Below are 70957 nucleotides of genomic sequence, written 5' to 3' on the forward strand. Positions count from 1 at the left end.
AGCTGCAACTGTCACATGATGTGTGGAGGAGAGGACCAGCTTGGAGTAAAGTGACGTAGGAAGCAGGAGAGGGCAGAGAAATACAGCTAATATGTGTCTCCTCACGTCGGCTAAAAATAGCTGCACCCACAACACCCCCGCTTTATCCAGCCTGCGTCACTCCACTCCCATATCACCTTCCTCTCTTCACCTCACCCCCACACTCAGTCCTCTCCACGTTCTCCTATAAATGCAGACATATAGCCTAGTATAGTGTTTGTCTCATTGTGTCTCTTCTGTCTGAAAACAATCAACCTGTGCAGCATGTGAGAGAAACATCTATTCACTTCGCTCCATTATTTTCATTTCTGCTTGTATTGACGTGCTTCATAATCACATGCTTTGCAAAGACATCCCTGAAGATAATGTCACATATAGACACAGAAAATGTCATTTAAACCCTTGACTTCACTGGAATTTGAAAAGGAATCCCACGCTGATCCCATCTTGGTCTCTTTTCCTTTTAAGTGTCTGGAGGAACTCGATGTCCCAGTGAGATTTTGATGGCGATTCTTCCCTCCCAGAGCCCCCCCCCCCCTACCACACACACCCACTCTCCCTCATCCCCAACAATTTCCATGGCAGCGTGTCACTCCGGCATTTCACTGAGACTGGCGAGAAGGGAGAGGTTGCTGCTTTACATTCTTCAGGCCTTGCCGAGAACAATTCCACAGGATGTCCTGCTCTCCAGAGCATGCACAGACGCAGCTCTGACGTCAGCCACCCAGCAACACACACACACACACACACACACACACACACATATACACACTGTGTTCATACTCCCCTCCACATTCCTCCCACCCCTTCACGGCCTCTCCTGGCATCATTTCCCAGATGTTTGAATCCCTTGGTATGTTACACCTTGGAGTAACGGGAATTTTGAGGATAAAAACAATTTGTAATGAAAAATCCCATGAAAATTTCAACAATAATTTCACTGAGAAAACATCAAATGATTCTCTGCTCATCTGAAGATACAGACACGCAGGAGGAGAGTATCTCTGGCTTGACAATGATCTTATAAATGATTCAGCTTATATCTGGAATAGTAAAACTAAAAATCTGAATTGAATTAATCACTGAATCTAATGTGTTTCTAATCATTGTCTTTAACTCATTCATCTGTTTCATCCGTCCACTGTAAAGAACAGCAAGTCCCTAAATATTATTTAATTATTTAATGTTTATTTTTATCAGGACAAGAATGCAGCTTGGAGCAGTGCCACATACCACAGTATAATGGACTAATGGTCGTCAGTCGGGCCTTTGCACTCACACAAAGTCACCTCAAATAAGTGGTCTACTATAACATTCAAACACCATGTCAGAGCTTTCATGTCTACATCACATAAACTTTAGGGTTTAAAGTGATCTCAGTTCAGATCAGGGGGTGAGATACTCCACATACCGATCCTCTGAACAGAGAAAGTTATGCGTCAAAGTGTACCGCACACTTCCCCACATATAGACACAGAGCTGCTGCAGTGGAAACACTTTATTTGGATGAATTATGCTTTTATAGATGAGTTTAGGACATTTTATAAAATGATCCACTTTCACATATTTTCTCTCAGGAACATGGAAGTGGTGAAATCTTAACTTCCAGATCAAAAGGTTAACTGCACTTAGCTTTCATCTTTAAGTGTCCTGATCCAGTTTTTGCACTTAAAACAAGACCATGTCACTTTTAAAAGAAGTAACCCACTCCTCCTCTGAAAAGTTAAAAGTTTTATTCACAAGTTATGAACATGATTCCTTGTTTTTTTGCTCTTATAGTTTTCCAATGATGTCAGGTGCAAACCGAATGAGTTGACTGACTTTATTATCTGTCTCTACGTGTGCTGCTGTTTCATTTTATTTTAGTTTTCACAATCTAATATCACATCTGTGGGACACTAACACCTCTGATATTCAAAGCAGGACAAGCGTCTCTGATGTTGTAGGGGTTGTAGAAGCTCATAAAAAGACAACTTCACCTTTGCCTTTATGCATTAGCTATGCCTACAACATGTTCATACAATTTTATTGAACGAGTTTGCACGTAAAAAGCACACAGCTGTAAAGTCTGTGGAGAGTGGCAACATTATTTCCTGTAAATGGTCCTTGAAAGCCACATGATGTGTTTATGTTTCAGATGTTTGAAGAGAAAAGGAACACACAGGACATGGTCACATTCCTGAATCAATAGCATCACCACTGAAACTGTGCCACCAGACTTAACAGTGCTGCTGCTGCTGCTGCACTGACTAAACACATGTAAGTTATTTTGGTCTGTCTCTGAAATGAATGTGCTGTTAACCTGTCACTCAAACAGCTCTTCTTTGAGCCAGTTTGCTGAAGTTTTTTCAGGTTGGAGAAGTTCTTTAGATGTCTGTTTGCTGCCTCAGCCTCACCATCCTCCTGCTCTGTTATCATACAGGCGCAGATAAGACCTCCTGCCACTTCAGCGCTGAGGCATTTAGCCTACTATATGTGCAAAGCCTTCACTTTCTACATCATAGCTAGAGGAGCGCACACTGCAGAGGGATATGACTGCAATCTTGCCTTTTAGATTAGTGTGTGTGGGCAAAGGTGGGGCCTTGTCGAGCCTAATCTGCAGAATATGCAATCAGCAGTTTGATATTTAGATATTTATTTTCAAGAGAGGCATATAGGCTAATATGAAGTCTGGTGTGTGTTGATAAGTCTGTGCTCTCTGACTGTCCAACTTCATAGAAAACACATTGTGATTCCGCTGATTTCGAGTTAGCAATTGAATTACAGAGAAGTGAACCACGCCCAAGGCCGTAGCTACCATTGACGACACCTAGACCTCTTCATATTTTCCCATTCAAAGAAGACCATACAACCGAAATGAAGTTTGACACCAATATTTTACTCATAAAAAATATGCATAAGAATGTGAAATACTACACAAACCAACAACCAAAATTTGCTGCAACAAGGAGCAGTCAGATGTATGTTTGTGGTAACTATAAGGAAAAGCAAACAAACTTCCTGGGCCTGTTTCAAAGTGAGGAACACAGCTGACGCTCCAGAAGGAAGTCACCCAAAGATAGTAGGCTATAGCTATGGTAAAAAAAGAGTGCACACTTCACCCTAGAAACCTGTTCATCTTTATGTTAACAACCAGGACCTTCACATTGCATTTCAGACTCTTTTTTTTTTCGAGCTGGAATTAAACTTTATAATATAATATTTTTGCTACTCTGTGGCTGCTACGAGTGTGAGGAGCTAGTCTACTGTTTGTAATAGGTGGTGTGTTCTCATCAGAATTCAGGGAAGTTGGGTCTTCTCTGGATGATCACTAGTGATGATAATATCATAAAAATGGCATTAATCTAATATGATGTGTGTAGTTTTTATCTGTCAAAGTGCACCAGATTGAAGCCTTTTAATATAAAATTGCCCAAAATTTCTGACGCCACCCCCCCCCGCGCACCACGACTATGACCTCGGTATTTCAAAAATCCTGGCTACGGCCCTGACCATGCCGTCACTTCGCTGGAGGGTCCTCTGTGGGTCACAGGCCCCACAAAGTCTGGACTGAAAACAAAAACATCTCATGATGAACTTCCACCTGAAACTGAAAAGCTACGATGCAACGCCGCCACCAGGTGGAGAAATGAGGAATTACAAAAACGTCCACAACACACCAGTCGTGCATCTTTTCTGGCACTGAGGACGGACTCGCTGTGGAGCACGGCAGAAATATTAGATAAGGTTCAAATATCCTACATGTTTAGTAGACACTATGTTCACTTTGATTTTTAACAATAACAATCTGACAACCAATCAATCGCTCCGTCTGCGGCTGCCATTCATGAGCAGCAGCTGCACTGTGAATGAGGACGGGGTTTCTCCTCCATTTCACATCACCACCACCACCACCACCATCATCGTCATCATCATCATCAGTGGTGTGTCACGTGGTGCGTCGGGAGCGGGCGGTGGGTGTGTCTAATCGCGTGTGGTTTCATTCATAACTACAGTCTTTATTTGAAGCTGGGATTAAAGTATGCAGACGGGGCAGGCTGCCTGTGCACCGACACCACCGGAGTCTACAGCCGCGGGTGAGTCCGACCTCTGTCCGGCTCGCATCAGGACCAGCTGACAGAGACATAGCCTACAGGCGTGCTCACGGTCTAATGTGGTACTACTAGTCTATTTCTTTATGGAAAATATGAGAATAGGTGACACAGCCGGCTTTAAAAAATGAATAAATAAAATTAAAAAAAAAAAAAGAGGGTAAAAATCGCAGCATCTGATTTAGTGAGACATGTTTGATGCGCAGGGGCCACGGCGGCACCATGAGGGGCTCGGGCTTCTGCGTGACTTTATGGTGATTTGTTCCCCTCCAGGCTGAGAGCAGACGACGCAGAGATGTGGGACAGCCCTGATCCGCGGGTTTTCGGAGGAGAAGAGAAGATGATGGTGGTGGTGATGATGATGCTGATGATGCTGCTGAGGCTGCTGCCGCTGAGCGCCGCCGGCTGCTGTGGGTCGCTGTAGTCAAGTCTGCACAGAGCGGAGCGGAGGGAAGCTGCTTCAACACCACCTGCATATATACCGTAAGATACAGCACATCTGGAGCACATCAGGATCCAGTCACACGGCAGGCTTTAGACCTTTATAAACCCCCATCAGCGTCAGTATAGTGATGTAGCCGACTCGCCTACAGCTGGATGTCCATCTGTGTGTCCGCCCGTTAGATGTGTGTGGTGAAAGTGGGAGATGATGTGAGGATGTTAACATGTCATCAGACCCTGGGAACTAAAAACGCGCGGGCGGGCGGGCTGGGCGCGCGCGCGCGCGCACACACACACACACACACACACACACACACACACACACACACACACACACACACACACACACACACACACACACACACACACACACACACACGCTTTGGATTTATATCTCCTCCACCAGTCGGCGTCAGTGTTTTCAGGTCTTACTCAGTATTTACTCATAAATGAAATAGTCAAGTGATAATGCTGACAGGTCGCTACACCTTCCTGTTTTTAAAAAAAAAAATTTTTTTATCCCACTTTCTATTTACAGCCATAATAATGGTGGAAAATCATCCATGCTGTCTGACAATGTACCTATTGTGTATTATGTGAAACATTCAAACACAAGAGTGCGATTTTATGGCAGCACCAATTCATCAAATGGAAGATTAGGTGTTTTTGTGCAGAATGTGCAGGATCTCATACGTAGCCTACTATGGTTTGAATCGTGCAAATTTGGCTCAGCAGCATGAGTTTACCATGGGTTCATATTAATTTGTGCATGTTGGCTACATTAAATTTATAAAGGAAGCCAGTGTTGCTGAGTTTGACCTGACATTAACTGCAGTTTCACTGTTGTAACACAAATGCAGCAGATGAACAGAGAATTAGTTTGATTGACACAATGTGCAGCAGTGGAGATTTACTGTCTGTCAGATAAAAAAAAAAAGAAAAAAATCAGACCCAACACAAGTCGCTCAGTATGTCAATAAATTGATGGGTTTATTTTTTACAGTAATCTTGTGCAATTGTTTTGTTGTTAATAGTGAAATGCAGATACTCCTGTTTTAGGGCCTTGTAAACCAGCTTCTACCAGCCTACAAGTCTGACTCTGTCAGGCTGTAACCATTAAGAAACTAAAATGTAACAGACATTTCTTCGAAAACCTTGTAACATATAATGTAATTTCATTTTTATGCGAGGTAGCTTACAACCATTTGAACTGTTATTTAATCAGAGCATAGAGGACAGACATGGTGAGCAACAAATCTGTCTCAAGAAAACCAACCAACAAACAAAACAAAACAAAATGAGGACATGCTGATACTGATCATGTGTGAAGATCCACTGAAGATAATTGAACACAACAAGGATTTAACATGTGCAGTGTGTGTCTGTGTGTGTATGTGGTTCTCTATTGTCAGAACATCATGGCGTTCAGAGCTTCGTCCTGAACCGAGCTACCTTGAGCTGTTGAGATATTACATAATGTATGACTCTCACATGGTGAGGGAATGTGTGGCAGCGTTAGCAGCATGTGTAAGGAATGCAATCATGGGCTGATGTTACACAACGCACTCTGTGTAAATAACCATGTACTGTCAGCTCTTACGCTCTTCTCCATCTCAAAATACTGACGACTGTCCCCGTCTCAGGCGCACACAGTAACACAAAAATGATGGTTTTACAGAGACTGGAGGTCTACAGGCAGAGACAAGACTTCATTGAAAAGGGATTTTTCATCATCGTGTCGTGAGAGTCCATCTTTAGGCGTCAGAATATCTCACTGGAGTTTAACGCACAGTGCTCAGTCCGGACAGCGGGTTAGGTTTACATCACGTTGGCATGTTAAAGGGGTATTACTCCAGTTTTATGCAAGAAGATCAATTAATTCATTGAGAAGAGTGACAAAACAGATGTGTGATATCTTATGTGAATTTAAAGGTAGCTTTCAAAAGTAATCCCTATGATGTCGTCAGGGTTATGTTTACCTCAGACTGGAAAGTTGTTAAGCTATTTAAGCCTTAAAAAACAATCAAGTGGACAAACTAGGGAACAGAAACACACATGTACGTTACAGATGAGCTGTTGTGACTCTGCTATCTGTGATCATATATGTGTGAGGACATTATGTCACTAACTAGTCGTGGTCACATGATATCCATGTGAATATCACATAGTATTATATGCACACACACACACAGACAGACACACACACACACACACACACACACACAGGAAATTTAAAGGAGATGGTCTGGGATTTTCCCAATTATCGTTTTTGTCAACAAACTTCTCTGTCCCTCGATACTTGCGATACTCGTGCTTCAGCCCAGATATAATTCTGTGTCCTACGTGATTTGCTAAAGCAGTTGTCCACTGTAGTTTTTAACTCAAACTGGGGTGAACAGAGCATTTTGCTGGGGACTGTCTCGTGAATACTTACAACTACATATAACGTACTGTATGTGAGTGAAAATAAGCAGCAGTGTCCATGTGTATTGTGATGAAAGTCAATGCTCCACTTGTGTAGCTCACTGACGTTGATGTTTCCCCTCTTCACTCTCTCCGTCCTCTGCAGGGTTCACTCACGCTGACCTGGACCATGAGCAATGATTTGCCTGTTCTGACAAGTCTGACTGAGAACTCCACTGTGAGTATATCTACTGCTGCGTCCGACCGTCCACCCCTCCCACTCTGCCACACGCCATCAACACACACACACTGTCCACGCCTTCATAGTGGCTCCAGTGACCGTCGTCTGGTAAATGACAATTTGAGTTGGACCTCAACCAAATCAACAAGCAATGTGGCATCCAGATAGATAAGAGAGAGAGATGCAAGCTGAGTTAACGACATGGTGTTCCAGTGGCTGGTATTATGTCCCAGTGGCGGAGTCTGATCTGTATCCAAAGAGGATCTGACTCCAAACCAGGACTGTGTGTGCTGCTGGAGGACAGGGTGGGATATGTGAGCCAGCAGCAGCGATTATCTGATGGTTAAAGCTGTCTGTGCGTGGGGAGAATTGACTGTTGTTCACGTCTACTGAGTGTGTTAGAAACATGGCCTGAAGACCGGAGAGAGGCTTCGCTGCTGCTGCTGCTGCTGCTGCTGATTGATTGTGTTGTTCTTCCTGTTTGGCTGAGCTTGTAAAAACAGCAGATTTCATTAAGCTACAGATGCTCTGACAAATCCTGTGCCCGTGTATGTTTTGCGCGCAAGCACACATGCGTGCGACCGTGGGTGTATCAAGGTGTGTGTGTGTTGCTGTGATGCTGCTGTTCAGAGACATAATGTAAACACACACACACACACGCTCAAACGTTCAAATTATTATAATACATTATATCTCCCCATAGGCTCCAACTGAATGTCGACCGCTACTGCATCTCATGAATGTAAAGGTTTTCTATAAGTGACGTGGTGCTCCGTTTCCCATTTTCTCCGCTCTCACACACATAATCTTCCTCCTCCTCTGGTTTTATAAGCACGAGAGGCGACAGCTCCCTGTGTTCAGCAGCTCTGTCGCTCTCTTTCTCTCCTCCGTGCTGTTAGATTGAGCCTGGGATTGAAGTTGAAACAGACTGATCGATGCTTTGTCTTAACGGAGGTACCTTTAGTGTGAAAGCAAAGTCATCATAAAATCAGCTGCTTTCGCTCTTTCTCACACACCTACACACACACACACACACACACACACACAGTATTTTCTAATGTACGTTTTCCTCAGTATTTTTTCAATCTAAATGTCAAACACTAGTCTCGTTGTTGCTTTTCTTTGTCTTATGTCACAGACTTACAGTAAACTCGGTATCTTTGGGTTTTCAACTGTTCAGACGAAACAAGGAATTTAACATGAATTATTTTAGACTCAAAGACATAGACAAAATGATTACTGTAACTGGAACAGATTACAGTAATTGATAACAATGATAATTTTAGTGTTTTAATATTCAGTCAGGCTTTAGGTGTTTTGCTGCTGCTGCTGCTGTTCATCATCTAAAGGTTGGTCCGTGCTCCTTGAGGATCTCCATGGTTTTCCTCCGAAGCAGCAACCTTTCACATTTTTATAAATTGCACGACGCTAAGTGTCGTAATAGATGAATTTCCCTTTTGTGACAGTGAAAAGAGCCCAATTATTTTTCTCCCTTGTTACGATCCCGGCTCGGCTTTTGATACGAACATCGGAAGAAGAGCTAGGAAAGTCTGGTGTGGGGATTGCTCATGTGCGTCTGCATCCTCCTCCTCCTCCTCCTCCCATTTCCATTTTTAGCCTGTGGAGGCCTCATTTCCCCCTCATTGAGAAGAGCTGGGAAATTGAATTAAGGGTCTCGCTGACGTTTCGATTAGCATCCCCAGGCTCACTCAGCCAAGACTGAGAGTATTAATCAGAGAGAGTGAAGAAGACAGCAGTTGTGTTGTCTGTGTGTGTGTGTGTGTGTGTGTGTGTGTGTGTGTGTGTGTGTGTGTGTGTGTGTGTGTGTGAGCAAGCAGGAAGTATGATGCATGTGTGTGAGTGTGGATAAGAATCACTGTGCGGAGGGAAGGACTTAAAAGAGTCTTTCAGTGTTAATTCCACTCCTTATTAAATATTACAGCGCTTAGCTGACAGCGTAATACGACAAAGTTCACTTCACTTCTGCAAAACTTAAAGTGAATCAATTACTGTCTAACATGACAACAGACACATGTGCGCTTTGTTTTGTGTGCGGTTAGTGAGTGACTTATGGGCTCCAGCTATGGCCTCAGAATATAAACAATGGAAATTAAATTTTAGTGGTGTAACTCAAACAGTAACAGTGAACTGTGAGTAGCAGGTTGATATTTGTAGTGACTCAGCCACAATGTATTGTCGATATGTGAGTTTGAAATTCTTTTCTTCTCAGCGAGGAAACCATTTTTCCCTTTTATGTTGTGTCTCATGATGCCAGGGGAGTTGGGGTGGGGTTAGGAAATACTAACCAATCTGAATGTATGGGTGGATCTTGTGTTGAGGTGGATCATCACAGGATCATCACACAGATGGTTTAAGAAGGTTATAATACATCTGGCGACTGGTCAAATGTAGCCGACATGGACAGAAATTACTTTATGGCACACTGTCATATTTTTTTTACTCTATTTAAGTTCCCAGTTACTGCTGAGATCTGTCACCATTTATATTCTTTAAGAAGAGCAATAATTGGATTATATTTGTAGAAATAAAATTAAAGTTATGTGATTATCAAATATTTTCTATGGCATACTACTGTGGTGTGGTAAAAATGTTAAATATGACATAATATGATATAATATTTGATCAAACTCCAGTGTCTCCAGTTTAGTGTCTGTTTGCCTACTTGTAGGTGAGATTTAAAGGTGAGAAATGACATGTCAGTGTTGTGTGTAATTCATTGTTGTGCTGCCTCCATACTTGACTGAACAGGTCCTAATCTCTGTTTCTGGTTGCACCCGTCAGGATGTGCCGGTGTCGGCGGGCCAGGTGGAGAACTATGTGCTGCTGCTGGTGCTGCTGAGTGTCTTTGCCGGGGGGACGCTGGTCCTGCTCTCCCTGCTGCTCCTCTTCTGTCACCGCTGCTGCATGGGCGGACGCCGCTACTCCAGGTGGGTGCTGCTGCCAGCGGGGAGACACACGGCGTGGTACTGGCAGACCTGGTTCGTCTGCAAACACACAGGATTTACAGGAGTCAATGGGATTATGACAGCAGAGGATTAAAGCTTTTATGAATATGAAACTGAAAGCTGGGTTGTGACGAGGCAGTTTTTGTGTCTGTGAAAGAGCACAAAGGGTAAAACTAATTTCCCTCTTTCAGAGCCAGCGATGACCCTGAGAAGACAAACACTACTTATGCTGAGGATTCTCAGCCCACCCAAGGTCAGAGCTGTGTTATTCTTTAAGTTCAGATACTATATATATATATATTCTGGTCCACTGTCGTCACTGAGTCCATTATTTCTCTCCTTGGGTTTGTCCTTGTCCTCTCTGACACTCAGAAATCACCATTCGTCTGGATGAATCAGATGCTCTCTCAGCTTCAAGCTGTCATGATGGAGAGTCAGAACGATTTGTCTCCACTGGGTCTACTGGCCGCAGAGTCTCCTTCAATGAATCTGCACTTTACGAACAGGAGAAGACAACTCAGAACAAGGGACGAAGGTACGGTTTATCTGGGCCAAAGGCAAATTATTACAGTTTATTTCACTGAGCTGTTTGATGATGAATGATTTATCCTCCTCCTCCTCCTCCTCCTCAGGTACACTCTGACAGAAGGAGACTTCCACCACCTGAAAAAGGCCAGACTGACCCACCTCCACCTGCCTCCAGCCCCGTGCGACCTGAAGATCCTCACCATCATGGAGTGTGACTCAGCAGAGAGCAGCACCATCAACATCAGTGAGACCACAGCTCAAAAACTGCCCCTCTCCATTTACCAGGTGACATGCACATCTGTGGTCGAGTCACTGCTGTTGCTGTGATTTTAATTTAAAACGTACAAAAACAGCTAAATCTGGTTTGTTCTCTGATCTCTAACATGTGTCGGTGTCTCTCTCCAGCCTTCTGAGAGGGTCCCCGACTGGATGGGGCAGAGCCTCAGTGGAGGTCTGCCAGGAGACCATCACCACTCCACCGTCCTGGACCAGGGACCCAGACCGGCCTCATCCACCATCAAAACACAGCACACACGCTCCCAGACTGTGAGTTTCACCTTTTTCCACATGGTATAGAGAATTATAGGTGGTCAATTAATTTTTAGCGAAGCCACTGGCACAGCTCCATCAGTCAGTTGGCCATCCAGACATGACATAACATGTTTTTTGTACAAATATTCATGAAGATGAATCCTGATGACTTTGACAATCTCCCGAGATTCCCCTAGAGACATAGCAATATTTATAGATAATTGTAACTAGTTTGGCTTTTCTGGTTTTAAGAACTAGAGAATTAATTTCATTAATATTTGTTACAGACATTTGTCTTCCCCTCGGGATGAAATGTAATAACTTTGACCCGACTCTTCCTCTAGAGTAACTATCAGAGCAGCATTTTAATTTCACATGAGCTTTTTTTATTAAATACCTGCAAAACTAATGATGTTCCCATCAGTCTGTTGTTTGTGTGTAGTGCTGATTAGTAAATGTTTGTATTCTAACTCACTAAACTAACACAGTGAACATCATTAGCCTCGCAGAGCTGCAAACGTGGCTGCATACTGTTTCCTATGTAATATTCCTCTCCATGGGCCAAAGTGCTCGCTGTATGTTAACTGATATTTGTCATCATGATTTTAGTAAGTGCTTGAAACAATATTTTGCTTGACAAAACAGAAAGCATTCTCTAAAAGCCTCTATGACAAAATCGAACGCTTTGCCAGCCTGTATTCATACTGAGAAAAAAACATTAGCACGGATCGGCTCTTGAGTCCACACTGATCTGCACATATCACTCATAAACAGAGCTGTGAAAAGCAGTCGCCACAGGCCCAACCCCAATGATGCACTGTGACATTGGTCATCACCGCAGCTGAGTGACAATATGACAAACTGTGGTCCCCTGAGGTCTGTGCCTCTGCCCGTCACGATTCATCTCAGCTCATCTGCCTCAATCCCTTCTAAATGTCTCATCACCTCCCTCCGTCCTCCTCTCCCTTCATCTCCTCTGGCAGATGGAGGCTATCGGGGATAGGGGAGAGCCTGAGAGCGAAAGGGGGATGAGAGGAGATTTGACTCAAGCTCCGGGCCAGACTTCAGTTCTACATTTCTTCTCTAAACTGCGGCGCCATGCCAGTCTGGAGGGGGCAGGCCCTTACTTCAGGAGGTGGAAGTTTGACAGCAGTCACCGGGCTGCTAGTCTGGATGCCAAAGGTTTGGATCGATATCATAAATGAATGAGCACGATTTTTTTTTATTTGTGGGTAATATCTAAATGAATTTTAAAAAGTGCATGTGACAAGGTGAAGAAAATCAAGTAGACAGATATCTTTTCATGTGAATTGCTCCCAGGATCACCCAAGAGACGGCCCTTCCAGAGACAGAGAGCGGCGAGTGAAACAACTGACCACACCGATGACGACTCCTTAACCCTCCAAGATGAATCTTTCCCACACTCTCCCATCCTGACCAGTGGCCTCCAGTCCCTCTCCGCAGAGTCACTGTCTCATCATGCGACAACACCCACATCCTCAGTCTTCCTCAGCAGGTAAATCCTCTCCCATTATACCCATTACCCTCCCCACGATTTGCAATATTCAACTACCAGAAATACAGATTGTCTGACTGTTCACCATCTGTGCAGGCTTGAACTGGAGGCCATGGTGGAGGGAAGTGGAGGGAGCAGCGCCAGGAGAGAGGGGCCCTGTTTACCAGAGGAGGCCACAACCAATGGAATAGGAGCAGGAAAGGAGACAACGTTTGGTGCAGGTGTAAGATCAAGAGCACTGGGGGTCGAGCTAGAATCGACGGAAGAAGATGACTTGTTTGGGCCGCAACAAGAAGCTGCCGTTCAGGACAGGTTTGAAGACATGTTAAGGACAACTACGGACACAAAGACAGAGAGTTTGGCGGCAGATGCGAGGAAAAAGAGCGAGGCAGAGGTAGATGATGGAGAAGATGTGGTGTTGGGAGCTGAAGCCAGGCGAAGGGCTGACTCAGCCTCGTCTCTTTCCTTCATGATTCGCCAGGAGAGCTCCGAGGCCCCTCCCTCCCTGTACAGAGACATCTGGAGCTTGCGAGCCTCTCTGGAGCAATATGCCTCCTCAGATCAAAGCAGCACAGATCGGGAGTCGATCCGCAGCGATGCCGACAGCGTTTCATCCTTAGGTGGTGCAGGAGCTCGTTCTGGTCTGGACAGCTGCTTGTCCCAAGACCTGGACGACGAGCCCGAAGGAGAAGGGGAGGTAGAGGGGTTGGAGGGAGGAGTCCGAGGGGCGTCGGGTGGGGACAGTGAGATGGGAAGTGGCGCTGGAGGAGAGAACGAGGCAGGGAATCGGAAGCTGCTTCAAATGGACAGTGGCTACGCCTCCATCGAAGCGCCACCCAGGGCCCCCGAAGAGATGCGGCTCTTTGGGGCTCCCGGAGCCCCGAGAGGGAAGACGGCATCTGAGAGAAGGCTGTTCTTCACCAACTCCGGAAGAAAAGGTTCGGTGTGCGAGAGCATCGAGGCCAAGCTCTTCCAGGAGGAGCTGGAGGACGAGATGGCAGACAACACCGAGACAGAGGAGAAAATCAAGGAGCGGTCTCAAACTGGCAGCCAGTCTCTGACCCTTCAAGAACCACATCCACTTATGAAGTCCCTTCACCCTCAGAAACCTCCAGATTCGCAACCTCAGTTGATGTCTCCACTGGTAAAGCCGACCCCCCAACCCCCTAGTCCTCACAGACCTCGCCTCCGTCGCCGCGACTACAGCATCGACGAGAAGACGGATGCTCTTTTCAACGAGTTCCTCCGTCACGACCCGCGGTTCGACCAACAGGACTCTCCGCTGCGCTCCAGGCACCGCTCTAGAGTTCACCTCCGGAAGCAGTGGCAGAGACACAAGCAATACAGCGACCCGGGGTCGGGCACCGGGGGGAGGTACTCCCCGTCTTTAGAGAGGCAGAGGTTCACGCCGCTGAGGAGGGGAGACAGCGCCGGTTACCCTCTGGACACCAGATATCACAGCACACTCTCACGGATTGCGAGCGCTGCCGACGAAGAAGCCAGCGAGGTTGCAGCTGGCGAGGAGGCGGCCAAAGACAACGCGGAGAACAAAGACCCATCATCAAGCGAAGCAGCTGCCGGGGACGCCGTCGAAAGCGCAGCCAACAAAACCTGCGAAGGCACAGACGCAGCAAAAAAGAGCAGCTCTGGTTGCGGCGGGTCGGGTGGAGAGGGCGACGGCTGCCAAGCCTCTAAAAACAATGACACGGAAAGCACAACTAGCCAGTCTTTGACCGCTGTGACTGCACAAATCAGCCACATGGACCCGAGAGTCGACAACAGGAACAACAACAGTAGTCAAGCGATCTTATCAGAGGTTTCCCTGCAGGCAGAGGATAGTCTGTCGGACAAGCTGGCGGTGTCGGTGGAGGAGAGGCTCTACGGCGGCCTGCGCAGTGCAGAGAAGCTCGGCCAGGGAGGAGCGGAGCATGTGCTTACCGTGACTCACGCTGCCTCTCCCGGCTTCAGTCCCATATAACCTGTTAACAACGCCATCTTCACCATCAACTTTGTTTTAGATCCACTGCGTGCAGAACAAAGACTTGATCAGGAACGTCCACAGCAACTCAAGCATCATCATGTGTTGGATACTCACTCAGTTTTTCTGATCCTTTCCATTTGGACAAGGCCTCAAAAATAAATTTGGTCTGACAACTGCTGCATCAAACATATATATCCTAAAGGACAGCAGCACCTTCTTGATGGCCAGTCTCATAGTGTTTCCATTAAGACCTTGATTTTCCACTGTGACACCAATGTGACATGTGATGCCCCCTTTTTATCGGTGACCATTCTTCGAAATCAAAAAGCATTCATCACATAGCTTTGAAAATATAGACCCATCTTTAGAAAAAAGTTTAATATTTTCAGACTTAACTGTGAATTTTCAGCATGCTACTGTATGTCCAAACGATGTGTATGTGAATACTGTACATTTCTAACTTTAAAACAAAAAGCACTTTGATGGGAAGAAAGATAATGATGGAGTTTCTGTCGTCCGTTCCTCTCATTTTGAAACCATATCCTCCTCAAGTGTCCTTCTTGTCTCAATCATCATGAGGGTAAATGTGTACGAGAACTGGTGCTGTATTTGGTGACAGCTAGGAGGAACAATGCTGATCATGTAAAAAAAAGAATAGAAAAAGAACATTATGATGGTTTTGTGCTTGCAGCCTTCTCTGTCATTAACACATATCAGCAGATTTGGAGATGGCACACTGTCCTTAAAGTAAAAACAGATAGGTTATCCAAAAAATACAAAGTGGTTAAAAGTATGTGCATCAAGCGTTTTTATACTCATATTTCTTATGTTTGTATTGCACCTTTGTTATTAGTCATCTGTCCCTGTTACGCATCATAATTAAGGAGCTGGGATCCAGGAGCTCCTGCAGGCTCTAGTGGAGTGTTGTATCGGGGGAGATTGACAGATGATACTTAAAAAGACTGACACAGGAGCCTCTCAGGCTTTCAGACAGATGGTTCAGTGACAGAGAGTTTGAGGCTGTGAAACAGGAGGTTTAAATTGAACAGCAGTGGCATTTTGCCCGTTCCCAAATCCTGGCAGAATGGAATATACTCACCCTGTACCACTAAATAAAAGATATGTCTGGTGATATTTTTATCACTGTCAACATATCCTATAAAAAGACCAAAACCAAACATGAATTGACCAAAACTAAGACGTGCTGTCTATGTGGCCGACGTCTAATATAGCTTATTGCTTTGTGCTTTAGAGGCTTTAGAGCTCAGTCGTTGTGTAAAAACTATAACACATCAATGAGCCACAATGATCGGCTTTACTGAATGATGAACACGGCCACTTAAATCTGAGTGAATCCAACAGACATCATCCTGCCGGTATAAATATGCACTTTAACACAACGACCCCTATTTGACACATTGTTGGTTTCTGTCTTTTCATAGAATTTGTGGGCATTACAAATAATGTCAAAAATATGAAGGTAGGCTATCTCCTTCAGGGTTAAAGAGCTACTGCTTTGTTTATTTGAAAAGCTGCTGATTATTTTATTTGTCGACAATTTCATAATAATTGGCTTAATATCACATTAGTGAAGTCCAAAGATTTCTTCAACAAAAACGTTAATACATTAAAATCTTGTCCACTAGGTTTCTAGAGAGATTGAACTGCACCTCGGTCTTTGTTGGTCTGAGCAAACAATATCCTCCGAGCAGGACTCTGACCTGTTTTTTTGTGTGTGTGTGTATGTGTATGTGTGAAACTACTGTTTTGAAGAAGACATTTCAGGTTCTATTTCAAGTGTCTTCTATTGTTTAACAAACTACTGCAAAATCCAACATAATAATAATAATAATGCAGAGAGAAGCAGCAAATCCTTGCACTCAAGAACCTAAAGCCAAAAAATTGGATTTTTGATTGGTAAAATGATTAATGTTTAATCCATTATGAAAGCTGCTGCAGACTAATAGATTAATTTAACGTTGCAGCTATTCCAATCTGGAGATAATTTTAGGATTTTGAGTGTCATTAGAACTCCGAATGAAAAGACTTCTTCCTCTCTCTTTCAGTCTGGTTTTCAAGTGTTATTTGTTTTCTGTTCATGTCGAACAACCTTGGTTTAATGTGTGATGAAGAATGGCACCTGCACGACTGCGATTTCCACACAGGCTGTGGTATGAGCTGCAGCACATCCAGTATGTGTGTAGTTTATGAAACTCATGTCTTTGTTCTCATTTCATGGTAAACCATCTGCTTTATTATAAAACAGTGCAGAAAATGCAGACGTCTTGCAGCCTCGACAAAGGCCAGACCTTGTGGGACCAACTGAGGCACAACTTTGGATTGAACATTTTTCTTAATAAAAGACATGGGGGTAAAAAAAAAGAAAAGAAAAGTGACTCCCCCACCCATGATATTATACTGTTGTAATGTGATTCATGTAACCTGATGTGTGAAAGTGTCAAAACAGCAGAATAATTTCCACGAGAGCCTGAAGTGTGTCCTCACGTACTCATCACACTGCTGGCTCCGCAGCCTGTTCAACATGAGGTGTCTCTTCATCCTCGCCACGTTACTCCTCTCGCATGTTGTCGAACGGAGGACCTCTCTGTCGACCTTGCTGACGTGGGAAGTCCTGCTCCCTCCCTCCCTCCCTCCCTCTGAGCTGTGACTCACCTGATAGATCTCTGATTTATTCCCTGCGAGGCGCTGATGATGGGACCGACTGCGTAAGAGGGGGGCAGGGCTCCCGCTGATGGGATCGGCACAACAAAGAGCATCGCTGGGAAACAGGCGACTGGGCAGATGTGACGTCACACACAGCCTGCGGTCGAGCAGCATCTGCCCCTGATGCACTAGGATGTGACTACAAACTGGTCGAAGGCCCCAGAGAAAAATGAATCTATGTTTTCTATCAGTAAATAGATATAATAATTGTAATAATAATAATAATAATAATAATAATAATAAGTAACAAAAAAACATAAACCACTGAGTTGTACTGCTTAATAAAAACATGCTCAACTCAAACTTAAACAGAAAGGATCATTCAACAAAACAGCCTGTTTGGGACATATTTTATATAAATAATAATTAAAAAATATTCATTGGAAAAAATAAAAATAAAACCCTAAATGGAAATCAAAAATCCCCAACAGGACAAAGGTGGATCTCAATGCGTCAGTCTGTCAAGTCTGTCAACAAACCAAGCACTTTCCCTTTCTTCCAGCTCTGTACAGCATGCAGTTTTTTTTTTATGTTGGTGGTAGTAGAGTACTATCATAATTATTCTCATCATAGATTTAAATATAGAATTATTCATAAGTTTTGTTATCTTTTTTTTTCTCTTTAATTTTTTACACATCACAATGTGTCTTAAAAACTGCCATTAGGGTTCTGTAAAAACAAAGGTAGTCAAAGAAACAGAAGGTGGGGTGTGGGGGGGGGGGTTGGATGGGTGGGGTACAGGGGTGATGGTGTTTGTAACGTCCGGTGCAACACTTGGCCCTCCGAGAGAGGATGACAGGATGGAGGGGATAAAGGAGAGGGGGATGACCAGATGACAGAAGTGGATGACAGGAGTCAAAATATGGGAGGAAAAAAACAACACCATCTTCACAGCCAGTGCCTCAGTCTCAGAGCAAAAAGAACATTTCATGCTGTCCTCCTCCTCCCGGTCACTCGCACCGCATCTTCAAAAGACTCTGCAGGTCGGTGGTCCGAGGAGGTACGGGGGCATTAACGTCAGCAGGTTTCTCTCACAATTGTGAGGACTCCAGACACAGAAGGACGGGGACGAGTAAACCTGGGAGGGACAGAGCAGGAGCATGAGAAGACGCACAAAACGGCAAGACAGAATTATTAGGCTAGGCTAGGCAAGGCAATTTTATTTGTATAGCCCGTTTTTACAAACAGTTTGTCTCAAAGGGCTTTACACGGCATCGTAACAACATCCTCTGTCCTTAGACCCTCGCATCGACTGAGGAAAAACTCCATGGAAAACCCTTTTAACAGGGAAAAATCGGAGAAACCTCAGGGTGAGCAACAGAGGAGGGATCCCTCACCCAGGACGGACAGACGTGCAATAGATGTTGTGACAGACAAGAAAACAGTTTACAGTTTATGTCACAGAATGTGCGCAATAAGAAATTATATGTATAAAATTGTATAAAATTACAAGACGAGTACTGGCTGGTGCCGTTAACACACAGAGACTCATCCACTGGGTGAAAAAGAGAGACAGACATCCCACAGCCCACTTTATCTCATACGGGGTGAGTCATCGCCTGAACAAATTAATACACAGCATCTCCTCTGAACTGCAGCCATGACAAACAGCCTCATGCCGTGAGTGGCTTTGTATGTGCGAGAGACTGAAAGAGCAAACTGTGGGTGGCAACTCGTTAAATTAGTGCAGCATATATCTGCCCCACTTTCTCATCTGAATGAGTTTCACTGACGAACACCTGGAAGGCTCTGATCTAGACCGACGCTTTTACAGGGAGCGGAGAAAACTGGAGCGGACCAGTTCTAGTTTTCATGACTGTATAGGAAAGCGCCCATGTGTTTGCCTGGGGAGCGGTGGTGAGTCAGAGCGCTGCTCGCTGAATATCAACACAGATTCTCTCTCCACTCCCTGATTTCCTCTTCCACTCCTCCTCCTCCTCCTCCTCCTGCCTGATACTCATCTCTACGTCTCTGTCTGTTCTAACACATTCTCATTTCATCTCTGCAATCTTTTCATCTGGACCTGCCGCACCTGTCCTCCCTTGCTGTTTATCTTAATCCCCCTACGCCCCCGCGCTCTTTCTACTGTATGGAAAGGCGTCCCTCAGAAGCAGCAGCTCACCAGGTGGGATGTTGCTGAGGGAGGGAGGGGAGGGCGTCATTGCTGTTTGCAGGTGGAGAGCTTGCGGATCTTGCTGGCTGTGGAGACTCCTTTGCGTGAGGGGTTGGAGGAGGAAGAGGATCGGCGTTCGGCTTTGGCCTTGCTGTTCAGAGAACCCCCCTCTGTCCCGTTCACACAAACTGGCTTGGCTACAGCTGGACTGTGGTCTGCGTTCCCCTGATCCCGGTGTTCCTCGGCCACTTGTCCTAAAAGCACAAACACACACAAAGACAAATCCATCACACTTGCACCCAAGACAAGAACTGACACATGCGACTTCTCTATATTGATCGTGTGTTAAGTATAAGGCATGGGCTGGCTGCACAATGTTGGTGACATCACCACAGACCTGCTGCTGTAAAAACTGTAAACGTGTTTTTTTAACGAGGAACCTTTAAAAATTTGTCAGCAGCACCAGCAAAATGTCATGTCAGATAACCGTGAGAAATATAGTAACCAACAACGACAGGGAATCCGGTAGATGAAAAACAGGCTCTAATCTGAGTGTGAAACATTCATTTCAAGAGGTGTGTGTGTGAAGGTTCAAATGAGTGCCCACTGCAAAAAACTGCACCATCATGGAGAACATTAGAAAAGGTGACATAAAGCCAGCTGCTATAGAGAAAAGACTGGAAACTGCAAACTGTTGTTTAATTTACCATGTACACTATTATTTCATAAGAAGCGTCAGTGTAGGAGTGAACCCTGGAAAACCATTCATACTCCCACACCAGAACCACTTCAACCAGACTATTTATAGTTCGCTTCATTCACATTCTGCAGCTCCATTTGGTTTTTATGTGGGGCACCACTTCTGGATCCCCGACACCGACTACTGCATTTATTATTGCTGGCTGTTGCCTAGCAACAGATAAAGGCTCTGAATTCTAGGGGAGGGGGGAAAGATAAAAGGATTTGGGGAAGAAATTAAATCAAACATAAAGATGCTGTCATTATCTATTCATCCCAAAGTGAGTCAACACGCTGGTCAAGTTTGTACACTTGTACACACACACACACACACACACACACACACACACACACACACACACACACACACACACACACACACACACACACACACACACACACACACACACACACACACACACACACACACCAGTATTTTCTGAAACTATGACGGTTAACAGGATTTATTTGCTTTGAGGGAGACAGAAAGACAAAAACGTTGCCTGTTTCAGACGTCTGAATTGGCGCCCACAGCTCTGTTTTAGCGATCCTCACAGTTAAGGTAGTCAACCAATCAGAGCCTGGTGGGCTGGTCTAAGAACAGAGACGTCCTCTCTCCACATCGCTGCATATCTACCTATAGCCGTAGAACATACTGAGACAAAACTGCACCATGTGGACGATATCCCTGCAGACTCACGGGTTGTTGTTCAGTCCATGTACCGAAGTTACAACTTAAACCGTTGTGTGTAAAATGCTACAGCAGCTTCTGTGTTTACTAAAAAACCATATTGGCAGGTTAAATGTGTCCATCACTATTGGCTGTTGATTGCAGTATTTAACAAAGCAAACCCAACATTTCCAACAGAAAACTGGCTGACATGAACACACAAAGTCAGGGTGAACTAAATGAGTGAAATTAAATGGTAACTGAATGTAATAAAGAGATGAGTGATAGTGAGAGCACTGTCAACCCACTGCTAATAGAAACTAAACTACTCCTGCTGCTGTTTTTAACTTCTGTAGCTTTAAGTCACAGGCCACAGCTTAGAGCGGGTTATTTAGAGGTGGATGTCAGTTCACATTTATAAGAACATTTCTGACAAGATGAGGCGCTTTAATGTCACGGTTTGGCCATGTGAAACTATACAGCAATGCTTTTACTGTAACATATCTAAAAGAGGAAGTAGCCAATAATGAGACGATAGGCATCTACTCATCTCGACTAACCACCATTACACACAGGATATGAACTAATCACTGACTAATGTCACACAAATGCTACATTAAAAAACAAACAACCACCACCAATCCTATTTAACTGTCACTGTCAGCTCACACTTACCTGGCACTGTGAAGTCCTGAGTGTATATGATCTCATCCTCTCCATCATAGAGCTCGTCATCGTCCTCCTCCGTGTAGCCGTGCAGGTCCTCCAGGTAGGGCACCACCGTCATACTCCGCCACGGGTCCCTGCTCTCCGCGCTGGCAGGGATGGGCACCGGGGGCTCAGACGGAGGATGTTTCTTACGCACCCAGCTGACAGAGACGAGAGTGGAGGATGTGGCGATGACAGATCAGCTTTTAACTACGTTTCTCACGGGTCAGGTCTCACACATCTTAAATTCATTTTAATACATTAGGTCACTGCAGTATTTAGCGGTCTGTCCTTCATCATATTATGTACGATAAATATTATAATATTTAATATATTATCATATACAGAAACACTCACTTGTGTTGCCTTATGTTCTGTATGGAAAACCTCTTTGCAGGGTCGTACTCAAGCATACCTGAAAAACACACACACACACACAGTAAAAGGTCAATTTAATCACAACAATCCCGACCAATTTCCACATTCATATCTTTTTTTGTGGAGTGTTTAACCTTAACTGGTGGGAGGCCACGGCACCGAGGGGAGGGCTGACAGCAGAGAGCCGATAGACTCATTCAAAGAACATTAATTAATGAGAATAATAATCTCATTCGTCACTGGAGTGACAAGGTATCCTGCGAAGCTTAAGGAGTCAACGGGGTACAGTAAGGAAACATCAATATGAGTAACATAACAGCTGTACCAATGTAATGAAGATTTTGTGCCTCAATTATCATAATGTGGGCTGAATCGGTGGGAAAAGCAGAATGTCAGTGTGATAAGGCAGCAGTGATGTAGTGCCTATCCAGACCTAATAATGTAATTGTCTCCCAGTAGGCAGAGAGGGGCAGCATGCAGAGTGCTGATAGTAGTGCTGCGCCTGCTGAAGGACACCTTTTGTGGCACTGAGCTTATTTTAGACCATGTAATTATGGACTGACTATCTCTCAGGTGCTGCGTCATCACACACAGACGTCACACACTCACACAAAATGGAGAATGGAGGACCGAGACGTTGTATCGGCAAAAACAACACGGCAGCTTTGTTTCCCCCGTCTTTATGGTTAAACATTGGATTAACTGCGAACGGGGCATCATGACACCTCAATTTGAAGCTAAGTCCTTTCAATTGTCCCGTGAGTTTAGGCCTGAGTAGTGGGTGTTTATTACCATAAAAGGACAAAGTGAGCAAAGCTGGATAATAGGCTGGAATACTACTTGGGAATTTAGCCTTCGTTGAATGGGTTCTTTAGTTGGTACAAACATAATCCTCCCAGCATTGTTTTTGGATTTTAAAGCTGGTTAGTTTGCTACCATACAGCCGATTACATATTCCACTGTAAAAGACTCTTTTTACTCTACTCTTTTTTACCCTTCGTTTTTTTTGTTGTTACAAGGGGGCAGAGGCATTGCAGCATTTCACTCAGGAAAAAGCAATGCCTCACTATGAAGTGTTTAGTATTCTGCTGCTGGCTCCAAAATCAATGGAAACTACGTCAGCAGCTGGAGGGATTTCTACAGTTTGGAGGAAGCCTTGTCTGCCGAGAAGTCACAGTGACTCTCAATGTCATGGCACCACCTACTGGACATGCACAGAAAAGATCACAGTGCAACTAGAAAGACCTTTCTGGTGATTTGCTCTCACTAGAAATGTCTTTCCTCCCATTTTCCTCTTGTATGGAACGCGACACAAAACTGTATTTGTAATACAGGAAAAACATTGACATTCATTGGTGAACTGTTAATCAGCCACTACACTCTAGGAATGCAACCACAAAAAGACAGTGAAGATGAATTTCTCTGTGATATAGCTGTGAGCAACACAAACCTCGCAGCAGGTCCGATAGGAGGGGTCCACACTCCTCAGGAATAGTGTAGTCTCCTTTTCCAATGTTCTCAAATAGCTTATAGATGTTGTCCCCCTCAAATGGATACAGACTCGTTGTAATGTTGTATCTGAATGGAAAGAAGCAAGTGTTAACAAATATTACAATATATATACACACATATAAGTATTTCATAAAATGGGGCACCATTAATAGTCTTCAAAATTACTATCTTTCCATCTGTATATGAATACAGAACACCCGTTTTATTTAAAATCTACACACAACGTAACATGTATAAATACAGCACAAAGAGTAAATTGTCACTGTTTCTTTTAGCCGGTTTGTCTTTTCATCACTTGAATGAGCTACTTTGGAAATAAGGACAAGTGATAGCTTTTTACTATGGCCATCAATCTATTAACATAAACAGACACAATTATCTAACTTTCTCCGATATTGAAACTGTCTATAAATGTATTTTTAAAGTGCTGTGCAGTGTAAAGCATCTCCTGACTTGTGAGAACTTGCTGACAACTCACAGTGTTACACCAGCAGACCAAATGTCTACTTTAAACCCTGAAAAGGTGTCCAGTCCATTGGCGATCTCTGGAGGCTGGAAGGCCGGAGAGCCCTGACTGGTGCGACATGTGTCATCCTCTGCAAACGGGTGAAGGGCCTGAAAAACACACGTTGTATATGATTAACATGAATTTGAGTTATCCATCATGAAACAACTGGGCATTGGGGAAGGAAATTTCATTTTCCAGATGAAGTAAAAGTACCATATTATTTGTTTATCTCCGCACTTAAGTGTACACAAATTTTAAGTATGATATACCGAGGCAAAAAATGAATTTCAGTGCACTAAGGCTCAAAAGCATACCTATCATCGACAGGACCTTTCCTCTGGCTGAGTTTTTATATTTTAGCTGCATGTCTAAAAAAGTTTAAGTTTAGACTTTACTGTTATTCTCCAAAGTATTTACATACAAAGTTAAATTAAATACTGTCAAAAATACAGTATAAAATACAAATATTTCAAACTACCAAAACCAACTTTAGGTGGAATGTGTGGAAATTAAAAACAAGGTTTTATTAATTGTTTAATTTGCTGAAATGTGGGAGCTAACGATTCACAGGAATGTGGATGGTAAACACCATTATCCTGAGCTCACCTCTGCTACTCCCAGGTCGGAGATTTTAAGTGCCCCGTCTGTGGTCAGCAGCAGATTCCCTGGTTTAATGTCTTTGTGAACTATTCCCTGGCTGTGCAAATATTCAAGGCCATCTAAGAGTTGGCAAAAGTACCTGCAAGAGAGAACGACAGAGGGGTTGATGGACAAAAAGATGCACAAAAACAATTAGCACATCAAACAATTTATCACTGTGGTCTGACGAGCCGTCATCACTCAGTACTTTAGCTTCAGTGGCTTTCTAGCAGCAACCAGACATTCACACAATCTATGGTCAGTTATTTTAACGGTGGAGGCCCTGCAGTCCAGGACCTAAACTTAGGCTTGGAGCAAAGGCTGCAGAGAGGTGCAGCCTAAATATAGCAGGGATAGAGAGAGAGGGGGAGAGAGGGAAGAGTAGAGAGAAAAAGAGAGACTTACCCGTGAGCTTGAAATACTGGAAACCTTTTCTCTGGGACACTATCCAGCATTTCTTGCATCCCACAAACGCAATACTCCATCACCATATACGTAAGTCAGGAGTTAAGGGAATTTGCCAAACCAAATAAACAGATCCTTTAATAAAGTGGGCTACTAAAATAATACAACTAAGCTACTAAATGAAAACATTAAAGTATGAAATAACATTTATAAGAGGAAAGATTTGCCATCTGAAGTTATTAACGATCAAATATAAACACGTCAATTCACTTAATAGCATGATGTGGATATATTTTCTGCTTCTCTTCATTGTAGAGGACATCCACCAACTGAATCACATTCTTGTGTTGGAGTCTTCTTAGCAGCTGAATCTCCCTATGGATGAACAAAAGAACAAGAAGGTGGAAAATATTAAACAGGGAAATAGACATGAGAGGGAGTGCTTCATCATTTAAAAAAAAAATACATCTGCTGTGAACGTAGGTGGCTTAAAGCCAGGGTTCATACATGGGCACTATTAGAGCACTGATGGCATGAGCTCAAGTGTATTACTGGTTTCATTAGTGGTATTTTTATTAAGCTTGTTGGCTTGATGTCAACTCCAATCATCTCTCAGAGCTGATGCTACGATACTAAACTTGGTTTTGTCTAGTGGTTGTTCACAGATAATTATACACCGAAGTAACAAACGTTGCTTGATTCTGTCAGTACGGCCCAACTTCAACCAACAAGAAAAAATAAAAAATAAAATACCACAGCCTGGTGAACAAGTGCTGCAGCAGTCATTTACACCAGTCTCATTATAAAGACAGATAACCTGACAGTTCACGTTGCTACCCGAGGAGGAGAGGTTTAAATCAGCGGCGTGGCGTAGCCCCCGGGAGACTCAACATTCATCAGAGAGCTGTGAGTGGGGACACTAATGAATTTGGATCTGGATGAGAACAGCACAAAGTATGAACCACAGACTTCCCCAGAGATGCTGCTACCCACACCCACACTCAGAGGAAATACTAAGGTTTTATCTGATAGTCAATGATGGAAATTTTGTGATTAAAAAAATCTATTCGAGTTTCTGCAAGTTTTTGTTTGCATTTATCCAAAAACTTACCAGCAATGTCTTTAAATAAGCAGCCTAACGTTTTCAATAATTAATGCATGCTTACATACACATACACCAAACATTTTGGAGAAAATATGAATATTGATGATGATGATGTATTGAGATGAACCTGAAGACTGTGCCTACAGTATGGGTCATGTTGAGCTCCTTCCTTCTTTCTTGCGGATGATAAAATTCACAATGTGTGTATGTATGACATAGTAGAAGATAGAAAATCTATTTTATGAGTATAGGTTTCCCCCCCACCCCTCTGGAAAGACGTGATTAAATGTATCACGCAGTAACAGGTCAAAGCTCTAACAGGAGTGCGCCTGTGTCAAAAATAAATAAAATTCCCATGGTCCCTGCAGTGCTGGGGTTATATCATCCATCTTCTTCTACACCTTCACACAATGTTGCCCAAAAAAAAAAAAAGGAAAACACTTCAAATTCTCTGTCCCACCCACCCCCGCAGTCTATGAGCTGTGTCAGTCCTCTTTCTTATACGCAACCTTCCTACTGACAAATGGATATTCTGGGCCTAGTCAGCGACTCACTTACACACACACACACACACACTCACACAGAAGCAGTTACTGCTGCATCACTGCACTGGTGAAAGAAAAAGACGCTGCCGCCTCCTGCACATGTGAAAGCAGAGCCATGATAAAAATACGCTGGGACGTCATGAATAGCCCCATTTCAAGCTGTGTATCGGCTGTGCTCCTCAGTTGGACAGTAAGTACAGATGACATGTCTGAAATGTAGCACGCCACTGCTGCATCTGCATCACTGCTTGTTTTCATACAACAAATCATAAAACATGGGCAGCGCTGCCACTGGAAGCACGGAGACCGCTGCAGTCCATCTGCAGTCTGAGTTCAAACGTGTAGCGATGGTCGTTGCCCGTGGAAGGCCCGCAGACTGCAGCGCTGAAAGGATTTCAGCACTCAGCGATACAGCAGCTACAATGGCTCACAGCGGGAGCATAAACAACTGGGGAAAATCTGCATCGATACTGTGCCGGTCCACAGTCTGTGTCAGGTTTAGGACATGAGTGTCGGTCCATGTGCGAGCCTGTCATTCCAAACAAGGGCACGGCTTTCTTGGAGTGTTGCCGTAGAAACGGGAGTGGCATTGCTCAATCAATGCCAGTATGAGCATGCCGGTCCCCAAGGCAACCCTGTATAAGCAGGAAGTGTTTGGCAGACAGGAATGCTGAACAGGGGTTGAATAAGGAGGCTGGAGGCTACTATGGCATCCACACACAGACACAGGCCTTCACAGGCGCCAGGACCCGGCCTCCGCCTCCGCCTCCGCAGGCTGGAAACACACAACCTCCACCAAGTGACAGAAGGACCGGGAAACATGGGCAAACCAATTTTACACATCATGGAACACAACTGTGGTCTTATTAACAAAGTGACACAACCATTAATCTGCCACTACAGCGTTGTCCTAAAAAATGTAAGTACAGCTATAAAGATATAAGATATATATATATTAAAAAAAAGGGGCTTGAGACTAACCACCCTATCACCTGGGGGGAAAGATTTCAGGATAGTGCAAACATGGTGTCAGGTAGGGCAACAATAGCTGTCAAAGGAGAGAGAGGGACCTCCACTTATTAACTGTACCTGCCTATCTGCTGTGTACTGTCTATAGACAAATCTTTAAAGTTCCTGTTTCTGACAACAATCGACATGAAAGTCAGTCTGCACCTCTAGTTCTACCATAACTTCGAATAGCAAACATAATGACCGGCAAATGTATTACTCCCCTTTAAGTGAGAAGCGAGTAAAAGCAGCTTCAGCTGCTACGGCCTTGAGTCTACGTTGATAACTCCCCATCAGCCTTAGAAATCTGGACACGGCGGTTTTTCACCATTCTTTAGAAATCTGTTCAATCCATGTCAAGCTGCATGAGGACTGTGACACAACAGTCATTTTCAAGCTAGGCAACAAATTCAGGATTTGATTAAAAAAAAAACAAAAAAACATTTGTTTATGTAAGTCCTGAGAAACTTTGACTTTTTGCTCTGTGTGTTGGTAAGAAAAAACTCTGCCTTGTCAAGTTTTTCCTCATAAGAAGCACTAGGTTTTTCTCCAGGATTTCTCTTTGTTTCACCACTTTCACGTTAGCCCCTCTACCTTCACATCCAGCAAACACTAACCAAGCTGTCTTGTGAGTTTTTGTTCAACCACAGCAACAGTTGCTGCAGTGTCTACCGCCTCAGTGGTAAAACCCTGCAGCCCGGTTCAGAGCTGTCACAGGCGTCTTGGTGGCCTCCTTCTCTTCCTTTATGTCTGCCTTTTGTGACACATTGAATCGGCAAAACTTTTTTCTACCCTTCTATTTGTTCAGTCCTCTCTTTTGAGAAGTTCTCAAGGTGACAATTTTCTACAGTGGCTTCATGAGGCAGCATCTTCTACAGACTAGTTGGTGAGAATTATTATTGTTCATCATATAGCTGCAGGTTATCTATTAGCTTTTTTTGTAGTGTACAATGTATTGTCAATCTTTTAGGCAATAAGTATTGGTAACTTCTGATATTAGTCCTGTGAAATAAGACCTGTTAACTGATTTACCCGACACAAACTGTGAGTTACCTTACATATTATGTTTGCTTCAAGTTAATTTTGTTTTCAATTTCCACACAGACTGCTGTTGAGCTGCTGATATGCTGCTTTCAGTACCAACCAACTGTAAAAGGGCACAGGAGACATGGCGTTTCATATCTAAAAGATTTCTGTCTTGGGTTTATTTTTTTTAATCTCTGATTGGACAAATATGTTGTCAGACTCATTATGAGGCCTGACCTTTGCCCACCTTAACCGTTTCTGGCTGTTTTTGTCGTCACCCTGATGTGAAGTATCAACTAAGAAAATAAATCTGCGAGAAATCAAAAAAACAAAACAAAAAACTACTTTTGTCATCAATTTAGCATCAAATTGTAAACAATATTTGGAGACAGATTTCAGTAAAGTTAGTCTGGGCATCTGATAAACACAAGGTACCAGGATCCCAACACAACACTTCTCCCTGAGTTACGTCTGTAGGTTTTTCATCCTTCTTCTTCTTCTGCTGATTTGACTGTGGCCTAAAAAAACACGCCATCTTGCAGCTCTTCTCTCTCTCTGTGTGTGAACTCGTTTTGACAGTTTTCTAAAGCTTCTTCTATAATTAGCACAGGCCCGCAGCGAAAGGCTGGAGTAATATTTAATAAACTACTGTGTGATTAAAACTTCTGATACTCATCAGGAAACGGAGGGTGCAGGAGAAAGTTTGAATACATTAAACGTCGCAGACAAACCACAGAGGCATTAAGACAAGAGAGGAGGGAGACGGGAGGATACGAAAAGACAAATCAAGAATATGACAAATAACTTCCACCTCCTACACTGCTGGTCGAATGTCAACAACTTCTGAGTACCTCTGAAATGTGGCTGGTGCAGTGAGTACTGACAGCTCACTGCACTAACACGCTTCTTCATTTGTTCTATCAGATATTTCTGATTTAAATATAGATTTTACTTGGTGTGTCCATGAGTAGTGGAAATGTTTCGTTGTGGCCTCCAGCAGTTGAAGCCAATGCAGTGATGCAGAAGTTCATTTGGGGGTGTGTTGAGCGCAGTTTCACATCATTGTTGGGTGTGGACACAAGACACTTCAGACCAAACCCAAAAATGATGCTAATCAGAGTAGCACAATTTAAGACAAAAATTATTTTAAAAAATGTGACGGGTTGAACTTATTATGTGAAACTTGAAAATTGGACAACAAACATCCAATCAATAATCATTAATGCTGATGCTTAAAATATTGAGAAATGATTCAAGGCCAGGCAATGGAGTGATGGGTTAAAAACATAGTTGTACAGAAGTGAAGGGCAATTCTCATTGTGGCAAAGTCTTAAGGACTACTGTACGATTCATTAAATTTGTCAATCAAATTTGGTGTGATTTTAATTAGTCTACTCATACTGAGATAAAGCATTCCCAAATTAATGATACTGTACTCGTCATAATGGACCACTCCTGACTGCATGAAGGGTCACTTGTGCCACTGTTATCATGACTTTAACTATCAGATAAATAGACAGAGGGAGACGACGTGTCAAACAAAGCAGGTTGAAAACAGAAAACTTACTTTTTCACATTGGCTTCTCCATTAGGAATCCTCCTCAGCTTCTTCTTCTTCAGTATCTTGACAGCCCTGCGACAAAGTGTCTCTGAGTCCAGCATCTCTTTCACTTTGCCATAAGATCCCTCCCCCAGCAGATCCCCCATCAAGTACTTTCCTATCAGCTTCGCCCTCTTCCTCCGTGGCTGGTAGATCACCTCTGTAGAGTCAATGCGGTGAATGAAAGTATCCATCTCCATCAGTTCATTTTCATTTAGATAGTCAAGATGATGCAGCTCCCCGGTACTCATGACTGACAGCTCAGCAGCAACAGCTTAACCCTCCTGTGCAGAAAGTGTTTGCAAATTGCTATGACTGCTGCTGGAGAGTAATCCACTGGTATAACCTTTCAGATTTGAGCCGAGTATTTTAATTCCACAAGATGGAATAGAGACAAATTACAAAACGCTGAACATGGGAGAGAGAGTAATCACGCCTGAGAGTCGAGGGAGGAGGTGGGGGATCAATCCCAATTTGTAAACATTAGGGCTCTTTAATAGGAGGTGCAGACAGAGGTGAAGAACCTGTTGGGTCCCGTGCTGAGTTAGTGCTTTATAGGGTGCGTTATGTACTACATGAGTGACAAGTGCAGTTGAACAGATGTGAGGAAAAACTGTGATTCTAAAATGTTATTCTTCTCCGCTTGACTTTCGATCACCCCTTATATAGATTTAATACCATACAGGCGTAGGTAGACACAACCGGTCGTGCTTCAAGGCCATGCAACACAGCATTTCTGTCAAAGCTTCATGCTGCATTGCATAGTTTTTCCCGGGACACATAAGTGTGCACAGCTGGACGAGATCCAAGCCCAGATCTACGGCCAAACGAATGCAGCAGCAGCAGCAGCAGCAGCAGGATCAGTCAATCTCTGGTATCAGCCCGGCTCCTGGAGGTCGACTGAGCCATCCGATGTGTCCAACCGTCTTCAGGTGTCCTCCATGCCACCTCAGCTCCTAGTGCCTGCAGACAAGAGTCATTAAACATTAATGGAAAATACACACATGGCCTTCGTTTGCTTCTGAACTAAGTTAGCCCCTCTTGGATAAACAATCTGTCCAGACATCAACACTGACCGGTTAACCTTACTAGGTTTCCTTTCTGCCGTGGGGTCCACACACACACACACACACACCAGACACCGAAGTAATCATTTCATTTGGACACCGATGTAACACTCCGCCTTATTCAAAACACAGTGCAGCAAGAGGCCACTGACAAATCAATCGTCCGTCTGAAATGTAACGTTGATCAAGTGTTATTTGTTAGCTAGCTAGTAGGCTAACACGGCGCATCTGCTTGAATGAACTCGCTCGCAAACATAAAAACTTTCACTTCGTGGCTCCTCGATATAAAAAACACACACACACACTGGGCGTCCACTGCGGGTGTTACTGCGGGGGTCCGACAGCTTAAAACAGCGCCGACTATTTTAATGTAGATGCTGACTGGCGACCACCGGGGGAGGATAATAACCCAAACGTCGTCACACAGCTGCAGCTAACAGCGGCTAGCCAACTTTGCCTAGCGTTAAGATTAGCGGTTAGCGAAGTTAAAACCTCATTTGCCGGTGTAGCAGCGAGATATCCAACCGCCTGGCCTCTGCTCTGTGACTTGCCGCATCAGAGACACCCAGCACCAAAAAAGCATTATTAGCTCCAATAGCCAAACTAGCCCCCGGACACCCGGCAGATATACAGTACACTCATCCTGCTAACGCCAGCTAGCCGGAGCAGGCAGCGCTGCTAACGAGCCGCTCGGCTAAGCCCGTTGACAAACCGACCAACTCCCGCTGCCGTGTCTGTCTCACCTACATCCACGTGAATCCCGTCTCCGCTGCAGGTTGGTTTAAATATCCCCTCTGTGTGGCCGTCCGCAGTGAAATTAATGCTTTACTTGGGTCCCGGTAAGAAATCCGCTGAATTTTCTGACTCTTCGTGTTACTCTTGCCACTCAGGTTGTCGCCATCTTGTTTATCTTCTCCCCCCCCAACCAGCAGCAGCAGCAGCAGCACTGACAGACAGACAGCCCATACGTTACTGCGTCAAATCAAAGTTTTTTTTGTTTTTTTTTCTCTCCCTTTTCTCTCCACACACTCACAGTGAACTGAAGGCACGAGAAGACTAAACAACAATGAGTAGTTTTGAGGTTTTATTATTCAGACTTTTCTATTTCATCAAGCAATCTGTGGCATCCTTCATTTACAGTGGATATTTCCCTGGGGTGGGTGGGTACATCAGCTCTTCTACAGGATGTTTCATTAAAAACAAACACACACAGAAGTATGAATACTGTTCATAAACAGAGAAAAAATACGTTGGGTTTTTTTTTTTTGACCGATCACATACTGTTATTTATGATCCCCCAGGAACTACACCCAAGTGGGGTTTAAAACATTTTTTAAAAATCAAATTATGGAAAAATAAAGGTAACAGTTTTGAAAATAGAGTTTATAGAGTCAATGACAAATATTCCAAATGTGAGACTATTGTCTGTCTTATTACATAGCTTGTCATTTGTTTTTGTAGTTTGTCTTGAGTTTCAAACAAAACAAGCCATAACATCACCTTGGGCTCTATGAACATGTGATACACAGACAGTACAGACCAAACAAATAATAGATAATGATAATATTAGTTGCCTACCTTCACCTACAAACCTCGCTATACCACTAATGCATTGGTTTACTATGGCTTAAGACTGACTGATGCCGTGGCCAACACCAGAGCGGCTCTTGCTTAGCTGGGATTTTGGAGTTATATTTATCCCACGTAAACCACCCTGGGAATGGCAAACTGAAGGTCTGATTTCACTGATCTGTCACCCTCCTCACCTCTGGCTGCTCGAGCATGATCAACTCTATGCAATGACTCACTTCTGTCCAGAGCCACACAGAGGTAAATATTGATGGCAACAATGAACATGACTGGATGAATACCTGCACTTAGCACACAGGTGTGCCGTAAACTGAAAAGAGAGTTTATCTTAGCTTATTTTATTGGCTTATTTCTTACTTATTTCCTTATGAACGAATAACTACAGTAGTTATAGTTTGCCACATTTGTCAACACATATCTGTGAAAACACATTTCAGTAACTGTCCATTTTTTAATTGTGAACTCTGAAGCATAAAAAGAAAGGAAGCAAGAATGACGTTTAGAGCATAGTGAGGAAACTAAGTCAACGTTATACATGAGGTCACATACTTTTACACAACTGTGTTAATTAGTCGGAATGCAAAATCATGTCGAGCCAACAAAGGGAACAAAATGCTTATACAAAAGAATACAATTCTCGTGGAAGTCAGGTGATGCAAGTCTTTACATGTTTGAAATTGATGCAGTATTGAACTGAAATTATGACAAAACAGGTGATCAGATATCCAAAGAGAACATTCAATTGTAATGAATTTATGTTTCTACTATTCTCAAACTGAATTAACCTCCCACACACACACATTTCAAAATTTCTACTGTGCAATAGTGTCCATTTCACAAATAAGCAGAGCTGTGGCAACTGGAGAAACCAGCCTTTAAGTTATGATGAACAAGTGTTAAAAAAAACAGTTCTCTACATCAGTAATATGGTCTCCGAGGATTATTCTGTGGAAACAAAGAGAAACACTTGATTAAATTCAAATATTACAGCAGGGACACACCAATGTCGAATTGATCAGCAGCATGGAAATGGAAGTGTCATGTTTCTATAATCAAGTATAACACTAAACACAAATGGGAATCTACAACTATAAAACAAATTAGCTAGCAATAGTAAAATACATTGGTGCAAATTATTTTTTTAAAATTATTATTATTTTTTTTACAATAAACAACATGTTACCAGTGGGTTTGGCCTGAAGCGGTAAGCAAGCATCATCCTCTTTCTAAAAGCGTCATACTCATCGTCAGTTTTCGTGAGCTCAGCTGGACGGTCGATTCCTAAACCTGCTCCGTTCACAGGTGTTTGTCCCCTAGAGTGGGACAGAGAGACACCCAAAATTAGTTCCTACTTTCATGCCTGTGCAGTAATTTGATAGCTATCAAAACATTACTGCCTATCTATCTGGATGTGCAAAACACTTAATTATAGGTCTTTTTCCCTGAAGACATACTGACTAAATAAGAAATTAAATGATAGCTGAATCCCATTTAGCTGTTTCAGTTTTGAGGTCCTGGTAATGTTCATGCTGACTCATTGTCATGGCTCACAGGGACATAAAAATAGAACAGAACCATCACTAACGTTATTAGTGCCACCTGTGATTTTCTGTCTATGATAAGTCTACTGTGAAAAAAGCCCACTATGGTGTAAAGAGGCACAATGGCGTACAGTAATCTAGTAACAGAGGTAGACTGGTGTGATAGTCTAGAGTGTATTGTTCACTATTAGTAAGTCAGTGAGATAATTCCAATAGATACTTGTCATGCCAGCCATGCATATTGACATATATATCAGTTTTTAGCCTCATTATGATGATTTGGTTTGTTGCTGTGCTCAGATTGGTTCTGTTTTATTTTTTGTTACCTTTATTTACTACCATTCACTAAAATATCAAGTTCACTTGAACAAAACTGTGTTTTGTGAGGTCAATTTGAATAATCTTTGATCAAATTCCCTCTAGGTGCTACTGCTATATCACAGCCATGAGAGTGGGACATCCAACTGGAAAACATTCACCTAGCTGACATGAAAATCTTTGGTGATTCTAGTGGTTGGAATTTTTGCACATGGTGAAACAACTTCTAAAGTGATATACATGAAAACAAACTTAAATATGAATATTGAAAACAATCGAAAATGGTTAACGTTGTGTTATTGTTAGAATATATGGAATGAATGAGGATGGATGCTCACTTGTTGACGGGAGCCTTGATTCCCTGTCCTTCGCTGCCAAGGCCATCACCTTCCTTCCAGCCCATCTTCATGAGCATTCGGAAACCAAGATTTTCTACCGTCAACTTAAACTCTTTGTATTCCGAGTAGTCTGGGTCCCGGCCCTCCTGCAAATCAAGAAGATTTTATTCATTATTAAGTTTCATTCATGCCATATACACTGGGGTTAAATTTCACCATCTAAATGACAAATGTATTCCTTCATCTTAAAAAAATATCTTTGTTTCAAACTTCAACTTTACTTTCCTTAGGCACAAATACAACAATAAATAAACAAATAAATGATGATGAGCAAAGTTTCTTTTAGTATTCAGTTGTTTTAACAGGTAAGGAATAAACTCTGCTTGTCATCTGAGTCTGTTTAGTGTGTCAGGGGTGATGTCTCTAAACATAATTCAACACTGCTGGTCTTCACTACATACAACCAACAGAAATGTGTGTATTGCTAGAGTAACCAAAGACTTTGTTAATGCTTTTGCCCGAGACGTTTGCAGTGTGTTCTTTAACTTTACCATTTACTTCCTGGGCCTTATGTGACTGTTGATTTCCCAATAACTGTGCATTACTGTGCTGTTTTCTTATCTTTTTTTAACAGTTTGTCAAACTCTTAAAATAAGTGTGGTTTCTATAACATTGCCAAATCAAGTTAAACAGAGCTTCAAATAAACAAACAGCAGTGAGAGTCTCCTCCTTGGGTCCCTAGGGCAGAGCTAGAGGACTTTTCTGGGAAAAGAGACATCTGTGTTGCTCTAGTGGCTGTTGCCACAGTGCCCCTGTCTGGGACAAGCAGCTTGAAAATAGAAGCATGGGTGAATGATAATAATCATTTTCTAAAATCTGTGTGGGCGACGCTTAATGTCTAATAGCGCACACAAATCACACCAAAAATATATGACATTTTTACAGTGCTCTCCAATTGTTTCTCTAAAGAAATCATAGCGTTCCGTGTTGTGTAATAATGTCTTCTTTTCCATAACTGATGGAATCTGATTAAAGATATTTTAACTTCTTAACTTCTGGGAGGCTATAGACCAGAGCGGCATTTTTATGCAAATGAGAATGACTGATGCATCCTGGGTAATTTTAGCATCCGGCATTTTTAAATTGCACTCAGTGGCTTTTTGTGTTTTGATGGAGTGTAGACTAACAATCAATTTGAATGTTTTATTTCTTTTGTAGCACTATGTCTCATAATTATTTTGATACCCTCTTTGAAACCCACCGTTCACGCTATTTTGAAAAATTACAATTAATTAATCTACCGGTATGCTCATTTAGCCTCCCACAATGATCAATGACTCCACACAGTGGCCAGAAATTTCTTACCCAGACATCTACACGTATTTGGTCGAATCACCGGGTAGGTTTTGGCTAAGTGTTGTCTGTAAATAGCCTGTTAATAGCCAACTTTTTGTTTGTTAGTTTGTCAAGCCAGTTAGGCTGAACTTTTCAATGGAGGGATGCCGGGCGCTGCCCCTAAATTACCCAGGATGCATCAGTCATTCTCATTTGCATAAAAATGCCACTCTGGTGCATCGGAATTCAACAGCTTTGCTTAATTTATCTTTCCAGAATATTAACATTAATGGACAGAGCCAACCATAGATGAAAAACAGTAGAATTCCTCTTTGTCGGCCGGGGAACAAATGAATCCAGATGAATTCTGACCTTGAGTGCCTTGAAGGTCTCCATGAACTTGTCCAGCTCCTCAGGAGGCAGGAAATCTCCAATAAAGTGTTTCCCTTTACCCATTTCTGTCAGAGATTCTGCCCACTCTGGAAAAGTACAGACATGTTTTTTTTTTACAACGAGGAACTACTTCATCACCTTGATACAAAGCTGAGCATCAACTGCTTCTGGTGTTAAAGTTTTTTTAAATCTCCATGGTGATGGCCAGCCTTACCACGCGTCTTCTCCATCTCCATCTTTCGGAGACGATGCTCCCACGTGCCCGCCTGCTGGTCCACTTCTTCATCACTGTCGTATTCGTGCTGATGATCTTTTATAGCTTTTTCCCACATTACCTGCACCTCTGCCATGACACGCTTGTGCTTCATGATCAGGTCATACATCTCCTGCATCTGTATGAGAAGAAATCAGACAGGCACAGTAAGCAACATATATTCCTACTGTGGATTAAAGGGGCTAATACTGGGGGACAGATTAAATTAATAACAGATACAGAGTCACAGGGTGTCTATGGATATTCTCATTCATCCAGGTCATTGTTCTTTTCTGGGCAAATTGAATCGTAGGCAACTGGACTTGTATTTGTCTGGGAAGACGTTTCGCCTCTTATCCAAGGGGATCAGTTCGTACGCAACAAGTCTCACTAGTCCGCACTAGCTAGACCGTCACAGGGTACGTGGAATTTTTATTGTTGGCATTTTCCTACCTCTTGTTGTTCTTTGATTTGTCTCTTCTGGTCCTCAGACAATTCTGTCACTCCAACCAGACCAAGAGGCTTCCCCTTCTTATAACCAAGGCCTCTCAGCTCCTGGGCTATACACCAAAACATGGATAGAGTTATGTATTCCTTATGCACTCTTATTCACTAATTAACTATCAACTCAATAGGACCAATTATGTGACAAAAAAGGCAAATCAGTATATCTTCACCAACCAACAGTGGTTGGTGCCATCTTATCAATATATACAGTATATAAAAACAGGCTTCATGTACCAGTGAGAGACGGTGTGTTAGGGTCTGGGACACTAACATCCTGAGGAACAACGACAGAAGGAACAGGCAACTCGACTTTGTCATCCTCAGAGCCCCATCTGCTCTTCCTCTTCCGTTTGACAGGTGGGGTGCTTGACTCCTGACTAGGTGATAAAGATGCTGGGGTCAGTACTGGGGTCAGTACTGGGGGGATTCCCGGTAAAGGTGGAGCTGTGGCTCGCTCAACATCTGTCCTCAACTCTTCTGCAGGAGGTGTAGAGCTTTGGGAGGCTGTGGCACGATACTCCTGTAATTTCTCTTTGTAGAAGCGATGGGCTGGACTTTGGTGATCATACAAGAAACTGCAGGAGGGACAGTAGATATTTTGTGTGAGGTGAAAGGCTAAAGCACAACCAACAGAAAAAGCAAGAGACATCATAATAATAAAAAAAAACGTTCCTGTCATAAAAGGAAATAAAGTCCCAGAAGCAGTGACTGACCTGAAGGCAGGGTTATCTCGGTTGCGCTCAGCAGCGATGGCTTCCACCTCAGGGCCACCCTCCGCCACAAACTTGGCCAGCTTCTCAGCCACCTGCTGGGTTTCCGCGTCCACTGGGGGGGAGACTTTAAGCAGCCTATCAGTACTGGGACTCAATTCACACTCTACTACTGTACCGTACTCAACTGGCCCTCACACACCACCAGTCTAGAGCCAATAGGGAATAAGAAGAGGAAGGAGGAGCAAGGGGGACATGGGTGGTGAATGGGGAACTGTATGGATGTGAGGGTTTTCTTGTAGTAAATGAACATCAGGTAAAGCCCATAGTGAGTGGCAGCATTTACACACAGTGACTACACAGTACAACTTGAGCTGCAAGTATAAATGTCCACAATTAAAGACTAAATTCTTTACTTTATCTTTAAAATCTTAAACATAGCAACATAAGACATACGATAAGAAGACTATGACCTGATCTGTATGGGCTCAGTCTAGAATAACATTTCATGATGAACCTCATTAGTATCTTGGCTGGAAATTATTTTTGTAAGACGGTGTGGTTTTGAAAGCCACGACGAAGGCTGCGTTTTAAAAGAAGTGTTTCTCTTTTTAAAATGCAACTGAATACTTCTATGAATAACAGTTTCACCCAAAGTAGAGACCTCGAAAAAAGAGTTGCATATGTAGATCATTACATTTTAACACTTCTACTGTACATATATTAACAATTGGGAAATGGCAGGTAGCCCCTGTCCAGGTAACCTCTACTGGATGGTAAATAACAATAAACATACACACGAATTAAAAAGCCTATTAAAACGCTAACGTTATTGTTCAGACTAATGCAATTACATCTTTATAACTGGAAAGGTGTGACAGAAAACAGTGACAAGGGCGAGAAGAGATAATAATTACCAGTTTCTGATGTATTCTCAGGTGTTAGAATATCCTTCCTCATTTCTGCAACTCTGTTTTTGTAGTAGAGATACTCCAGACTGCCCTTATCAAATAAAAATCTGAAAGACACAGATATGACAGTTGAAAACAAACACATTTGTAAATACTGTACAGGTTAAAATCAATCTAAATGAGCTAAAAAGTCCTTTGGACTTACGAGAAAACAGGATTGTCCTTGTAGTCTTCCCTGGCCTTTCTCTCCAGTTCAGGTCCCCCCTCTGCCACAAAAGAGGCCATCTTGTCGATAATGAGTCTGGTGTCTGAATCCTCTGGGGGAGAGACTTTAAGCACGCTATGAGTATATTTACTGTAAGGGCACCTATGACAACATGCCAGTCACAAGGCAACTGTACCACTGGAGTACGAAGATGATGCACTGAAATGTCCCAAGCCATGGAGTTGTCCAGAGAAACACTGAATTACCTTTCATTTCTAAGAATCTGGAGTAATCAGCATCTTCTTCCTCATCCTCATCATCCGGAGAACAAAACACACTTGGCCTCTGGCTGAGAATGGGATTCTTCTTAGTCTGCGAGTAGCTCTTGAACTGACTAAGCATGCTGCTGACTCCGAGGCCAGGCCGCTTGCCAACAAGGATGCTCTTTTTGTTTGCTGCATTTCCTCCTGGCGATGAATTTAAAGCTGGAGGAGTTTTGGTATCACTGGTGGAACCTAGAAATGGTGCACACATTACAAACAGCTAGTACTAGACTTAACCGCAATACAGCCTCGACCACCCACATGCTGCACAGCTGTCAAGGATCTCTTTATTTGTCTTTTACATACACACACAAAACCTCAGAATTACATCTATCCTAAGTTCCACAGAGTCCTTATTATTGTACTAAATTGCACTACACAGGATCACAATATTATGTAGCAAGTGGGAAAGGTATGCTAAAAATACTTTGGTTGAAGCTTTTTAGATGGCAGTACTACTAACCTGGCACATTGGGGGATTTCTCCTTCTGCATCTTCATGAACTGTTGTAAGAAGCTTCCATCATTTGCAAACTTGTTTGAAGAGGGTCCTTGAAAACTGGGCAAAATACTGGGGTCAGAATGGGGAAAAATGCATAAAGACAATGTTAAAACAATGTAAACCAACGCAAAACTGTCTTGCATTACAGTACTGGCTGACAGCACTTGAGAAACTGTGGATGAAAAATATAAATAGCATTTATTTAATGTTTATATATTTGTGGGATTGTGAATGTATCCTGACCTTGGAGGTAAGGGTTTACTAGTGGTTACTGTATTCATTTTTGCTTGCTCTGCCATTCTGGCTTCAATTTCTTTCTTCTTCTGAGCTATAAGCTTCTCTTGGCGGAGAATATTCATGTTCATCTTGTTTTTCTGTGGCTGGGCAGGCTTGAACTTCCAGCCCCCCCGCCCTGAATAAACATAAAGGAAAAGTGCATTAAAACCACAACATTTAATGGACAGTCAAGATATTATTCTGATTGAAAATTTGCAAAAACATTTAAATGAAATCATGTGATATAAATGGGTTATAGATTCTTCGAGGCAGAAGGCATCAATTCCGTCCTATAATATCAAATATTATAACTTTGCCATGTTCTTAGCGATTACAGACTGACGAACAAAAAAGCTTCTCTAAATGAAACAACAAAAGAAACAACTTTACACCGCCATTAAAATGAGACATTAGTGCGATTACATGCGGATAACAGATGTTATAGACACATGTTTAGATAGGTACTTGTTGAATTAAGTAAAAATAGTGCAAATTGTGGTGTTATAATGATCTAGTTCAGCTAACACAACAGCTAAAGCGAGCTAACGCAGCTCATTGGTTACGACACCAAGCAGCTACACAGGCTAGTTGACGCTTACGGCTAACCTGGATAACTTCACTACAGGCATATTTAGCGGGATTATCTCTCTCAACTCCCCTATAAGTGTTACCTGCATCGCCAGACTCCATGGTCGTAGCAGGAGGAAGAATATATTTCGAAAACAACGTTTAAAAAAAACTACAACAAGCCCTTCGGTGTTACAGTAGATGACTTGAAAGCTGACTTCGCTATCAAGAGCCAAACCATAACTTCCGGTCATAGTTGTCCAGAATAAAAGCATTACATCTACTGGTTCGCCTTGTAGACTGTAGGATTACACCGTCCTCCCTCATATTCTGACTGAGACTAAATTTATTTTACAAAAAAAAAAAAAAATATATATATATATATATATATGTTCCAGTAAAATAAATAATGTGACCATTAGTTAGATTTCAGTAAGTGCTGTGCTGCTGTGGAAAGCACTGACTATAAAACAACAATGACAGGAAGGGTGTACAACAATAACCAAAGACATATGGTTATAATAATAATAATCTAATATACAACTGAAAATGGCGAATAGAACATGGTACATCAAAACAGTTAAAATTGTAAATGATTTTATGGCCATGTGAATGTGATAGGTGTTTTTTGGGGGGAGGGGTGGTGCTTTTATTCTGAAGGAAATATTGAACCGGAAGTCCCATTCTTAGTAAATGTGTGTAGCTGCCATGGTGATGTTACGTACGGGCACGTACGTTGCCGTTTTCGTCGCGTCTTTCCCAAATCAGGTCTTCTTGTTCCTCGTTGCTACCCGTCCGTACTCACGAACTGGTGTCTCCTGCTCAGAAATGGCTGAAGCTCCCCCACGGCCCTGCCGGTTTTTTTGTCACCGGTGTTCAGCAGAGATTAGTCCGCGTTTACCGGTAGGTCCGAGAGAGACATGGTCGGTGACTAAAAGAACATGTAACTATATTTGTTTTGCTGTGGCCTCAGTTATGTGTGTGTGAGTAGTGTGTTGCTCAACGAGTCATGTCGCCTGACTGCTGCTGTTCAGCTACGCTAGTTAGCACCAACGGTCCAGAGTGACAGTCAAGTGGTAGTAATTAAGTTGACGGGGACACCCACATTGTGATCTTGTGATTTAAAGGTGTAATATCAGATATGTCGCAGTATACTGAAAAGCAACCGGACTGAGTTCATCCTTACGGACTGACAGATCTCTCAGTGGTGCCGTTTAATACCAGGGAGCTAGCTAACAGAGGAAAAGCGTAGGTTCACATTGTCAGATTTATAATATGTCAGAGGTTTAGGCATAAGGTTTTTGGGTTTGGTTTACTGTCTGTCAGTCAGCTGGCATTCAAAAGCCACAGAAATGTGTTTCCTCATATGGGTTTATTGTTAGCTTCTTGTGGTTATAGCGCAAAGAGAAGTAAAACTAAAACCAGTGTTAGTTAAATGTCCCCAGTGTTGTGACATCAGCCTGCCTGCCTGCCACCACAGTCTGTTGTCGAGCTATTCATGGGAAGCTTCTTGAACATTACAGTAACAGTTACTTTACAGACAGGCACCAAGCCAGCTGCTTACCCCCACTGTGACCGAGTACTCTCAGAAGATCACATTTATTTACAGATAGAGGTTACAATGTGTTATTCACACTAACAGTATGTGACATTTCACTGAAGTTGTCTGAAAGTACTGGAAATAAGAGATCTCTGATGGATATCATTGATTGCCCTACATGATATACCCAGTTGCCAGTTCATAGGAACATGTTAATCTAGCCAAAATTCAGATGCGACAGATAATATTTGTTCAAAAGGTTATAATTCTTAGTGTTTACAGTAATTTTTAGGTTGTGATTTTTTATGTTTTTTTTTGTATTGTGTCACACTAAGTGTTGTCTGTACTATTTTATTCACCCAGTTTGTGCCAGCCAGGGAAGAGCACAAGATCACTGCACAATCCAGCAGCAGCTTTGGTTAAAAACCATTTGGTTGAACACCTGTTTAAGACACTAAACTCTAAAATGCCCACAAAGGTGGGGTTTTGTGCAGGCTGTTCGATTGTAGTATATTTTTATTCAGACATGCCTAAGAAACAGACAACTCATATTACGGTGATATTATGGTGAATGCATTCTGGATATTAACATTTACATTTTCACTGTAGGACTACACTTGTCCACGCTGTGAGTCTGGTTTCATTGAAGAATTGCCTGATGAAAGAAGGTATGTAGACTTGTTGTGTCTTGTGGATTTTATTCATTTGGTATTCTGAGTCTAATATTTTCATTTTCTTCACCTCTGTGTTCCTGCAGTAGTGAAAATGGGTCTGCATCCACTTCCTCCTACAGTGATCAGAACCGCTCAGCCTTTGAGGTCAGTTGAGACTTTCAGAATCAGCTCATCGAGGAAAACTTTTTTGCACATTGCACCATGATTTGACATTGCCCCTGTATTTTCCCTCTAGAGCATGGATCACCAACACCTATTTACATTTCCCTCTGGGTACGGTCCGTTTGCACTTGGGATTTTTGATGAAAACTTTGACCTTCGAACGCGGCTACCCACAGAGGACAACCGAGAGACAGAAAACAGGAGAGAAAGGGAAATGGCGTCACGGCAACGATACAGTGCGCGGCAACCACGGGGTCGACATGTTCCTCGGAGACAGGGTACGCGCCATGAAGGAGTGCCCACATTAGAGGGGTGAGACATTTTCAGCAGTAGAGTGTGTGTGAGGTTGGTGTGGGACCCATGAGAGAGGTAAAAGTCTGCATTTCTGTCTAATACTCCATGCTTCTCATGTGATGCCAGGCCATACTTAACAATATGATTTCCAGTTCTGAAATATAAGACATACATAATATATAAAAGATGATGTGATAAGACAGTGAAAATGCCATGAAGTAATCTGTCATACCACTTACAAAGACCCATAAATCCTATAACCACTAAATCTACTATTACAATCTGTGTTAAGATTAAATATATTTTTGTGAAAATAAAACTTTAAATATAGAGACATTTTTCATATGTGGAGTGAAGGAGAGAAGGCAAGTTAACATTTTACTCATCAAATGCTTGTTGAAAACGTCTTTTTTTTGTCCTGATTTCCAGAATTATCCAGCAGCTAGTAAATGGGATCATAGCACCTACAGCCATGCCAAACATCGGAATGGGACCATGGTAAGCACAGGAAATTGATGCATGTTTGCTTTGTTGTTTTATTCAACTGAACAAAAACATTTTTTTAACTTATGCTTATTTTTCTGACATCCCTCTTGTTTGGCAGGGGCATGTTACATTCCAATCCAATGGACTATGCTTGGGGCGCCAACGGGCTTGATGCTATCATTACACAGGTATAACATGTTCTTTCTTGGTGTGTTAATAGTGTTATAATTATTAATTCCACAATAAAGACATTTGAATGTCAAACTTGATCTCATGCAAATGATCTCTGCCATTTAATGCAATTTCGCTCTTTTTCACTTGCAGTTATTGAACCAGTTTGAAAACACTGGTCCTCCTCCTGCAGACAGAGAAAGGATAAAGAGTTTACCCACCATCTACATCACAGAGGAACACGTGGGTAAGTCTCCACATGTCCGCCTTGCTCTCACGAATTGTATCTCAGCCACTCCCAGAGTGATCTATGGGAGCAAAAAACATCGTTTTTGATCAACATTGAGCTTTGTACTGGCACTCCATATGACTATAACCTCGTCATCTAAGCCTTATGGTATTATAGTGGTATTGAAGCAAAGTTTCTGAATTTGACCTGACACCACATAACACCGCCATAACCCAAACAAACACAATCAGCACGTTCACAAGCTGATGCATGTGACTGGAGGTCTCGCTCACACAGACACTATGCTGTCGTTTATGTTTGTGCAGGTGCGGGGTTAGAGTGTCCTGTGTGCAAAGAAGACTACAGTGTGGAGGAGAGTGTTAGACAACTGCCATGCAATCATTTATTTCACAATGACTGTATAGTACCATGGCTGGAACAGGTATGTATATAAGCTGTGGGTAGCTTTGGGTTAATAAAAGATTAAGTGCTGCTCTAAGTTGTCAAAACACAAGTTAGTGCTGTATTATTAACACTAGGAACAGAGAAAACTGTCCAAAATAATGATGTTTAGTCTATGCCACTGTCATTAGGAAATTAGGAAAGAAATGCTTAAATGGTAAAATGTTCACACTGATAATTAGACAGTATCAACAACATTGTATCGTTTTGTTTAATTTCTTCTACCAATCAGTAGCAAATGCCATAACAACATCACCTATGTAATTAGCAGTTAACATGTAAACCTGCTGTAATGATTTGTAGTGGAACATGCCTCACAGGCATCTGAATGTGTTGATATATTGAAAGTGGACAAGTTAAGGACTCTTATTCATCCTTTTTTTTTTTCTTCCCACAGCACGATACATGTCCCGTGTGCAGGAAGAGTCTTAGCGGACAGAATACAGCCACAGACCCACCGGGGTTATCAGGAATGAACTTCTCTCCCTCCTCCTCCTCCTCTTCCTCCCCGAGCTCCCCTAGTAATGAGAATGCTGCCAGAAACTCATAGATTTTCACCGTCGCCGCCACCTCACATCTGAAAACCTCACACCCAGCTGAGACCCAACAACTCCTCTACAGCTGAGACCAGGACAGTCGTCTGTCCCGATTCTAGGGGACAATATGAGTCGAGGTGAACTCTGAATGTGTTGCAGACTATTACTCACCCACCCCCACTCCCACCCCCGCCCACCAACCCCCCCCCCCCCCCCCCCCGCGTGCTGAATGGACGCTGGGTCCAGCTCCTGCTGCTATTCTAATCAAGTGTTTGAGGAGGTGGGACTTGGCAGTGTTAAAGGAGGATCCAGAGAGGCTGTGAATAATGATAACAACAACAACAAAACTAAAATAATAATGAAGTGGGATTGTGAGCCGAACTTGAGCAGCGTTTGAGCCAGAGTGGACTGCTTTTTGATGGAGACATGTCTTTGCCACAAGGCTGGGACACCTTTTATATTTAAAAGACAAAATGTTTTTTTTTTGTTTTTTTTTTTAAACATTGCCTGTGGTGGTGCAGAGTCCATAGATGTGTAGATAGAAAATTCATTTTGAACTGTAAGCCACTGTACAGCTAATGGATCAAACTAAAACCCTTGCGGAAAGGAAACCAAGCATATGCATCTATTTTTTTTTTTGGTTATTTATTTGCACTTTTTTTTATTTTACACAAAAATTCTGTTTAATTTTGAGAATGTGAATTTGGGGAAACTACTGAACAACAAAAAAAACTTATTTTTTCATTTCTGCTCAAAAAAAAAAAAAAAATTCTAGGACTTGTTTTTGTTTTTCTTGGAGCTTGGTTCAGGGTGGTTAGATCATCGTGACAGGGAGAAGATCCACACAGCTCGACAGTTGACACATTTTTATTCCTCAAGTGAAACATTTCACAAACCTACTTATTTATTAAACCCTTGCCCAGGACACAAATTGGGTAACATAAAAGAAAAAAAAAGACATGAAAAAAAGGCATGGGATCATCTTACCTCTGGGCAAATGTGTTTAAGTGTTTATTATTTTATTTACTGATTTTTCGTACAGTCACAATAAAGTGCTAAAACAAACAAATTTGAAGGTTTCTGCCGATGATGTGCAGTTTCAAAATGTTATCCCACTGGTAATATTTCATTTTACACGCGATAATGTGAAAATAATATTGTTCAACCCCAACTGTTTAGCGGTAAACACGAGAGAAGAATCACAGTTTAACGATTGATCTTTTTGTTCTTGACATTTTGAGAACTCTGAACATGTTTAGTGGGAGGTATCCCTGTCATAACCCAGCCTCTTGTTTGCAGCAGTGGATTTCTAATATCCATGAAGGTACTGCAGTTTACATTTAATTACATTACATTTAACAGTACATTTAATGTTTAGCGTGCATGTTGTTTGACTGAATTAAATACTTTTTTTTTTTTTAAGTGGAAATGGATGTCTTATGGACCAGTCTAATTTAGATCCAAAGTAAGTATTTTGTCCTCTTTAATAGGAGACACCAAAATCATTAATAATGCAGCTAACTGGTTTTAGAAGTTACATGAAGGTGAAGTTTTGGCAGCACAGTCCACGTTCTTGTGTGTTGAGCATCAGTATCAACGTAAACTCTAACCCTAACCTACATTGAGGCCAGTAACTTGTTTAACATCTCACCAGTAAAGACAAAAATAACACGAAAACGTCCAAAGAAGGGTTGAACCATTTTCTTAGCATTTAATTTGGAAGATATCAAGGATTTTTTTTCAAATGGGAATAACATTAAACCATTGCTTCAAAGCTGCCAGTGCGATTGCATGTGGTGTTCCCACTCACTGCAGATATGAAAAGCTGTTTTGACGGTTTACAGGACCTGGACAAAACAAAGGCTGCCATAAAGAAATGCTGCCTTCATTTGTTATAAAACAGTCCGTGTGATTCCTTAACACACACTCATTTGTTTTACTGGTTTAGGACAGTTGTGTGTCAGGAGAACCACACCAGTAAGGTCATCACTTGATCTTTCTTATGTGGGTTAACACTCATTCTGACTAATGGACTCTATCCTATAAAATGGTTCTGTGCTCTTCAGACCAACAACACTTGCCCTCCTGTGTGTTGTATGGTCAGCATTTGTCCCATTTTTGTTTCCTTTTTAGTGCATCGTGTCATTTTCGCTCTTTGCAAGTGTCACACTGCTGCATCACCTTACCAGGATATTACAGTGAACCCTGGTGCGGCTGCGTAGTTTGGACAAATGAAGCAGAAAGACGAAGGCAGAGGGACAGAAGAAGGGAGGGGAGGAGAGAGGGAGAGATGACGCTTATGACTTCCCAGCACTCATGTCAAAAGGTAAGAAATTGTAGCAAGTGGATTTGACACAAAATTGAAGTTGATTTCTTTTATGTTTTCCAGAAAAAGTTGGGGTGGCATTTGATTGCCACTAGTTAAATGGTCGTATCGCTATTGCTAAGTGGGCCTATGTGCATGTATGTAAACTATCCTTTGCATATGTGACCAAAATTAGACTCAACCAAAACTAGATCAAAGAAAATAGGTTAGCTACTTAATCTCTTCTCCAGTGACGGAGCACTCGATTATCATGGCCCATATCTTCACCGTGCAGGAATGATGCTCTGTAGCTCCACAATCCTGCAACTCTGATAGATCTTAACATATGCTAATAAAAAAAAGGCATTCACTACTGCTTTACATATGTGCAACCTGCTGTTTTTTGATGTTCATGTGCTGTTTAAAGCCAGAGCACCAAAGAGCCTATTAGTGATGCTAAACCTGCATCTCTCATTCTGTCTGTGCTGGCAGTGTGTTGACACATCTGCTGTACTTGTTGACACTTGTTAAAGGTGATATCTGCAGAGGTAATGCAGAAGATGATTGAACCGACTTTGCTGATGGATGTTAAAGCAATCTGGAGATCTTAAAAGAGGACATGAACAGTGAACTCAATACTCCTGTATGCCTTTTTTTATAGTTATATAGGATATACTTCACCTTTTGGAAATAGGACCATTATTTGTTGCTTGGATTATACAGTATTGCAGTATTTCAGTATTACACATAGCTAATCCCTAACTGTGGCTACTGTCTCCATGCTTGTACCCTGTCACCTGCCCCTCTGCAATAACTAAAATAGACTGGAGGACAGAAATCTAAAGGTGTTTTGCCAACAAAAAAAAAAAGCGGGGGGGGGGGGGGTGCATGGTACAGTTTGTTCCCTTTGGGGCATGAACCCAGATAGGAGCACCCACAGAATCATGAGTATAGGTTCACCTTTAGACAAATGGACCCAGACTGCAGACATATTCATGTTTCTGACCAAGTATCTAAAAAAAAAAAAAAAAAGACAAAGTTTGACGTTGTCTCAGATTCACAAAATGCTGAACATTTCTCCTTCCTAAAAAAAAACAAAAAACAAAAAAAAACATTTCTCCTTCCTCCTGCTCTGTGCTCCCCCTGCGTGGCCACTAGGGCGCGCTCAATACCAGTCGAGGGTGACACCGATTCAGGGAGGTTGTCATTGAAAACACCTTCTAAAACATATGACATCATTCTGAGTTTTCATTAGCACGTGGTAATTAAACTTTTGATGTTAGTGGGCAATATTATGTGTTTGACGACATGTTAAGTGTGTGTTTCCGTGTGATTTTTTTTTTTTTTTTTTTTTTTTTGCAAGGAGCTGCATGAGGTAATTCAGCTTCAGGTCATGACGGAGAGGCCTCAGCTGGAGATGTAGGCTACTTGAACTGAACTGGGAACAGCATAAGCTAATGGTTTAATGATATTTGACGCAGTCGAGAGGCTTAATTAGTCTGATGCTTGAGCGTCTTTGACAGGATGACTAGTGAAAGTATAAATGCAGTAGTTTGCAAAGAAGTCACGTCCACCCCTCCCTCTGTCCCCCTCTCCTTTCTCTCTCTCTCTCCCTCTCTCTCCCTCTTCTTCTTCTCTCTCCTCTACCTCTGATTGGTTTTCTCCAAAGATAATTGGAGGCAAAATTTGAGCTGCTTAATGTCATGGACAGGAATGAGGTGTCACCGGCGTCTGCTGCCACCATGAAGAAGAAGGCGGTGGGCGGCAGCGGATTCGGCCACATCGGCGCATCCAGGACCGTCGCGTCCAAATGCACAAGAAGCACCAGCAGCCACAACTGTCTGGACCCCGGTTCCTCCGGCGCACCGAGCGGTAAGCAGCAGTCCGGCGTGGCCAGCAACGTCGTGATGGACGAGACGGAGGACGGAGAAGAGGAATCCAAGTTTCAGCATCCGCGGTTGCGCCGAGCCGGGGGGAGCGGCAGCGGCGGAGGTGGAGGAGGAGGAAGAGGCAGTATCAGGATGAAGAACTTTACGCCAGGAGGGGGAGCCGCGTCCTCGGCTTCCAGGAGGAACTCCAACAAGGAGCCCTGCCTTACGCACACAGAGGACGCTCCTGCCGCCCCACGGCCCACTCCTGCCTCCAGAGCTGCCGAGACCCAGACACCCTGTCCGGGCGATGCTGCCCTGCGCGGCGAGACCAGCAGAGCATCTGGGGTGGAGGCGTCGGTGTCAGCGGTCACGGTAGAGGTTTTGAACGCGGCAGCGGGTGATGTTTGCAACAGCGTCGCTTCAATTTCCAGCATGAAATGCAACAAAAACGGAGAATGCAGGAGGGACTCGGGTACCGGGAGCCTGCGCTCAATCATCTCCAAGCAGGAGAGGCAGACAGGAGTGTCGGGGAGGGCCGAGGACGCAGGCAGCGCCAAGCGAGGAGCCTGTAACTCGACCACCGCCAGCATGGACGGCTCCATCACGCCAGGCGGGTCCCTGACCGGGGGGCACGGAGGAGAGAGCGCCAACCCCGGCACTACCCCCGTGTCCAGCGGTGTCCCCGAGAAAAAGGACTCCAAGGTGTCCTTCTCTAACGCACCGAGCCGGAAAGCCTCGTCCTCGCTGCACGGCCCGACTCAGACTCAGACCCAGCAGCCGAGGAACTCTGTCACTTTCCAGAAGCCGGAGGATGGACCGCCAATTGTGCCCGCCGAGGATGCGGAGCCTCGGGGCAGCCAAGCCAGCTTCATGCAGCGGCAGTTTAGTAGTATGCTGCAGCCTGGAGTTAACAAATTCTCCTTACGCATGTATGGTAGTCAAAAAGCAGTGGAGAGAGAGCAGGAGAGGGTCAAATCAGCTGGGAATTGGATTATCCACCCTTACAGCGATTTCAGGTAAGAGCTGGGGCCGCCATTGGTTGCACGTTGAAAGTCATGCGGGGCCCGTATGGGTCCCCATTGTCATCTGCAACTTAGCCTACTTTATAGTGAGTAACCACTGTGACCCCCAATGGAAGCACATGCATGACTATTGTCCAAGGCTACTGGCTGCTGATATTTCCACTCCCTCCCTTATGACTGAACCTTTAGAGATTTGAATCGATGCATTGCAACTTGCTCCCCAAACAACCTGTTGTCAGGCAAACTGACTGGAGCAAACAAAAAAAGTGTCATTTCAAGGTTGTAAACAAATCCTATCCCAGTCTGTAGGTACAGTAGCATGTCTGGGATGCTCAACAAGCCCCGGCCTGCTAACATATCTCGACTTTTGCGTTGCAGCACACGCTCACATTTAACAGAGAAGACAGTGATCTGACGATAGACGAGTTCATTTTTTTTTAAAGAAAAAAAAAAAAAACCATCATCAACAGATCGACTTAATATTCACTGTAGTAGAAGCTGTGCTCTGCGACAAGAGCCGTGCTGATAGGATGTAGGCTATGTGTGTATGTGAATGTGTGTGTGTGTGTGAGTGTGTGTGTGCGATGCACTCAGTAACGGAATGTCACCTTGAGCCAAGTGTGCGAAAACCTCAAGCATGCTCACTGGAGACACATCCGCCTGTACGACTCCCCGGATCCTGCATTTAAATGACGGATTCACTCTGTTTATCTCGGCTCGACACTGATAACCCAGCTGCCCCCCCCCCCCCGGCAGCTATTTGGTCATGCAAATATTTAGGGAAATCCACGCGCCACGAAGGCTCCTCGTGACCTGGGCCATAGGTAAAATGAGCCTGTAGGGGCTTTTGTAGCCTTTTTTCGACATGTAGGTAGAATTCGTCGCTGAATTGCGTCTTGTGCTCAGGCAGCCAGCAGTTTATGGTTTTCCTCTTATGGCTGCGCGGTTTGGTTTCAGCACCACAAACCAGCGGACAGCTCCCGTCTCTAATTTGGAGTCGGCTCGCGCGTTTGAGCGCTACCTTTAACCAACCCCCCCTCCCTCACACACACATACACACACACGCACACATCCTCCCCCACCCCACCCCCCTGCACAGAGCCATTCATGTTTGGACCATTTGTATCACATAACGCCGAGTCAGTGGACCACTGAGGGGCTAAACTTGAGACACGTCTTCAGCAGCAGCAGATGTAATTTGACAACAGGCCACTTTGGAGATCACGCGCTGTGCGGGGCGCTCTGACACTCCGTGATTCTCATGCAAATGAATGCACGAGCGTAGTTAACGCAATCAAAGTTGCCTCAGACGTGATCATCGCGGCGGTTATTGTTGTTGCCTGTGGAGTGGAGGAGTCGGAGCATGTTGCATAAGTCGCAGTGTAATGACTCAGCGCTGCACCTGTCCTGCAGAGAGGCCTCTGACGGGCTCAGACCTCACCACTTTTTTTTTTTTTTTTTTTTTTTTTACTCCGTCTGTCCCAGTCACCAAAGTGCCACATCACTACTGAGAGAGAGGAGCAATAGTCGCCCCGGCTTGCATGTGCAACTGCAAGGTCGATAACAGCTAAGAACATGTCCTTAACAATGATGTATCAGCTTTATACTTACTAATTAAATGAAAATCGCTTAGGCCTATAAAACTAATATGTGAGATCCTACAGTCCTTACATGTCCCTGCACCCTAAATAAGTCTATTTGGACTTTATCCTTGGTATTTAGGCCAAATATAAGTAAAATCACTGTGAAGGGCAACATACTGTATGATTTTTTTTTTTTGCAGCAAAAACCTTTTGACAGACATAATGAGCATTGCTCACACAAGGACATAAGGAAGTTTATTGTCATTCAAGTTGGCACTCTGCAGTGAGTCAAAAGATTAAAAACAATCCAACATTCATACTATACAGTATCATAATATAATCGAAAATATTTCAGTGTTTTATGGTCATTTAAATAATTTCACGCTGTTTTGTTAGATCTATCAAACAAAAAAAGAAAAAGAAAGGATAACCACTTCATTATTGTGGTGTACTGTATTTGGGCTTTAGAAGGTCACAAGGAAAGTGTAGAAAACAGAGGGCTGAAGAGAGGAGGATGATTCTTGCCTCCATCTTTCAACTCATTATGTAAACCTTGAAAATACAGCCTGGGGAGAAAATTTAGTTCTGTCAGTCATTGTACAGGAAACAGCCATGCAAATACATTTTTTCTTTTTTTACCCCACGAGCAGTGACAGTCATTAGATTCATTTTGTATGTAAAATGCACAGAGAGAGACTGCTTATAAAGAATGATGCATAATACACGTCAGTCTTGGAAAAAGAAAGTTCGGCAGCTCTCATTACTCTCTTCATGTTCAGGCAGCTGGAGTGAAGCTCCTGCACTCCGTTTACACTTTTTTCCATCTTGAGCTTGGAAGTCTCTTGTGCCTATCGGCTTGCCACGGCAACTTTTCTTATCTAACTCTATTTTTGTCCACCCCCCCTCCTCCTTTTCCCCTCTCTTTTACACCACACACACTCATGTAAACACACACATGTGCACACCACAACTCCACACACGCCCGCTAGGTTCTACTGGGATTTCACAATGCTGCTGTTTATGGTGGGCAACCTGATCATCATCCCCGTGGGCATCACCTTCTTCAAGGAAGAGACCACCACGCCCTGGATCATCTTCAACGTGGTCTCCGACACCTTCTTCCTCATGGACCTGGTGCTGAACTTTCGCACGGGAATCATCATTGAGGACAACTCAGACATCATTTTGGACCCTAAAACCATTAAGAAGAAGTACCTAAAGACTTGGTTCATTGTGGACTTCATCTCCTCCATCCCAGTGGATTACATATTCCTCATAGTGGAGAAGGGAATCGACTCGGAGGTATACAAGACTGCTCGGGCACTGAGGATCGTCCGCTTTACCAAAATCCTCAGTCTGTTGAGGCTGTTGAGGCTCTCCAGATTAATACGCTACATTCACCAATGGGAAGAGGTAAGAGCATGCATTTCACGATTGTGTCCCTGTGTAAATATTATATGAAATCTAATCACACATCTTCTAGCTACAGAGGAAGAAACGCCTAATCTAGTTGGTGATAAAAGGTCGCCGATTTGCCTCCAATATGCTGATGTTGGCTCATGACCAAAGCAACAATCTGCTTGCTCTGAGCTGCCTGCTCTCCTCCGCCTGGAGGCTGAGTGTTCATGTTCTCACCTGCCACCTGGTGAGAAATGTATAATGTCAGCAGGATGTTTGAGCTTTAACAAACTTTGCATCCTAATTACTGTTATTGTCACACAACCCTTTCCCCCCCTACCCTTCTGTCTCCCTGTCTGACCTGGCAGGCCCACAGGCGGCACCAGGCGGTCTAATAAGGAGCCTATTACCAGGGCAAACACAGTTAATCAATTAAGATGCCAGAGGAAGAGCAGGTGGGGTAGAGGGTGATGATGATATGCAGCACTAGGGGGCTGTTGACTGTGATTATATATGTCACTAACCGTTAATTTGGAAACAATGGAGAAGTTGGGTAAGCTGGCTCTTCTCTAGGGGCCTCACTTGCAGACTTTGGATGTGAAGATAGGTGCTGTTGCCAGGTAGATTCTCCAGACCGAACTCAAAGACCCAACCCTGCCCTTCCTGGCCGCTCAGTTTTTATTTACTCTGTGTGGGATGCACGTTGTCGGGGGCCCTGCTCCAGCCTGTCCCCAGACTCCTTTCTCAAATGAAGGCGAGCGGCCTGGGAGACAGGAGGTCCCGGGATGTCATGAGATCTCTCGACTTTTCGTTTGTGCCAGTATCGGCAGCATGGTGTGTTGGCATTTTGCAGTGGTGAGCAGCGCATTGGAGCTCGGCTGCTCACTTGACCTTTGGATAATTGGATTTCTGAAGATATGATGTGATGCGCACACATACACTCACACACAGTGGTGCATGATGGGAAGTGATACTTGGCATGCATGGAGAATGAGATGCGGTGGAGAGAGACACTGAGAGAGGCGATACCCACTTTCAGATGCCTGTCTCTTTCACGTTATCAGCCATCGTTTTATTTTGAAAACCCAAGTATCTGAACCATGCGCTGCTCACAGCTCCTGAAACTGCCTCGGAGCTGTCCACACAGTGCTGAACACATCCATCGTGCCTCAGCACAGCTGTACAGTACAGTTTCTCTCATCAATCCTCTGTAAAAACGATTTGATAAACCGCTATAAATATTGTCAGTTAGTGATTGACAAAACCTGACAGTGAAAACCTCATAAAGGTTAAAGCGGCATTTAGAAAGATCAGCGCATGTGATTCATGTCCACCCTCATTCTTCATCTCTCCCTTCACAGAGTATCACTTCTGCCTCAGCTGCACTGAGTAAGAAATGACCCATTTCTCATTCCTTGATAGTGAACTTTATTAGACAACGACGGCTGTTCGTACTATGAACGGCACTGAAACTTCAGCAGCTTCACACATCACGGAAATGATTATTACTTTTAAACAGCCATCAGACTATTAAGCAGCAACAGAGAGTGACTTGTTGACGTCAGTCAGGTGATAGATGATTGGCCGAAGTGACCGTCCGGTGACTCAGAATGATTGATGGGTAAGGCGGCGTAGACTATCAGTTGTTAAGGATCATGATGGTCCCTGTCCATCATCCTGTGTCGTTGAATGTGTGTATTTGTTCAAGTTGGCATGTCTGTCTGTGTTGTTAGCGTATCTTTGTGCCCGCAGGCTTGCGTGAGTGTGACTGGGCTCTGTGTGCATGTTTGAGCCTCTGATTGATGTCATGTGTCTTTGTGTAACAAATGTCTTGCCTGCTCCTGCTGTGTTTGACTTGGGACTGATGGGAGCCTGTCTCCCCCACTCATTAATCAAACTTGGTGTGATCCAAAAGAGACTGTGGAGTTAAGTGGGTAGTCAGTCGTGACGCTGAGATATGATTTCACCGATTTAAGGAAAGTTATTACCCAAAAAATATGAAGTAGTCTGCTTTTCTCTCCTTCAATTCAGTATGTTTCACAGTTTAAACCCCCCTCCTGTCTTCTTGTCTCACGCCAGATATTCCATATGACCTATGACCTGGCGAGTGCGGTGATGCGGATCTTTAACCTGATTGGTATGATGCTGCTGCTGTGTCACTGGGATGGCTGCTTACAGTTCCTGGTTCCCATGCTGCAGGACTTCCCCTCAGACTGCTGGGTGTCCCTCAACAAGATGGAGGTATGTGTCAAGAAATCATGTCTGTGCATACAAAGTCACACATATCACCCCAGAACTGGATTTACATTTTTACTCTGAGCTGATTGGGAAAGAGCTGATCGTGGTCACAGAGTATTGATTGGAGTGTCTGACCGTCATCAGAAAATATTGGCTGAATGTCAATCAATGTGTCATGGTGGCCATGATAAATGCTTTCCTGTCTTTTTCTGTAACGTCAACACTCAAATCTTTGTATGTATTTTTGTATCTTAATTAGATTCATTTTATTCTAAAGACCAGAAATTCGGTTCCTGTTCCTGGTAACTAAGTTTTTGTTGCCACAAAATTAAATTAGTGGGCTATGTAGGTCCAAGTCATTGACACAAGAGCAGGAGTCAAAGGTCAAATGTGTGGGGTCGTTCTCAACGACACTGGTGCGCGGTTGTAAATACATGTAAAAACATCAGTATGCCAACAAGCTCACAGTGACTGCAAATTATCATTACACCGTATACAATGTTCACCATTTTGGTTTAGTGTGTCAGCATGGTAAAAAAAAAAGAAAAAAGAAAAAAGCTATTTGGCAATAAATACAAAGTAAAGCTGGATTTATGAGATAAATTACAATTTGACCTGAAAAGTCAGAGACAGAAACAGAACAGAGAAATGATTTACTGTTTGAAAACCATAAAACACCTCCCAGGATTTCCTGCCAATCCATAGTGTGATATGCGATGCCAGAAGAAAAAACATTATATTTCATCCTCTAAGGACCACGGATGTCAGAGCAAAACTCTTTGCAATCTACTCAATAGTGAAACTATAAGATATTTCAGTTTAGACCAAAGTGTGAGAGCAACATCCCTAAAAGCACGCTGCAAGCATGACTAAAAATAAAAGGTCCTGTAGGTTGTGATAGTTATATATACTGCAATTTGGTTCAAGAGGGTCCACTTTGAAAACAGAGCACTCCACTGTTCAGAGAAGAAGTACGAGCTTAAGCGATGTCAGTTGTTATAATACTAGTGCTGATTCAGGAGGGGAAGTCAACACATGAAGAAAATTGCTCATATCACCAACTTCTGCTCTTGCATTCAGTCATTGTGCCAGACAGAAAACAGCATGAGAACACCAATGAGGCAGAGAGATTTAAACACGCACCTCTAGATCCCTCCGTGCCTCCTCCTCAGTTTGGTGGGGCGATGACAGGAAAGATAAAAGGGGAAAACAGAGGGATTGAATGAGCGGGGGGGTTATGGCCAGGCAGCTGGGCTCTTTGTTGCCACGTCTCTCTCAGAGAGATAAAAGCTGGTTGTTTATAGGTCTGTCTGTCAGCCTCAGCTTTTTACTGAGCAAGGGGAGACCATACTAACCCAGACACCAGGAACAGGTCCAAATGGGGTTTTAAACAGATTGGGTCCTGCGCCCTTACAACGTCAGGGCCAGCCATAACTGCTTGTAAATTTCAGATTTGAAGTATTTCCTGGATGACAGCAGTTATTTTATTGCTGTACAATAGTAAGTCCAGTTATAACAAGTTAATGTGATGATGAGAGTAAATAGCCTCTCTTTCATGTTGATGAAAGGGAAGGAAATCCTCTGCCAAATGGGAACAAACTGCAGTTTCACTGGTGCTATTTTTTTTAAAGCATCAACAAAATCATATGTTACAATATTGACTCAGATTCTCAGTATCAGTTTGGGTCTGATGAACAGTGCTTTCATAAAGCAGTGGCAAAATTATCTAAAAAAAAAAGAAAGAAAAAAAAAAGACCAAAAATATTTACTATGGGGACAAACCAGGTTAGAGGCATTTGTTTTTTTATGCTGCCATTAAAAGTCTTTCAAATTTAGAAAGTAATTCTACATCATATTGCAGTGTAATGTCTAGGATTATCAAAAGATAATGTGTAAACTACAGTGGTCCAATGTTTAACCACGGTGCAGACACTGAGAGACTTCAATCAGAGCAGGTGCGTCCACTGTCCCTGGGGCTGACTCTCAACCATGTCCTCACCAGGTCTTTGATGTTACAGACGACTGAGGAGTCCGTCATGCACTTCTTTTACCTGCATCATTCAACTGTTTGCCCTCTGCTGAAATACAAAGTCACTCACAACTCTCATTGTAACAAAGTAAAGCAAATGTCGAATCCTCAAATCTACAAATTCAAATGAAAATGAATTTACTATTAATTAACAGTTTCAACAGCTGAATTATTGTTTTGGTCATTTTTCAAACAAAAATACTTAACACGCCACTGCTGCTGCTTTTCTCTGAAAATGTTTCTGTCTCTGTTTTCTTTGAGAAACTGTGAAGTCTAAATGATTAATTTAGAATATAATTAGTAGATTAATCAATAATGAACATAATAGCTTTTATTGCTTTAAATGTAATTAAAATATACAGATTTGTGCCTATTCTCATTCTCCCAATATGGGCTTTGTATGTATAATGTAAAAACCACATATACAGTCCTCATCTTCCTTATAAAGCTTCACAACCAAAACTTAAAGAAAACTTGAACATTTCCGTTAAAAACGTACATGTGAAACAAGAGGACAACCTTGCAGTGCATGCAGCGCAGAAGTCTGAAGTCTGAAGTCTGGGATGATGAAGTTCAGAGCTGACAGGCCACTGACTCCTCTATTGCTCTCTCCCTCTGTATAATCAAAGACAGTCGGTCTCCAGAGAGCCGTCACTCTCAAACTAAAGGACCAGCCTGGCATGGTACAGGCTGCCTACAGCCACCTGAGACCGCCCCCCTATTGAGTGGCTGACAACTTGTAACATTAGCCAGTGTGTTGCAGCCAGACCATCCATCAAGCCTCTCGCATCCTACAGCGGCTCTGGTGGTGTGGGGCCTATGGGCAGAACCCGTGGAGGGCGTTGAGAACACTCTGTAACTCAGGATGACATCCACCGACCAGTAATTGGGTTCTGTCTAACTTGTAATTCTCCTCAGGGAACATAGGTTGTTTTTTTTTGCATTACACCCCCAACTGCTATCCATTCATTTCATTTAGCTTACATTTAGTGCTACCTTTATGCCCCCTTGTCAGCAACAAAGTTAATTTCAATGGTAGGGAGGGAGTGGGTTGGTGGCGGACGGACCCTAAGCTGTGTCAGTGGAGCACAGAGGCAACTGGGTAATAATAGTGACAACAGCACTAACTGACAGGCACGGGTGTATAGTTTCGACTCTGTAATTACAACTGTGTGTGTGTGTGTGTACCCATCCCTTACTGTATCCACATCACAGAGACGTCTCTTTCCTATTATCCCCCACTGCTATCAGCGGGAGGGGGCTTTGCTGTACAGTGGTCTGCTGGCTTGGAGAAGATAAGCCGGTAATCACTATGTACGGTGTTAAATCACTTGATTTACTTTATTTATTTGTTTGGCCAAACAGTATCACGGGCCTGCTGCTGGACATGGCAAATTTGATTTGAACATACTCACTAGGCCGGTAACAGCGTATACTACACATGAAAAGTGAAAGCTGCTGTCCAACCTCTGTAAATGGATAAGAAATTAGGTGGTGTTTGTTTCCTGTGTGGGGAGAGAAAAGGATGTGATTATTTCAGTCCCACAGGATCTCAGGTGGTTTTGCACTCAAAGATCTCATTGTGCTGAGTAGTGCAGACATCGCTGCCATATTCTGCTTAGAAGTACTGTTACTGCACTTTATACATCAGCCAAGCAGCATTGACTTTACCTGTGTTGAGAGCAATTGAAGCCAGAGTGCAAATGTTTTGAAGACGGAGCAACACTTTTCCGGTCAGGCTGACTGTCCATAGTGGTGACTGTTTCTTGTTTGGAAGAAAGTTTCTCACAGATTCAAAGCAAACCAAACAGGGCATCCTACAAACAGCCCACACACCCTCTCTCTAAATGCCTCTATAGGAGCTGAATTCATCAAAAATCCCAAAATCATAGATCGCATACATGCTTGTCTACTTCAGGACTGTTACTCAGCCTGTAAAAATAACAGTGTAATGTCCCAGATCATACAGTGAAGTCGGTTTACTCCTGTTCTTGTTTATATCTCCAAGTTCTTCAAAAATAAAAAGCTAAAATTAGATTAAAAACCAAACAAAATAAAGTTGAAACAATCTGACAATATATTTTACACCAGGCTCAGGTGGACAATTTTGAAGCCATAAAGGGAAAATGGAAACAAATACACCACAAGGTAAATGAACCATGTGACAAAATAAAAATATGTTGAGACAAGAAAAAGTAACAGGGGAAAACTGAAATCTTGTCACCTTTTATATTGACACATGACACAGGAATGAGGTTGAGGTTTGACTGGTGGTCTTTTTAATGATGTCATCTTGCTGCACCCTCTTCCTCTGCCATGGGTTATTGTCATCTGACTGGAGATTCAACACAATCTGTTGATCTCAACAATCCAGCTCATAATATTCACCAAAGAGTTGTAGCAATTTGGATTTGGATTTACAGACTGTCTCAAAATGCTGTTAATTTTTTTTTGCTACCTTCAGATACGCACCTACTTCCAGTACTGTCACCTGGGTTCAACAAAAACATTCAGCCACGTTGCATTTTGGTAAATGCAGTGCTTTTGGTATATAACTCATACCAGGATCAGGTCAGGGGATTGTGGATCCATTAAGTCGATTTTAATCTCTCACAGTCCTCCCACCTGAATGTGCAAATATTGGATCACCTTGTCTTATTGATCTTCAAATAAAGTCAGTAAATAAAAATCCCTGATAGTGAGGAGAGGAGGAATTTATTACACTTTAATATCTGTGCACAAAATATGAAGCTAGAACCAGGTGGCTCTTAAGTCTAGCATTAAAACTGAAAGATACACTGAGCAGCATTTCTAAATCTCACTTATTAACATTTATTATGTGATTTGTTTCACCAGTACATGGAGAAAAATGTAAAAAGAAAAAGAAAAAAAAAAAGAAGAAGAAAATCCCCTACCAAGACTAAAACTGAGGTATCTCCTTGTTAATGCTTCATAAGCACAGAAATTGCCGTAATATCAGCTCTGTCATTTTAGCAAGAAAATGAGTTTATTTCCTACAGTGTTAAACTGTCCCTTTAAACTCATGCAACGGCATAAAAAGGAGGTTAAATTAATTAACTCAAACTATGTAGCTACACCAGTTCAGACAGCCTTCACATGCTGTTCATGTTGATGGATTAAATACTGCATGACACTTTTACTTTAACCTTAAAATGAGCAGAGAGGGACAGAGGATGTCTTGGTCTCCACGTTAAGTGAAAACAAATTTCACTGTCCAGTCCACAGATTATAAAGAGAGACTACACACTCTCGGTGAGGCAGTGAATTGAAAAAAGAGACGCAGAGAGACTGAGGCGACTGTACAGTAAACTCAGATAAGACATTGTAATTTAAACTGGTGGGCCAGGCCAGAGGCCTTGTTACATGTGCGTCGGTTATCTTTTGATATTTGTCGAGCTTATCGTCCATTGGACACACAACATCATCGGTCATCCAGTGTGTTGTAACTCCATTTTCTGTTATCAGCTTCTTCCTGCCTCTGTCATTTCTTCCATAACTGCACCTGTCCATCCCAGACAGAGCCTCAAGCCTTTAGCCCGTGGTGCAGGGAGGTGTGAACTGATGTGAGTGGTAACAGGGCAAAGGTTCAGGTCTTTGGATGTGCTTTTGGTCATTTTTAGCCATGCATGTTGGTGTGGCTGTCGGGATGGCGATGTCAGTCACTCCGTCCACTACTTTGTGTTGAATGACTGTGACACTCCTAATACTAGCAAGCTAACATGCTAAACAATGATCTTGAACATTAGTTAAAAACTGATAAATAAATAAAACGCTGATTATTTTAAATATTTTTATTTGACTTTATTTTACAGGATGGCCCCTTGAGATGTGCCATCTCATTTTCGAGGGGGTCCATATTATCAACGGAAATACAAACATACATAGTACATAGTAGCATACAAAGAAAGTAAGCAGAACAAACAAACAGACAAAAAACAAAAAGAACAAACAAACAAACAAACAAAAAAGAACAAACACATGATACAAGAGACACAGAAATATAGGCTACTGTATGCCTGAATGTTCAAGAAACATGAAGATTAGAGGAGCATTTCTTCTGTGTGTCTAGTTCAGCCAACACTGGCTATGATCATAAAATCTCACGAAAGACATGACATGATGACCTCTCCGATTACACCACCTCACACAAGTTATTTTTATTCACCACCACCCCCTTTTGTTGCTAGACTTTTTTTTTATATACTGTATCTATCATTTTGGCTTTCTTTTCAATGACCTCACAGGACTACTGGCACAGCTACAGACTCGTGGTCTAAGTGCATGTACTGAGCTAAATGTTGGTGCATTTTGTCCGTGGTGTGTAAATGTGTCGCTCCTTGAAGGCACATCACTTAACTCGCACGTGGTCGTTCTGTCATTCTGGCAGACGAGAAAAATTCACGCCTGCTGCACAGCAGGGCTGCCACACGGCATATATGAAGAAGACACTGGAAGATAAAATTAAAGCCCCTGGATTTTCAGCCCACTTCAGACTATCTGCCGCTAATGGAGACAATGATTACCAACAAGTAACGGATAGTTCCCAAACTGAATTCTCTGTGGAGGGCTGTTGAGACTTGTGAGGACGTGGAGTCTCTCTCTCCCTCTCTCTTGCCTGTGCTATTTCAGAATCAAAGTGCTCATCGTTCATCTATTATTCAATCTGTTTCACTCCACTGTTTCTCTTTCTGTTTTCACATACACCATTTAGTCTCAGCCCACTTGGTGGAGCTAGATTTATTTTTGGAGTCTACATTTTCCTCTGTTCATGACGGAGAAGCACTTCTAATCACTTTGTGGCCCTTTAATGTTGTTCCTCATAGATCTGCACAGAGACATGTGCCATTATGTTTTACTATGACTCTTCCCTTTTATGTCTGATTATAATTTTCTAAATTGATTAATTAGATATATTAGGTTCTGGGTTTGATTCCTGAGCCGGGGGCCTTTCTGGATGGAGTTTGCATGTTCTCTCTATGTATGTGTGGGTTCCCTCTGGGTCCTCCAGCTTCCTCCCACAGTCCGAAGACATGAGAAATAGGTGGATTGGAGACTATAAAATGCCCTTAGGTGTGAATGTGACTGTGCGAGGTTGTTTGTCTCTATATGACAGCCCTGTGATAGACTAGCAACCTGTCCAGGGTGTACCCCACCTTCCACCCCTATGTCAGCTGGGACAGATGATGGATGGATGTTATATTTGCAATTCTTTAACATCAGAAAATTTCTGCCACAGTTTCCCACAGATGATGTCTGCGGCCATTTGTTTTTCCAGAACAATGCATTAAAACCCAAAAGTATCTCATTTTCAATGACAAAGCAAAAAGTAGCACATGAGAAGCTGAAACCAGACTGTTCTTGCTTGATTATTAACAAAAAAGCAAAAGTGTTGCTAGATTATTTTTGTCATTTAAATAATGGATTCATTATCTAATCTGCTCTGTGTTGTTTCATACCCAGTTTGTCACTCGCATCTGAACATGTAGTCACTTTCTGATGAACTATGCATCTTAAATTGGGTGGATTGTTTCAGATGAATTTAAAGATCACACGTTCCTACCTCCTAATCTAAATGAACAAACAATTCTTTCATTTGAAGTGGTTTTGGCTCAAACGGAAAACAAAGTTGTTCTTATAACTCATTGAAAGTAATTTTAGAGATACATGGTTTTCACAAGGCACGACGCGGGACGTTTGTTGGAAAAAAGCCAAGCTAAATATATCACTATTAAGAAATATAGCAGCAGATACATTAATAGACTGCTAATGTACCTCTGTAGGTTATGAGAGAGGTAGTTGATTGCCTTTGCTAGCACAGTGCAGACTGTAACCTCTGTGTAGCATGCTGCAAATTTAGAGTGTGTGAGTGTCAGGGGCCATGATAGAGAGGTTTTGTTTGTGTGCTTAAAACCAGGCTCTAAGAGCTTTTCAACCCCATTTAATACAATGTCATTACACAGGACACTAGTTTCTTTGGTTGAATGATTAAAAAAACAAAACAAAAAAAAATCAATCCAAAATTTTGGCTTCAGCTTGAATTAACTGGCATCATCAGCCTGTTCACACCGAGGTCGCCACTAATGAAAGAAACGGGAAACAAAAGAAGCTTAGTGAACAAAAGTGTCAGGTCAGTTGAGCTTGTGGCTCAGCTTTTGTGAGGACGAGAGTTTTTGGCTCAAAGCTACAGCAAAACAACAATGAGCAATTATTAACATCTGAGAAAGTTTCAGTGTTGATTCAATGACATGATTAATGGTCCTTGATGTGTTTGTAAGTTATGATCTGAAGTTTGTCCCTCTGTGAATCTCCACACAGACGGGCAGGAAGCTACGTAGGTGTCACCTCCTGTAGTAGATTCCTATATACACTGCTCTGAAAGAGCATATTTAATGACCTCTCATTATCATTCTTCTCAGAGGAAATAATTTCCAAACCGTCTCTACTTTACTGATTAGGCCTCGAAGGATTCCCCTGATGTCGTTTCCACTTCCTCCCTCCTCCCCTCTAATGCAGCTCTGTCCCTCGAGTTCTCATTTGTATAAGTGCTTTTCCGTGACCCCGCTGTCCCCAAAGCTTTTCTTCTGGTTCCCTACTCTCTGCCACCACTCTCCCTCAAAACATGTCTTTTATATAACATTGATGTCTTTAACTTGTTTCTTTATCTCCCCCTTTTCTCTCTCTGCAGAATGATACCTGGTCAGAGCTCTACTCCTTTGCTGTATTCAAAGCAATGAGCCACATGCTGTGCATCGGTTATGGCCGGCAGGCCCCAGAAAGTCTTTCAGATATCTGGCTCACCATGCTGAGTATGATTGTAGGAGCTACTTGCTATGCTGTTTTTATTGGCCATGCAACAGCCCTCATCCAGTCCCTGGACTCCTCCAGACGGCAGTATCAGGAAAAGGTGAGGAGCCTCATTAAATCAGCTCTGTCCCATGTTCCTAACACCTTTTTTGTGAATATTTTAGTTGTCTTGTTTATCATTCTTTACACCTTTTCAAAATTCAGCCCGATATATTTGGTATGTTTCCCAACTCAGAGTTGATTTAAAGTTCTGATACTAAACTTATTGGATGGATGGATGGATGAATTGGATGGATGGATGGATGGATGGATGCATGAATGCATGAATGGATGGATGGATGAATGGATGAATGGATGCATGAATGCTTGGATGCATGGGTGGATGGATGGATTGATGGATGCATGAATGGATGGATATGTCCACATCTGGTAAAGAACTAGTGTGAGGTGACAGTGCCATGTAACCTGCACATGTAGAGGATGATTTGAACCTGAACTCGCTCAGAGGATTTTACATAATTACAAGGGACCAGAAGAGTTTAGTGCTGGAATCTGTATCAGAGGAGAAAAACTTGGATAGGTTTCACTCTGTGTGGCTTCACAGTGAAGCTCACTGGTGGAGGTCAGGGGGGTTAAAGAGCTCCTTCAATTTGTAAGATTCCCACATTAGGTCAAAACAGTGACACAGCTCATAAACACGTGTGTATTTTTCTTTTCTCCTCTGCTCTCTTTGTTCATCATCATCATGTTTTGTTGCCTCATCTGTTCATCTACCTATGATGCAGGATTTCTATACATTACTACAGCATACGAGTGTGCGGTTGTGTCTATAAGAAGCTGTTCCGTGGTGCAACAGCATCAGATCACACCGACACACTTACCCTCAGGTTATGACCTTAATTACACATCATCAGGTCCTGTTAAAGCCCTTGCATATATTATCATTGGGCAGTGTTTTCCTTTGACTATCAGACATCTCTGGAACAGCGATGGGGATCGGAGCATAGCTGAGCAGCGCTGCAGCAGTGGTCTGTGGTGGTAACACAGCACAGCCTCTCTCTGTTTCCAAGCAGAGTCTCGCTGGCTAGGGAGCAGGGGGAGTGTTGCTGGCTTTCAGCAGCCAATCAGAGGCTGCGGGTGTGTTCGGCCAGGTAGAGCCACGTCGCTAGGGGCTGGGCGAGTGTGTGTGTGCGTGTGTGCGAGGGTGAGCTGATGTGGGAGAGAGAGAGAATGAGAGAGTGAGAGTGTGTGTGTGTGTGTGTGTGTGTGTGTGTGTGTGTGTGTGTGTGTGTGTGTGTGTGTGTGTGTGTGTGTGTGTGTGTGTGTGTGTGTGTGTGTGTGTGTGTGTGTGAGATATGATGTCCCCTTGGGCAGCAGTAGAATTGATGAGGCAGCAGACCTGTGTGTCCTGCCAATGTCATCCTGAAGGTGACGTAAGCAACCATGGCTGCCTCTCTCTCTCTTCTCCTGATCACTCACTCACTGGCTCTCCCCCTACCTGCACTCTCTTTCATCTCGTATGCGTCTTTAAGTGTCCCTCTTTACATTATCTCATCCCCTCTTTCCTTTATTCTTCCCCTTCACCTCTTAAATACACCCCACCTGATTTCCCCTCTATCTCATCTTTATCTCTCTCTCTCTCTCTCTCTCTCTTTCTCTCTCGCTGTCTGTCTCTTCTCCTCCTCCAGATCTGAATTTCTCTCTCTTTCTTCTTCTCTTCCCCCCCTCTCTCTTTCTTTCCTCTCTGGTGGTGGTGTCCTTGAGAGGTGCAGTGCTACTGCTAACCGGCTGCTACAGGGAGCAAAAGCGAGGGGGAGGGGAGACCTGTGGGAGACGGCAGGGCCTTGTTGTTGGTGCACTGCAAGATATTTGAACGCTGCCTGTTTCACATCGTTTAGAGTGTGTTCGAGTTGTGTGGAACTCCCTGTGGAGTTTTTTGCAGTCTTGTGGACGGACGCTCGCTTGGGTATATATCATGTCTAATAAATGGTTTAGTAGACGACGATTCAGCAAATTGAGTGCTGACTGATGCTCTCCTCTTCCTGTGTGTCCTGGATGATGGGAGTTAAAAGGCTAGAGAGAAATCCATTGTGTGTGTGTGTGATTTTTATTTGAAGGAATGTTTTTGTCTAAGCAAGAAACCATTCCTCAGCTGTTTTCCTATCAGTTTTAAATATCCTGTTGAATTGCACCACAAGCAGTCTGAACACCGAGTTGTATAAGTTTGTACAATCCTCAACCAGCTCAAGTATTTGTATCAAGTTTAGGGATAAATTATGGAGGTAAAAAACTTAAACATCTGGAATCTGTTCATATTACTGTGTGAGATATTTTCTCATGCGTCCTTACTCCATCCTGGTATATATAATTTTTCTGCTGAGGGCAGGAAAGTGCAGTTAGCCAGAACTCTTTTTCTGTCCAGTTTTCAGATTTTCTGTTTTTTTTTTCTTCTGCAAAGTTTTTTTTTCTGCTGCTCTGTGAGGATTAGTATTTGAGCTGAAGATGTGTATATTTAAAAAAAAAAAAAAGAAAAAAAAGAAAGAAAAAAAAAGCACACACACATATACACGCTGAGCTAAAAATGCCAGCCATGCCAGCAAGGCTGATGCTGATGCTGCTGGGTGAATTCACCACGCCTCCAGAAAGGACTATGAGTGACATTTTTATCATTTGGGGAGTGTTAGCAAAACAAGTCTGCTGGCAGTCTTTTACAGCCCCAGTGAGGCTCAAGCTAACATTGTGTGTGGAGGTCTCCATTTCAGCCCAGCTGTAATGTCAGACTCTGGATCCATGCAGGTTAAAATTACGCAGAATTTGGCTTGGTCGCTTTGGTGCAGAGACCTGTGAGTTATTTATACTCAGTAATAGTGCAAAGTGACACATCACAGACAAGGAAGTAGCCTCACTTGTGTCATCTTTGCTGTTGCAGTAAATGACAAATTTAGGAATGTATTTCTGGTGATCATGACATTTGGCAGTGAGCTTTGGAAAGTTGGAGTTCATGTTTTGCTGGTATCTGCCCTACAAACCTGCATGTCTATCCAAAAGAAACACACGCATCCTTAAAGGCTCAAACTTATGGCCTGACTCACACATGTGCTTTTACTTTTTTTTCTTCTTCTTCTTTTTTACCATGCACCACTGGCTGAATAAGAACAGAAAAACCTCCCTTTAGTCCAACCAGAGAGTTGAACTGTTTATGTGACCCACACCTTTTGTATTAGCGTCAGTGTTGGATTTTATTCAGATGCAGTGATGGTGTCTGTTGACTTGTCAACGTCTTTTCTCACTCAGTTTATAAATTTAATCTAATGAAGTGACACAAATGTGGCATGCACAGTCGTTCTGTGCTCCACCCCATGGCACCAGTTAGAGCAGGGGAGGCTACACATTCATACCTGTCTGCCTAACGTAAACCTGAGCAGGAATCTAATGAGCGAGTACAAGTGAAAACAGCTGTGTAGGTGTGTAGTGTCATGCTCTGCCCGCTGAGTGACTCTCTGGACTCTGGTGTCCCCTTTTACTTTGAAATTTCTTCCTCGCGTGTCTGATGATAGTTTGACTCCCTGGAAATCACTCACCACTCCATGTCATTTTGAAGGACTGACCGAATGGTGAGAGTTATTATACATACAGTGGGCTGTCCAGCATAGTGTTTCTGCTGAAATAAAGAAAAATAGTGCAGAGAAATTCACAGAATAAGGTATTTTCATTTTACTGATTAGCTAATGTCTTCTTTTTCCAACTCCCTGGATATTGGGGAGGGAGTTGTGAATGAGTAAGTGATTTGATATAAATGAAGTGACACAGCCCCCTCTCTGTTTTTTCTACACCCACCCTGATGAGTCTCACCTGTGTCATTTAATCTCGCTGTCACTAACATATTTAATTCTGTGAATTCTCTTCATTCTTTGTCTGGTTTGTTTCCTGTGTTTGTTCCTTTGTGCCTGCAACCTGCTTCGAGGTTCTGCTGTCTGTTCCAGTTTTTTCCCCCCCTCCTGCCTGTCGACTCATCTGCCTGTGAGCCTGTTTATTTTCATCATTAAATGTTGATCTCTGCACCTACCTGCCTTCGTGAATGACTGAATTTAGATCCTGAAATCATAGCAGGGCCTCCACTCGCTTGTTTATCAGGTGTAGGTGGTGAGTGCACTACGCAGTTTGACAAACATGCTAACTATGTTCAGCTCATAGTGTCTCTCTCTAATCAGCTGCTGCAGAGGCAGATACATTTTTAAACAATATCAGAGTCATATTCACATAATTTGGAAGTTTTAGCTATGAATGAATGAAAATCTGTGTTGTGTGCGTCACAAAACCAAATATAGGCATATTCTTATACATTATTTACAAATATGACTTATTAAAGAAAGCCTTTTAGCATTAGAAACACTGCAGACTTATATTTAGTTGTTCTTTGGTTTAGGTTCCCATGTTGCTGCACAGTTTCCCGATGAGAATTTCCTCCTACTTGTTGAGCTAAAAATAAACCATTTAAAAACACTGCAATATTTGAAAAAAAAATGCATTGCAATGCAAATGCAAAGCCGAAAACAGAGCCGTTTTTGTTTGAGGATATTTTTGAGATACGTGGCGAGAATGGCGACATATTAAAAGATGTGTCAATGCGTTTGAGAAAAATAAGCTTTTTCAGTAATGTGTTTCGTATTTTAAATCTTACCTTCAGAGCATGGATTGTGCCTTTAAGACATACAACAGACAGCGTATTAGTAATGTGACTCTACACCGATACACCTTGTGCATCCATAATCAGCTCTTAATGGCCTCACCGGGGTTTTACACTGAATCAGCTCCTCTCTCTTGTAGAGACTAATCTCAGTCAGCGAGACGCACCGCAGACAGCAGTCTGAGCTCTCTGCCATGATGTGGCACTGCACAGGATACAACATGATGTTTTCTACACCCTCCTCCACATATACACCCTCCTCCTCCTTCTCCTTCTCCTCCTCCTCCTCTTCTCCGTCTTCGTGCCACTGACACCATCAACAACAGTGATTTGTCCGCTCTTAGCCAGACTGCTTGTCACTGATCGCTCCAATTATCCTGAGCGAGGCTGACTTTGCAAAGATACTGGCCACAGAGTTTCCTGCTCACCTCCGTCTGCAACAAAAATCAGTGTCCCTCCGGTTGTGCCAAATGATGCTCAGTGCTCTGAAAGTGTGTCTGATGTACAAACCCTTATCTGCGCCTCACTCCCTTTGACTGAATTACAGGATTTTCCTTAGAAGCCTCATTTCATTTAATGAGACTTTGTACTGTGTGGGACCTCACAGTGTGTTGTTCCTCCCTCTGTACACATCTTTGAATTGAAGACAGACAAGACAAGCTGACTTACTGCTATCTGATTTTCTTCTCTTTGGTGAATGTGCTTCATAATGTAATGAGGCGATTTAGCCGGGAATGAAGTGAATGAATTATACATCCACATGGCCGTTTGGGATGAACCCGAATTAGAATTTCCAATAGAGACAAGTTGTGGGATGAATGAGCTGCGGAGAAGATGGAAAAAGGAGGAAGAGGAGTGGAGAGGAAAGGAAAGGAAATACAAGAGAAGAGAGCATAGGGAACAAAAGAAAGAGAAAAGGAAGGACGGAAGGTAGGAAGGACCAAATGAAGGAAGGGAAAAAGCAAGAAAGGGAATAAAAAGAGAAGGGATGATAAAAACTGGCAGCTGTGATGGGTCAGTATAGTTCACAAGCTAAAAAGTGGAAAATTTAATCAAAGTTAGAAACAAAACTCTCCATAAATTTTCCCCTGAATGACAAATCACAAAATGCAAAGAGTTCCCAAAACAGCAGTTTAGATGACAAAATGTCAGTGAAATGTTTTGCTGTCGCACACACTGTCATCAAAGTGACAC

At 42.9% G+C, this 70957-nt stretch overlaps 5 protein-coding genes across 7 annotated transcripts in view; 3 read left to right on the top strand and 2 right to left on the bottom strand.

Annotated features, from left to right (window-relative positions):
- The first annotated feature begins 3966 nt into the window (after nt 1-3966).
- Nucleotides 3967-17099, top strand: cbarpa (CACN subunit beta associated regulatory protein a). Its single transcript, XM_085805795.1, has 11 exons — nt 3967-4115; nt 4404-4613; nt 7141-7212; nt 10018-10163; nt 10373-10434; nt 10554-10716; nt 10814-10994; nt 11115-11255; nt 12224-12422; nt 12561-12756; nt 12853-17099. Exons 3-11 carry the CDS (start codon nt 7165-7167, stop codon nt 14732-14734), a joined length of 3018 nt encoding a protein of 1005 aa, XP_085661921.1. The 5' UTR covers nt 3967-4115; nt 4404-4613; nt 7141-7164; the 3' UTR covers nt 14735-17099.
- A 695-nt stretch (nt 17100-17794) lies between these two features.
- stk11 (serine/threonine kinase 11) lies at nt 17795-32395 on the bottom strand. Of its 2 annotated transcripts, none has more exons than XM_085805799.1 (11): nt 32231-32395; nt 30384-31379; nt 25424-25507; nt 25133-25222; nt 24695-24827; nt 24059-24195; nt 23519-23646; nt 22048-22105; nt 21658-21851; nt 19584-19828; nt 17795-18539 (listed from the first exon to the last, which is right to left on the bottom strand). In XM_085805799.1, exons 2-10 carry the CDS (start codon nt 30665-30667, stop codon nt 19620-19622), a joined length of 1317 nt encoding a protein of 438 aa, XP_085661925.1. In that variant the 5' UTR covers nt 30668-31379; nt 32231-32395; the 3' UTR covers nt 17795-18539; nt 19584-19619. The 2 variants fall into 2 exon arrangements, with proteins under 2 accessions (XP_085661925.1, XP_085661924.1); XM_085805798.1 differs by having other exon boundaries at nt 32227-32395.
- Nucleotides 32396-33390: 995 nt separating this feature from the next.
- Nucleotides 33391-41467, bottom strand: sugp1 (SURP and G patch domain containing 1). The gene is made up of 14 exons (XM_085805744.1): nt 41356-41467; nt 40652-40820; nt 40371-40477; nt 39851-40099; nt 39585-39708; nt 39386-39486; nt 38472-38595; nt 37993-38333; nt 37705-37811; nt 37213-37390; nt 36978-37084; nt 35271-35416; nt 34257-34386; nt 33391-34018 (listed from the first exon to the last, which is right to left on the bottom strand). The coding sequence occupies exons 1-14, from the start codon at nt 41372-41374 to the stop codon at nt 33992-33994; spliced, it is 1929 nt and encodes a 642-aa protein (XP_085661870.1). The 5' UTR covers nt 41375-41467; the 3' UTR covers nt 33391-33991.
- Nucleotides 41468-41965: 498 nt separating this feature from the next.
- LOC146971286 (E3 ubiquitin-protein ligase RNF126-like) lies at nt 41966-46291 on the top strand. The gene is made up of 9 exons (XM_085805745.1): nt 41966-42154; nt 43401-43459; nt 43549-43609; nt 43701-43939; nt 44351-44419; nt 44526-44595; nt 44732-44825; nt 45134-45249; nt 45667-46291. The coding sequence occupies exons 1-9, from the start codon at nt 41966-41968 to the stop codon at nt 45817-45819; spliced, it is 1050 nt and encodes a 349-aa protein (XP_085661871.1). The 3' UTR covers nt 45820-46291.
- Nucleotides 46292-47964: 1673 nt separating this feature from the next.
- LOC146971287 (potassium/sodium hyperpolarization-activated cyclic nucleotide-gated channel 2) overlaps nt 47965-70957 on the top strand; it is a 34464-nt gene continuing 11471 nt past the window's right edge. The window contains exons 1-5 of one of the 2 annotated variants that reach the window (XM_085805801.1): nt 47965-48131; nt 49780-50997; nt 53576-53999; nt 56064-56225; nt 64958-65176. In XM_085805801.1, coding sequence (XP_085661927.1) covers nt 49814-50997; nt 53576-53999; nt 56064-56225; nt 64958-65176 — 1989 coding nt within the window. In that variant the 5' untranslated portion in view covers nt 47965-48131; nt 49780-49813. Of the gene's footprint in view, nt 48132-49618; nt 50998-53575; nt 54000-56063; nt 56226-64957; nt 65177-70957 lie in introns of those variants that run through there. The other variant, XM_085805802.1, reaches the window with a different exon arrangement.

The sequence above is a fragment of the Trachurus japonicus genome, chromosome 17 (genome assembly GCF_045865225.1).
Source record: "Trachurus japonicus isolate A0001 chromosome 17, Traja_1.0".
NCBI lineage: Eukaryota > Metazoa > Chordata > Actinopteri > Carangiformes > Carangidae > Trachurus > Trachurus japonicus.

Excerpts from the sequence above, each read along its gene's own strand:
- sugp1 (XM_085805744.1), bottom strand. Across the intron at positions 38,596-39,385 it reads TGAGAATACATCAGAAACTG|TCTCCCCCCCAGTGGACGCG; the intron begins GTAATTATTATC and ends GGCTGCTTAAAG. Across the intron at positions 38,334-38,471 it reads CGAGATAACCCTGCCTTCAG|TTTCTTGTATGATCACCAAA; the intron begins GTCAGTCACTGC and ends TCCCTCCTGCAG.
- cbarpa (XM_085805795.1), top strand. The coding sequence starts at position 7,165 with ATGAGCAATGATTTGCCTGTTCTGACAAGTCTGACTGAGAACTCCACT. Across the intron at positions 7,213-10,017 it reads GTCTGACTGAGAACTCCACT|GATGTGCCGGTGTCGGCGGG; the intron begins GTGAGTATATCT and ends TGCACCCGTCAG. Across the intron at positions 10,995-11,114 it reads TGCCCCTCTCCATTTACCAG|CCTTCTGAGAGGGTCCCCGA; the intron begins GTGACATGCACA and ends GTCTCTCTCCAG.
- LOC146971286 (XM_085805745.1), top strand. The coding sequence starts at position 41,966 with ATGTTACGTACGGGCACGTACGTTGCCGTTTTCGTCGCGTCTTTCCCA. Across the intron at positions 43,460-43,548 it reads GAATTGCCTGATGAAAGAAG|TAGTGAAAATGGGTCTGCAT; the intron begins GTATGTAGACTT and ends GTGTTCCTGCAG. Across the intron at positions 44,596-44,731 it reads TTGATGCTATCATTACACAG|TTATTGAACCAGTTTGAAAA; the intron begins GTATAACATGTT and ends TTTCACTTGCAG.
- stk11 (XM_085805799.1), bottom strand. The coding sequence starts at position 30,667 with ATGAGTACCGGGGAGCTGCATCATCTTGACTATCTAAATGAAAATGAA. Across the intron at positions 22,106-23,518 it reads CCTATCGGACCTGCTGCGAG|GTATGCTTGAGTACGACCCT; the intron begins GTTTGTGTTGCT and ends TGTGTTTTTCAG. Across the intron at positions 21,852-22,047 it reads CAGAACATAAGGCAACACAA|CTGGGTGCGTAAGAAACATC; the intron begins GTGAGTGTTTCT and ends CGTCTCTGTCAG.